Source organism: Apium graveolens, chromosome 11, assembly GCF_009905375.1.
Source record: "Apium graveolens cultivar Ventura chromosome 11, ASM990537v1, whole genome shotgun sequence".
NCBI lineage: Eukaryota > Viridiplantae > Streptophyta > Magnoliopsida > Apiales > Apiaceae > Apium > Apium graveolens.
The window spans coordinates 1,798,846-1,859,793 of NC_133657.1; the positions used below are offsets into that span (position 1 = coordinate 1,798,846).

The 60,948-nt window shown below is 36.5% G+C and overlaps 1 protein-coding gene, 1 long non-coding RNA gene and 1 other non-coding gene across 3 annotated transcripts; 1 reads left to right on the forward strand and 2 right to left on the reverse strand.

Moving 5' to 3' along the window:
* The first annotated feature begins 24,597 nt into the window (after positions 1 to 24,597).
* LOC141696645 (deoxyuridine 5'-triphosphate nucleotidohydrolase) lies at positions 24,598 to 26,491 on the forward strand. The gene is made up of 3 exons (XM_074500762.1): positions 24,598 to 24,941; positions 25,109 to 25,200; positions 26,114 to 26,491. Exons 1-3 carry the CDS (start codon positions 24,601 to 24,603, stop codon positions 26,356 to 26,358), a joined length of 678 nt encoding a protein of 225 aa, XP_074356863.1. The 5' UTR covers positions 24,598 to 24,600; the 3' UTR covers positions 26,359 to 26,491.
* Positions 26,492 to 29,890: 3,399 nt separating this feature from the next.
* LOC141697930 (uncharacterized) lies at positions 29,891 to 32,421 on the reverse strand. Its single transcript, XR_012564884.1, has 2 exons — positions 31,894 to 32,421; positions 29,891 to 31,803 (listed from the first exon to the last, which is right to left on the reverse strand). It is a non-coding gene; the product is annotated as an uncharacterized LOC141697930 (long non-coding RNA).
* A 24,986-nt stretch (positions 32,422 to 57,407) lies between these two features.
* On the reverse strand, positions 57,408 to 57,481 carry TRNAP-UGG (transfer RNA proline (anticodon UGG)). Its single transcript has one exon. It is a non-coding gene; the product is annotated as a tRNA-Pro (tRNA).
* Between the last annotated feature and the right edge of the window lie 3,467 nt (positions 57,482 to 60,948).

Genomic DNA, 60,948 nt, shown 5'->3' on the forward strand with positions numbered 1-60,948 from the left:
CCTATTGACATTATTAATAGCCTCACAAGCTGAAAGGAAAAGCAGAAGGAATATTAAAATCCAGAAAAAAGAAAAAGTGCGATTAAAGAGAAGGAAAAATAATTACGCAGGTATAAATTTACCCTTATCACTGGCCTGGGAGAGACCAACTTTCTTCAAGGAAAATTCCTCTAAAAGGGTCCAGGTGTCTGTTTTCCCATCATCTGAAATTAAGGCTTGGTAGGCCACCTCCTCCTCATCAGTTAATCTGATGCTACCAGGACTACCATCTGATACTTTGCAAAATGGCCTACGGAAGAGTGTGGCCCAATCACCCCCAGCCCAGGTCAGCCTGACAAACTCATCCCTCCATTTAGGGTTGTTCTCAACTATAGAGTTACTGTCAAAGATATGGGGAATTTTGGGCCGTTGGCGAATTAAAACCCAGCCCGGCTGACTCATGGAACTATTATAGAATTGGAAAACTTTCCTAAAGACTGCTACGGAAAGAGGAAAGCTATTCCTGAGACAAAGGACCATAAAACAGATAATGTTCCTCCAGGCGTTAGGAGGGAGTTGACAAGGGTTGATTCGTACATCGGCTAGTAAACGAGGAATAAATTCGTGAAATGGGAACCTAAGACCTGCGGTCAGGGCTCCTCGATAAATGAACAGGGTGTCCCCCTCCCAATTACAAGTCCTATCCCCAGGGGCGGCTGGAGTGATCCTAAGGTGGGGTGGAAGTCTGTACAGGGTATTCATAGACTCTATCCTACCATCTAACTCATGAAAAGTGTTACCATGATTATACGAATCTAACTCAGACAGAGAAGGATATTCATCACCTCTCGAGTTAATCATATCAATGAGGGAAGTATATGGAGATTGAATTTGGATGTTTGTACCTCTCTTAGAGACATTCATCTTCTGCAAACGAGCTAGGTCACGGTCCGCCATTAATATGCTTCGGTTGAAGGCTTGAAACCCAGAAATACTTGAGAATGGAGGAGCTGCGGTGGCTTTGGTCGCCGGAAATCGCCTTCAAAAGGGAGAACTTTAGAGAAAAATGTGAGATGAAATGAGAAGTGGGAAGTGAAGTGAGGATTCTCACTCCACACTACACTTATATAGGCGAAAAGCTCGGAATACGAGGCGTTTTTAGGCCCATTTAGCCAGGCCCAACCTAAAGGCCCATCTACAAGAAGTATCAGGAACAATCTAGAAGCTCCTGTGGAATTTAAAAAGTCAAAAATCGACCAGAACCTTAATATGGTTCGATCAGAGTCCTGATCGATGCAAAAGAGAGTCCTGATCGATATCTTATTCGAACAGAAGGGAAGAAATCTCCTAAGATCGATCAGAGTCCTGATCGACAGAGAAGAGAGTCCTGATCGATATGCTATTCGAACAGGAGGGAAGAAATCCCCTAAGATCGATCAGAGTCCTGATCGACACAGAAGAGAGTCTTGATCGATATCTTATTCGAACAGGAGGGAAGAAATCCCCTAAGATCGACCAGAGTCCTGATCGACGGAGAACAGCATCCTGATCGATATTCCATTCGATCAGAATGGTCGAGAGCCATTTAATTCGTTCAGAGTCCTGATCGAAACCGATCAGGAATCCTGGTCGATTAAGCCCGTGTAGCAATCGACTAGGGTGTCACTTTGAAGGCCAATTCGGTCAGAATCCTGATCGAAATCGATCAGGAATCCTGTCGACCAGAGTGTAAGATCCTGAGCTAATTCGATCAGGATCCTGATCGATTTTGGCTGCATCCTGATCGATTTTGGCTGCATCCTGATCGATTTCGAATGCATTCTGATCGATTTTAAGCCAGAAAATTAAGGGATAAATCCCAGAAATTAAGGGAAAATTCCAGAAATTAAGGATAAATCCCAGAAATTAAGGGAAAAATCCAGAAATTAAGGAATAAATCCAGAAATTAAGGATAAATCCCAGAAATTAAGGGAAAATTCCAGAAATTAAGGATAAATCCCAGAAATTAAGGGAAAAATCCAGAAATTAAGGAATAAACCCAGAAATTAAGGGAAAAATCCAGAAATTAAGGGAAAAATCCAGAAATTAAGGATAAATCCCAGAAATTAAGGGAAAAATCCAGAAATTAAGGGAAAAATCCAGAAATTAAGGATAAATCCCAGAAATTAAGGGAAAATTCCAGAAATTAAGGATAAATCCCAGAAATTAAGGGAAAAATCCAGAAATTAAGGGAAAAATCCAGAAATTAAGGATAAATCCCAGAAAAATAAGGAAAAATCCCAGAAAAATTAGGGAAAATCCCAGAAAAATTGGGGAAAAATCCAGAAATTAGGGAAAAATCCCGGAAATAAGGGAAAAATTCCTGGAAATCAAAATAATTCCTAAATAAAAGGAAAAAATCGTTGTAAACGTGTAGGTCGCTCCACACTTTACGGAAAAACGAAACCCTGTAAGGGAACAAATAGACTTAACTTCTGCGAAACCTATTCAATGTTTCCCAAAAGTTGGGGGGCAAATGATAGGGATAAATAAATTATGATTGTATAATTAAATACTGCATTAATTGTACAAGTTGTGGGCTGCTAGGCCCAATAAAAAGATATATGAAACTCAGACCAGAAAGGTTAAGCCTGATGGACCAGATCAGGCCTGATGGAATAAAAAAGGCCCAAAAGCCCTAATTATTAATTAATTTCGTAATTAATTAATAAGGGAAAAATCAGCTATTGAGAAGAGTCCCGATAAGGATATAAATCCTTATAGATTAGCCTCAAGGGGACCTAAAAGGATAAGGAATCAGCTTCCTACTTCCTAGGACTCCTAAGTCTATCCTAATTCAGAGGCTTGTCCACCAAGTCTCCTATACCAAGTCCAATTCAAGGACTCCCACATCTATATAAGGGGTCTCACCCCCACCAATCAGAACTACGTTTTTTGGCTTGATTCTCTAATTCACAGAGATACGTAGGCATCTCGTAAAGGCAGATTGAGTCACGAAACACGAGAGCAGCCATTAAAGGCCTTGAGCTCCCGAATCTTAGTATTAAATACAGCAAGTAATACCTTGGTTTTTTATCCATAACAAAAGTAAACTTCAGAATAATGACAGATTTTTAGTAAAGTTCTTAGTTATGCCTTATTTCTAAGATGTACTAAAGTGAATCAGACTTTACTCTTTGTCTGATATTTTCCTTAATGCACACACTTACACTCCATATGAATGATGAAAATTACTGTGGCGTTCAATGTTGTTTTAGACGAATAGTTTATGTGTCATATTGCATAAATTTTGAGGACAAGTTCTGATGGAAGTTCTGATAAATAAGTCATGAATACCCGAAATCAGAATTTGTGTGCAGAATCACAAAGATAGGCATTCATTTTTCGAGTTAAGAAATCATGTTATGATGACTGTTAAGTTCTGATATAAGTCTAAATTCTGATATTAAATTCTGATCCTTTACTTGGCTTATTTGTGGTTAAAATCTGAAACAGTCTCATTTTCAATCAGAATATGTTTGGGTGGAATATTAACAGTCAATCTAATTAGGGTTAGTAGAACACGTACATGCACAGTAATTTTTTTTCTTGTTTGTTGTGCACATTAAACCCTGTTTTACTTTTCCAATGACTATTTTTCTTCTTCCCAGTCTAGGGAGACGAGGTAGAATTATTTCTACCTGTCAGCATTAAATTTCCTTGCGTCTCCTGGCATTCTCTTGCCTATATAAACCAACACCTCAAATCAGCCTACACATCATTTCTTTTCTCACATACTCACTTTTCTTTCCCTCATACCAACACAAAATGGTCAACTACAATATGTTTTTGAACTATGAGACCTTCAACATGGAGCTGAGCTGTGAGGACTGGCAGCAGGAATGGCACGTAACTGTCATTCTTGATGAGATTTGGGATTCGGTTCCCCAGGAGGTTCTCACACACCTCCTGTTCTTTTACATGGACTACCATCGCCATCTGGAGCGATTGGAAGAAGAAAGGCTGGAAGCTCTCCGCCAACAAGAGCGAATCATACGACTCTCTATTCTTTTTATAGAGAGTCGGAAGAAGAAATAATTTATTTTCTTCTTCCTATTTTTCTTCATCGTCAGCTTTGTCCGGTTTCTTAGCCAAGGACAAAAACTGTTGATGTTAGGTTTAGAAGCTTAGGACAATCTTGTAATGCTCTGATATAATTTCAATTTCATGGATGTATTCTCTTAATATATTAATGGAATTTCTTATTTTTGCAAGATTTTATTTCTGAGATGTTTGCAATTTTACTGCACTGTTAAATCCTGATATATTCATATTCTGATGACCATTTTTAATTTTTGATTTAAATTAAGTTCTGATTTTAAAATATCAGTACTTGTTTACTTGATTTATTTTTTTGATCATTCTCACACTTGTTTTTTTTTCAGAATATTGATTTTGCAGTACCAATAATTAAATAAGTGGGAACAATTTAAATTTTGAATTAAAACTGACTTATCTCAATTAATGAGATTACTGGGGAAGTGGAACGATTTTTCCTTGAAAAATTGCATGTGATAAGTAATGATTACTATTTTCCCGTGCCCATTAACTATTCGTTATTGCTACATGTCTGACAGGTGTCCAACGGTTATTTTTTTTAACCAAGTATAAGTAAGAGAGAGAGAAGATTATACAATCTTTTATTTACTTTTACAGTTTATCTCTCTTTCTTTGCTTTTACTCTCTCTCATCTCCTGACGTTGGTTTTTCATACAGACATTTTATCAAACACCTTACAGGCAATCTTAATTTTCAATTTTTCTCATGGCACCTAAGGATTTGTTCATCGATGGAGCCAAGTTTGTTCCCAACAACTATGCTACAATTCTAAATCATGATGAAGCTCCGTCTGAGTTACATTTTGTGCAAGATCTTCTTGCACACAGTGAAATTGGGTATGCATTGACCCAGCCTTCCGTCTTTTCAAGCCAACAAGTTCTGACGTTTTGGCAGACTGGGCATTTTGATAATGGTGGTACTAATGGTTCTCCCAGCATTATTTTTGAAGGCGATGATTCTGAACATGTGGTAACTCCTGGTACAGTTCGCAAGACTTTACATTTACCAGAAGGCTGCATTTTCTCAACACCGGATGAATCAGCTCTACAGCAGCTCATGGCCAGTTTGGGATACGAGAGGAGTTTGGCTAAGCTTGGACAGTTGAAACGCGCACATATCAGAAAGGAATGGAGCTTTTTCTTCGACTGCATCACTAAAGCCTTCGGGAATAAGTGTTCCAACTTTGATGCCATTCCTATAATGAGTCAGCACATCGGGTATGCTATTCTTAACCAAACTCATTTTGATTTTGCAAGTGTTGTGATAGGTTTTATTGGGGATAGGATGACAGAGGATAGGACTGTTGTCTACTTTGCTAGATTTTGTCAGCTTATATATAATTTATGTTGTGCTGATGAACCCCAACCTACCACTGACTTATATCCACCTTTTAAAATTGCTAAACGAGCCTTTAATGACTTGGTAAATGCTGGCCTTAAGAAAACGGTGGTTAGACCTTTACAGATTCCTCAGTCTGTAAAACAGATCCTGGTAAATGCTGATCCTCAAACCTATAGATCTGTTTATCCTGATGTTCAATCTACCACCACATCTCAAACACCACACCAACCATCAGAACAAACCATAGATACATCTATACCTCAACCCTCCCTCAGAACATATCTTAAAACATATCTCACACCTTCACAGACAGCTCAACCTTCATCCTCAGCACCTATTGTGAAGCCTTCATCTTCCAAGCCCAAGAGGACAAAGACTGTTCCTCAGACACCACAGAAGAGAAGGAGAATTGTTCTGAGAGATGAGTCTGATAGCGAGGAACATGTTTCTACATCAGAACCTGTTGTTACAGAAGCTGAGAAGGTTCCTTCTCAGAAGGATTCTGGAATTGGGGGATCTAAGCTTCTCAAAAGGCTTAGAAGAATGACTTCTGCTGAACCTCCCAAGGAATCCCCACCTTCAAAGAGATACAAGAAACAGAGAGTTAAAAGGCCAGCTTCAGATGATGAGGAAGCAGCAGCTAAGGAAGGAGATCAGGAATCTCTGATCTCAAAAGAACCAGAATTTGCTGAAGCTACTGCATCTCCTTCTCCATTGTCCCAAACTCCGGAAGCTGCTACAGACAAGGCAAACACACCATCTGTGTCTCCTGTACATGAAACTGTATCTCCTGTAGACCCAGGCACAAGTACTGAAATTAATATTCAAAACCTGGTTGTGCCTGAGGTTCTCTACTTAGAAGCTCCAACAACAATTAATCCATCAACAACACATGTTACTGATGCTACTCAAACTCCAGAATTGTCTACAACACCTTCTCTGCAACTAGATGTTGATGATCAGAATATAGGTGAGCATCATGATATGGCTGTTTATCAGAACTTGGAAACAGATCAGCACTTAGAGGATGATGATGAAGCCTCGATTGCTTCTCATACTGTTATTTTATCAGCAGATACTGATTCTGTAAGTTCTGATGCTGCAAATGCTGATGATACTGGTGATGCTACTTCAAATGCAGATGATGATGAAGCTGGTCCTTCAGGATAAGCACCTCCACAAACTGTTTCTAAATCTGAACTAGTTAAGAAGTTTGTACGAGGAGAAGCACCAGTACCTTGGAGTGAAACTCCTAGAGGACAGGAGTGGACTAAAGAATGGAACTCAGTTACCTTTGTTCCATCTAAAAAGATTCATGCTGAGCACTTGGACAAAGCTCATTGTTACAGTTGCAGGTGGAATTGTTTGTCTCTCTTCTCTTACCTGCTGATGCCAAAAAGGAGGAGAAAGTAATTAAGTCCAAATGCAAAACTGATCAGACACTGAAGGGGAAGGATGATGAAAAAGATAACCATGGAAACTCTGGAATGGGTGGAGGTCATGGTCAAGGTAGAAGTTTCTCATCAAGAAGAGCTGAAATTACAAGTCACAGGACAAGTTCTGATGCTGGAAAAAGAATTACTTCTACTACTGGTAAAAGGATAAGTTCTGATGAACTTTTGGATCTTGATGAAGAATTATCAAGACAGTTATTTCTAAAGGAGAATCCAGGAATGGACTTGGAAAGTCTGATGGAAGAAGAAGCTAGACTTAAGTCAGAAAAAGTCAAATCCAAATCTGAAGGATCTGTTGGTAAAAAGAAACTTCCAAAAGCCAAAGGCATTGTGATAAAAGAAAGAACAAATCCTGAAGCAACCAAGGCTAAATCACAATTACAGATAAGACCAAGGTCTAAGGGCAAAGAGAAAATTGGTGAACCTATCAAGGTTTATGTGCCTCCTGTGGATGAAGAAATTACTGTTGAAGATGCTGATCTTGCTCTGACTTCAAGAAGAATTTCTAAGACAACCTCTGGCATGGCTCAAGTTGTTCAGAGTAAAGATAGAGTTAGTTCTGATATCTCAAAGAAGCAAGTAACATCTGACATAGCTCAAGTTAACTTGATATCAGAAGATGAATCAAAGGAAACCTCTGACATTGCTCATGTTAAACCTTCAAAGATACTCCTACCAGGATTCACCAAAGTTAAACAGACTCAACCTTTGAAGACTGCTGCAAGTGGTTTTGAAGAAAGAGTGGTTATTGGAAAGGAAGCTAGAGATAAAACTGGATTGGGAAGTGCTGATGAAAGAAGAATACATAACACAACCAATGATCCAACTTCCTTAAGTGAACCAGGTATTGGAGCAACTCCTGAAAGATTGAATCAACTAGAATATGTACAGATGGTTTACCATACCTACTTGAAAGAACACATTTTGTTGTACTTCATGACAGATGGTAGGGTTTATCATATAAGGGAAAATGCCATTCCACTGAAGTATTTTGAAGAATTGGAACATGTATTATTCTTACTTCAGGTGAATGACAAATTAACAGAAAGTACTGCAAACTATTTGAAGAGTCAAATTCAGAGACAGAAAAGGCTTTATTCTGTTAAATCTGACAGCACATATCTTCCAAAGTACAAAGATCACAAGGGTGATATTGTTGAGATGAAGCCTAACTCTGCCAAGATTATAACTACCTTTCTGGGTTACAAGGCTGTGGAATTCAATCTTGAGTCTGACAAGGCGTATTTGATCAGACTGGATCAGGACATAAAGAAAGCTAAAATTAATGATCTCAGTGCTGCAATCTTTCAAACTGGTGAAGATTCTGCAGAGCTTAAAGATGCTAAAAGGAGGATGATTGATGAACTTAGATATGATGAGAGATGTTTGTTAAAGAACTATCTCAGAACAACTCCTGACATCAGAGAGATCAGAAGATGAAGCCAAGTCAAGATCTACAACTGCTCAAATTCTGATATGAATACAGAATTAAGTTGTTATCAGAAGTTAAAGTTGGTAAAGCTTTAAGGACTGTAAGTTATAGTTATCTATTCAAATTCTCATGCATTTGTACTTAATGTTTTTGACATCATCAGTTAACTTGTATATTATGCTAATTTACAAGTTGGGGGAGATTGTTGGATATATTTGATAATGTCATGACTAATGTGATTTATGTTTAGTTTTCAGATCTTACTTAAAAAGGACAAATCAATACTTAACTGAAATCATCACTTATACTGAAGTCAGAACTTAAGTCATCAGTACTTAAGATTCAGGAGATATCTATCAGAAGATAATATCAGGATTAAAGGAAACGTTCAGATAAGAAAAGCAGTTGATTTACAGGAAGAGAAGATCGAGACAAACATAAGAAGAGATATGCATGGAGAATGAACTCTATGAAGAATAGAATACGTGGAAGAAAATATATTTGATTGATATATTTTAGGAAGCAGAATTATATTCCATATCAATTAGCGATTATCTTGTAACTGTGTAGTATATAAACACAGACATAGGGTTTACACTATAAGTGTTATCGTTATCGAGAAGATTATTAATTGTAACCCTAACAGCTCTCGTGATATTTGTTCATCACTGAGAGAGGACAGTTCCATACTATAACAAAGTTTATTATTTTGAATTAAGTTTGTTTTCTGTTACTTGAGTTATTAAAGTTCGATTTGATTGTACTATACACTGTATTCACCCCCCTCTACAGTGTGTGTGTGACCTAACAATGATTCATTTGGATTCAAGATCGGCGATCTCTTTTCTGCAATGTTGTACTAGGTCGGAGTTCATTTGGATATGTCTCGCTTTTGTTGGTATTTCTTTCTCATCAAAATCTTTTTCATAAGGTAAATCAATCATATGTTGTTTTTTATGCCAAAATGCATTTAGTAGGTCATAACAGAGTTCCACTTCTACTTGTTTTAGTAATTTTAAGATTTTTTCTTTGATAAAGCGGTCTTGTAACTGCTTCTCAATCTCGTGAGAGGAAAGGTCTTGTTTTAGATGTGATAATTGTGTCTGTTTTCCTTGAATAAGGCATTTATCTCATTATATTATATATTGAATATGCCTTTATTATATTGAGGTTCCTTGTTTTGGGTTTTTCAAGAAATGGGAAGGTAAGTCTGGTGTCATGGGTTTTGAAAGTAATACTTTCGTAGGTGACAGTATAGGGGTTATTAAATTAAAAAAAAGGTGTACCTAATATGAAAAGATGATGTATTCCTTTAACTATGAGAACAAATGTCTTAATTTGGAAAGTTTTATTATTGATAGAGGCATCAACCTTACTAACTACATTGATGTCTTGATTATGAATACCACTTAGCAGTCTTTCTGAGAATAATACTTAGTTTTCCTTTAGGGATCTCCAACGTCTAGTACAATTGATTTGGTTCACAGATGGCTAGTTCCGTTATCAGACTTTCGTATTATAAGTTTATAAATATACAATCCACTGCTAAGTCTTCTGTAATATTCATTCAGTTTCACTTAGAATCCTTTGGATCTTCACATCAACCCTAATAAATGTTTCGAATAATTTCAACCTTATTCCTCCGATACCTGCATGTATTAATGAAATTCATACGGACTTCTATTGATGTCTTCTTTACTGTATCTACAAAGATCATTATATATACACCAAATCAACATTATGAACTGATTCTGGTGGAAATATAATTATTTGCAAGTCCTCGTTTTATATTGAGTTATCCATAATAAAATATTATGGTTCATACTTACTCAACAATTAATAATTTATCTTTTCAGATAAATAGGAACTTATTTGGAATACATTACACAAATTTCCAAGTATCTTTTCACGTAGACTACATAATTGACTACAATCATCGAGCTACTTTTGTTAATTTCCCGTAGAAAAACAGAAAGAAAAATGGGTGCTGAACATGAGCTCTTGAGTGTTGTCATGTATGAATTTTGAAATATGAGTATTCGAGGGATAGCTTAGTGAAAAGGTCTATTTCTAATTACTTCCGCGCGGAAAGGCTATACTGTAGTTTCAAAATTTCGTGAGACATAATCCCCTCGTAAATCTTATTGGCCGTTAAAAGAAATAGAATTAGAAATATATCAATTTTAAAGAAATATGATTATCTGGTTGATTTTGTGTAATATATAATAGATGATGTCAAAGATTACTGGAGCTAACAATGTCATTAGCATCTCTGATCATAGTATGGAGCAAATCAGATGGACATATTTTGACATCATCAATCAGAACTTGTGCATAATTTCTTAATGAACAAGTTGGGGGAGATTGTAATATATAATAGATGATGTCAAAGATTACTGGAGCTAACAATGTCATTAGCATCTCTGATCATAGTATGGAGCAAATCAGATGGACATATGATCTGAGTAGAAGATTAATGAACAATTATCTTCAGTAATCAGTTTAACTTGGGGTTAGTCTTGTTAACATGCATGAATTTGTGATAAGCAATCTTCTCACAAATTGGGGGAGATTGTTGTGCAAGACATGCATGTATCATAACAAGACTAAGTCATGTTGACAACCCTAAGATTAGTTGTATTATAACCTTGATCTGTAATTTATACTTGCAACACTTAATGTCTGTAAAATGTAAATGGAGCATACTGGAGTATTTTTCCCTAAACAGTGTCAAGCCTAAGAATTCTATCTGGAAGAAAATCAAGAATGTCATGCCTCAGAAGAATTATGAAGAAGCTTGGAGTTGAATAATTCTATTTGGTGAAAAATATTCTAAGTCAAGATCTCTACAAATCACAGAATTAGTGTTATAGAGAAGTCATTCGAGAACTCAGAAAGACCTATCGAGAACTCAGGAACTGTCTATCGAGAACTCAGGAATTGTCTATCGAGAACTCAGGAAATGCTATTGGAGATATCGATAAGTCAGATATCCATTCGAGAACTCAGAGATATCGACAAGTATACATTCATTAGAGAACTCTGAGTTATTGATAAGCCAAAGTCCATTAGAGAACTCTGAGTTATCGATAAACCAAAATTCACTAGAAAACTCAGAGTTGTCGATAAGTCAAGTCAACAATGAAGTTTCAGAGATATCGACAAGCCAACATGCCTATTGAGATGTCGAGTTCTCTACAGCTTAATTGGTGATCTCGAAGTGAAGAAATTTCTCTAAGTACAGAATTGCAAAACAGTTAAATATCCAAGGTTGCAAATCAACAAACAATTCACAGAGCTGAATTGACAAGTCTACAAAAAGCAGCTTGAGAGATGTGCAAGATTAATGGTAAAGATTAACTGACATAGGAAGATTAAAGTAAACACAGGATGCTAAAGATATGCTAAGCTAGAAATGGAAGATTTGTTGTTCTATAAATAGAAATGACAAGTGAAAGTTTAGAAAAGCTAATAGCATGTTTATTATCCACTGTGTAAAATAGCAGTTAACTGAGTTATAAAGTTAACACTGGTTCTCTAGTTAGTAGTAACAATTGAGATCAAATTTCTTGTATTCTCTCTCAAGAAATAAGCTAAGTTCTAAACCAAGAACTTAGAGATTTTGTAGCAAAACACTGCTTGATTTTTAATAATAGTTGTGCAAGACAAGCCTGTATCATAACAAGACTAAGTCATGTTGACAACCTTAAGATTAGTTGTATTGTAACCTTAATATGTAATTTATACTTGTAACACTTAATGTCTGTAAAATGTAAATGGAGCAGACTGGTGCATTTTTCCCTAAACAGTGACAAGCCTAAGAATTCTATCTGGAAGAAGATCAAGAAGGTCATGCCTCAGAAGAATTATGAAGAAGCTTGGAGTTGAATAATTCTGTTTGGTGAAAAACATTCTAAGTCAAGATCTCTACAAGTCACAAAATTAGTGTTATAGAGAAGTCATTCGAGAGCTCAGAAAGACCTATCGAGAACTCAGAAACTGTCTATCGAGAACTCAGGAATTGTCTATCGAGAACTCAGGAAATGCTATTGGAGATATCGATAAGTCCGATACCCATTCGAGAACTCGGAGATATCGACAAGTATACATTCATTAGAGAACTCTGAGTTATCGATAAGCCAAAGTCCATTAGAGAACTCTGATTTATCGATAAACCAAAATTCACTAGAGAACTCAGAGTTGTCGATAAGTCAAGTCAACAATGAAGTTTCAGAGATATCGACAAGCCAACATGCCAATCGAGATGTCGAGTTCTCTACAACTTAATTGGAGATCTCGAAGTGAAGAAATTTCTCTAAGTACAGAATTGCAGAACAGTTAAATATCCAAGGTTGTAAATCAACAAACAATTCACACGGCTGAATTGACAAGTCTACAAAAAGCAGCTTGAGAGATGTGCAAGATTAATGGTAAAGATTAACTGACAGAGGAATATTAAAGTAAACACGGGATGCTAAAGATATGCTAAGCCAGAAATGGAAGATTTGTTTTTCAATAAATAGAAATGACAAGTGACAGTTTAGAAAAGCTAATAGCATGTTTATTATCCACTGTGTAAACCAACAGTTAACTGAGTTATCAAGTTAACACTGGTTCTCTAGTTAGTAGTAACAATTGAGATCAAATTTCTTGTATTCTCTTTCAAGAAAGAAGCTAAGTTCTAAACCAAGAACTTAGAGATTTTGTAGCAAAACACTGCTTGATTTTTAATATAAAATTAAGTGAGTTTTGAAGATCTTTGTTTTACATATTTGCATTGTTATTTATGTTTAACATCTATTCTACAAAATCATTGATAACAACCAACTGCTAAACCCAAAGTCGACAAAAAAAAGTAAACATTTAAGCCAAAACACATTCACCCCCTGTGTTGTATTCATATCTAACAAGTGGTATCAGAGCAAAATCTGAAAGTAAACAGATTAGACCTTGGAAAAATGAATACACAGAAAATCGGTAGTATCAAGATTCCTCCCTTTGATAAGGCCAACTACACCTTATGGAAAAAGAAAATGTTGTTGTTTATAAGAATGGCCAATCACCTATACATTTAGATCCTCGAGAATGGGCCCTTCACTCCTATGGTTAGAGTTGAGGAAACCACAGATGGAGACATGGTTATTCCAGCTCATTTTGCTCCCAAAGATGCCTCTGAGTATACTGATATAGAAAGAGAGAAAGTTTCCCTAGGCAGTGCTTTGCAACTGATACTAATTGAGTCACTTGACAATGTAATGTATAATAACATTGTCAACTGTGACACTGCTAAACAGATCTGGGAAAAGATTGAAATACTCTGTGAAGGAACTGAGGAGGTTAGGTCAAATCAAAGAAGGATATTGATTTCTCAGTATGAGGGTTTTATGGCTAAACCAAAGGAAGGTATTACTGATATGTTTGAAAGATTTAATAAGTTAATAAATGACTTGCAGCTTCATGATAAATTTTATGATGTTGAAGAAGTGAATTTGAAGTTCTTGCTTACTTTCCCTGATCATTTGGAACAAAAGATCTCTGCAATCAGAGAAGGAAAGGATTTGAGTAGAATCATACTGGAAGTGCTCTACGGGGTTCTGAAAACTTATGAACTTGAAATGATTCAAAAGAAATCATTAAGGGCTGGTCAAGGATATGTAATGGATGGCTCAAGTGCACTGATTGTGAATGATGGCCAGACCTCTAATGATGAGCAAAGATCCCAAACTCCAGAAATTTCTACAAGTGAGAAAAGAGTCAATGACACTAAAGAGCAAGTCATACTGGAATTGGATGAAGAAGATGAGTTCTACACTCTTGATGAGCTTGATGAGCTAGACAAATCAATGGCTTACTTGGCTAGAAAATTCTCTAACATTAGAGTGAAGAAACCACGATTTTTTAAGAGCAAAGGACAGTCCTTCAACAAAGACAGCAGCTGGAAAGAAAAAGGGAAGTACACTCCTGATAGCAAAACTGGCTACAAAACTGGATCTGTTGACATATCAAACATAAGGTGCTTTAACTGTGATGAGTTGGGCCATTTTGCTACAGAATGTAGGAAACCCAAGAAGGCAAAGAAAGACAAAGCCTATCTTGAATTGGAAGCAAAGTATGATGCTCTTCTAAAGAAGCAACAAGGGAAAACCTATATTGCTGAGGGCAAAAGCTGGGATGATTTAGATAATGATGAAGATTAAGAAGTTGGAAACTGTGCACTCATGGCCTTGGAGCAAGGAGATTCTTCATCATCTAAATCACAAGTACCAACTCTTACCACAATTGATTTAAATGTGAGTCAATATAAGGAAACTATTGAAAAGATGAGCACATAAATGTTCCACATTCATACAAGCATGGTTGCTGCAAATGAGGAAGTTAGCAGATTGAAAAAGATCAATGAAAAACTTGAGAGTGAAAAACAAGAGACTGAATTGTTGCTGGTTGAGCTTGATGCTGCTAAGCAAGAAAATGCATACTTAAAGAACAAATTAAAGTTTGCAAGTGAAATTGAAGCAGTATTGAGAGAAAGGCTGGAGAAGAATGAAGTGAAGCTGAAATCCTTCAAAAATGCTTCTAAGTTGATTGACCAATATCATGAAAAGAACAAGCCATGTGCAAACATTGCCATTGGTCTTGATTATGAGGGTTTGAACAGCAAAAAGAAGTCTTTCAGTGACAAAGGAAAATCAACTGAAACTGAGAATGTTCCAATTATTTTGAAGAAAGTTGAATCATCTTTGTTCAAGGCATGTGAGGTGAACTTCAGTGAAGAAGAGTTGATCATCAAACAAGAGATGGCTGATGAGGACACGGAAAAGAAAAATGATGAGACAACTCAATCTTCCATCTCTGTTGAAACACTAAAAGCCAATCAAGAAACTAAGGAGCCTGTGAAGGAGATTAAAGCTGAAAAGGTCAAAAAGAAAAAGAAGAATAGAAATGGAAAGATTGGGATAAACAAAAGCAATAATTTTGCTTATGTTGCAGATGCTCCTCGAAAGAGGTGTGAGAATTGTGGATCAATGAATCACCTAACTCACCTTTGTAAAAAGATTGTTAGCAATCCACCTAAAGGAGTCTGCAAGTACAATGAAGCTAAGGCTAATGATCCCTATTCATTCTGTGACAAGTTTGATTGCATTCCCTGCAACATGAAAGTGATGAAGAGTTGCCATAAATTGAGAATTGATCTCATAGAATCAAAAGTTGGTTCTATATCTGAAAGGAAAAATGCTCAACAGTCTATGAATTCCATTTTATCTGAAATTTCTCATTCTACTTCTGCAAAATCAGTTAACAAGAAGGAAGTGCCCAACACGGCTTGGGTAGCTAAACATACTTAATCCTCATTGTGTGCAGGTCCAAGGAAAGAAGGTCATATGGATCATTGATAGTGGATGTTCCAGGCATATGACAGGTGATAAGGCCCTGCTATCACAATTTGAGGAGATGGTTGGCCCTTTGGTGACCTTTGGAGACAACAGCAAAAGATTCACAATGGGATATGGCAAGATTGTTTCTAAAAATGTTGTCATTGAAAATGTAGCACTAGTTGCTGGATTAGAAGTAAATATTCTAATTGTTAGTCAATTTACAGACAGAGGTTTTCAAATTGTTTTCAACAAAGAAGTTTTGCTTTTATTAGCAAAAAGACTGGTGAAATTGCTCTTAAAGGAGTAAGAAAGGGAAACATGTTTGTTGCAGACTTAGACTCAACAAATAAGGATGGAGTATGTTGTTTCTACACCAAGGCATCAGAAGAGCAAAGCAAATTGTGGCATAAGAAGCTATCTCACTTGAATTTCAAAGCAATCAACACCTTAGTCAAGAAGGAGCTTGTGAGAGACATGCCTAGTCTAGAATTTGTTCAACTGGAAGTTGTTGAGGCTTGTCAGAAAGGAAAAATGAAAAGATCAAGTCACAAGTCAAAATCTGTGAATTCTATAAGTGCACCTCTGCAACTTATTTACATGGACTTGTTTGGGTCAGTAAATGTCTTGTCCATTTCAAGGAACAAATATGCCCTTGTCATGGTTGATGATTTTTCAAGATACACTCGGGTTGAGTTCATGTACTCTAAAGATGAAAATCCAAACATTATAATTGAGCACATCAAGAAAATTGAGAAGCAAGCTGAAGGAAAAGTTAGTGTGAAAAGATTGAGGAGTGATAATGGAACAGAATTCAGAAACTTAACATTAAGTGAATTCTGCAAAGGCAAAGGCATTGTTCAAAAATTTTCAGCAGCTAGAACACCTAACAGAATGGAGTAGTTGAGAGGAAAAATAGAACATTGGTTGAAGCTGCTAGAACCTTGCTACAAGATGCTCAGTTGCCAACTAGTTTTTGGGAAGAGGCTGTTAATACTGCATGCTACACTCAAAACAGATATCTCATCAACAAAGCTCATGGCAAATCACCTTACTCAATCATGTCTAACAGGAAGCCTACAGTGAAGCATCTACATGTGTTTGGAAGCAAGTGTTATATTCTAAAAGACAACTCTGAATATGTGGAAAAATTTGACTCTGAAGTTTTTGAAGCAATTTTTCTGGGATATTCATTGGAAAGAACAGCCTACAAAGTTTATGTGATTGATCAAAAGAAAATTATGGAAAGCACAGATGTGACTTTTGATGATGACAAGTGTCCAGGCTTGGAATGCCTTGATGTAAATGATGTCGAAGCCCTTGCATTTGAGAATCTAACCATTGATAGTGATTCTGATGAGGAAGGTCAAGTTATGGCACAACAAATGACAAATGAAGAGACCTCTGAACAAAATCATGGGAATGAAAGCTCTATTCAGACACCTGAATTTGATGGCACAAACTCAGGGGGAGAAGGAGAGAATGGAAATGACAGTCATGGTAATACTGAAGAAAATGATGAAGGCACTAGTCAACAGACACACACTAGAAAGTGGGATAGGAGTCATACAGTAGAAGCTATTATTGGTGATCCTTCGGCTAGTGTGAGAACTAGAATTGCAACTGCTAATGAATGCTTACATGTATGTTTTCTATCTCAATTAGAGCCCAAGAAAACTGAAGAAGCCCTATTGGATCCTGATTGGATATGTACTATGTAGGAGGAGCTGAATCAGTTTGAGAGGAACAAAGTTTGAAATTAGTCTCTGCACCAAAGAACAGAAGCATAATTGGAACTAAGTGGGTGTACAGGAACAAGATGGATAAAAATGGAATTGTTACTAGAAACAAAGCAAGGCTGATTGCTAAAGGCTACTCACAAGAAGAGGGAATTGACTATGATGAGACTTTTGCTCCTGTTGCAAGACTAGAAGCAATAAGAATTTTTCTGGCATTTGCTGCACACTCAAATTTCAAGGTGTATCAAATGGATGTCAAGAGTGTTTTTCTTAATGGTGAACTCGAAGAAGAAGTTTATGTGCAACAGCCACCTGGCTTTGAAGATCCAGAATTCCCTAACTTTATTTACAAATTACTCAAGGCTCTATATGGATTGAAACAGGCACCCAGAGCCTGGTATGACACACTGTCAGAATTTCTACTCAAACATGGTTTTACCAGAGGTACTATTGATAAGACTCTCTTCTACAAGAAACATAATGAAGATATGATCCTAGTTCAAATCTATGTGGATGATATCATCTTTGGAGCTATAAATGAAAAGCTTTGTCAAAGATTCTCTAGCTTAATGCAGAGTGAGTATGAAATGAGCATGATGGGAGAATTGAGTTACTTCCCTGGCCTTCAAGTTAGTCAAAGAAGTGATGGTATTTTCATCAGCCAAACCAAATATGTGAATGACTTATTAAAGAAATTTGGTATGGTGGATAGCTCACCTGCATCTACACCAATGTCTACTGCAACCAAGTTGGATGAAAACAAGAAAGGCAAGAGTGTGGATATTTTAAGCTACAGAGGGATGATTGGATCATTGCTTTATTTGACTGTTAGTAGACTAGACATCATGTTTGCTACTTGTCTATGTGCTAGATTTCAAGTCAATCCAAAGGAATCAGATTTGATGGCTGTGAAAAGGATACACATTTTCAGATACTTAAAGGGAACTCCAAACTTGGGATTATGGTATCCTAAGGGAACTGGTTTTGAAGTTGTTGGATACACAGATGCAGATTTTGCTGGATGCAGGGTTGATAGGAAAAGTACTAGTGGAAGCTGTCAATTTCTTGGTCAAAGACTTGTATCCTGGTATAGTAAGAAATAATAATTTGTCAACTTTCACAGCTGAAGCTGAATATATAGCTGTTGGAAGTTGTTGTGCTCAAGTGCTTTGGATTAGAAATCAGCTAATGGACTATGGTCTAGTGTTACACAAAATTCCTATTATGTGTGACAATACTAGTGCCATATCTATGGTAGCTAATCCAGTTAATCATTCTAGAACAAAGCACATTGATGTTAGGTACCATTTTATCAGGGAACATGCTGCAAATGGTACCATTGAGCTCATTTTTGTTCCAACAGATAAACAATTAGCTGACATTTTTACTAAACCTTTGGATGAAGCAACCTTCGCTAGACTTGTGAGTGAAATTGGAATGCTCAATTCTTCATCCTAAGGCAAGAACTCAGCTAATGTGTTGCAGCAGATTAATTTCTAATAAATCAACCTAGTTTGATTTAATTGGAAATTAACTGAAATATGAATTATAAATATTTCAAAATCTCTGTATATATTCTTTTTTTAAAAAAACTCAAAAATTAACTTAGAATATTTCAAAATTTAAGTAAACTGCTTAGTTGTTAATTTACATCTTAAATGTGTAAAATTAACACAAGGCAGAATAACAGTACTCAGAGGTATAGAGAACTGAGTTCTCGATAAGTCAAAATGACTTATCGACAAGTCATTTTAGAGTTCTCGAGTGAGTCCTCGATAAGTCTATTTACAGACTTCTCGAATGACTTCTCGATAAGATCTAATATGACTTATCGATAAGGCCATGTAGAGTTCTCTAATAGTGTTAATTCAAAGAGTTCTCGACAAGGATATTTTGAGACTTATCAATAACTGAGAACTAAAATAATTTAATTCAATGAATTATTTTAGACAAATACTTTTGGAAAATTTATTCTGATTTCAATTTGATTCAATTCAAATAAATTAGAATCATTTTTAGTCTATTTTCGGACAAACTGGGCATTTATCAGAGTTCTCGATAAATCATTTCTTAGTTCTCGAAAGGAATTAATAAAATGACTTATCAAATGTACCTTCCTCAAATTCCAAATTACTTCTCGATAAGTTTAATATCAACCATTTATTTGACTTCTCGATAAGTATTCTACTTTCTCTATAAATACCCAGACTTCTCGATTAAATTGAACTTGGAATTTTTCAAAATTCTAAGTAAACTGAATATTTATTACTTCATATCTTCGGTATATGAACTTAATAAATAACAGATCAAAAGAAGCAAAAAAAGTATGAAAAACTGAACAAATTTAATTCATAAATTTTGTTCATAAAAGTACTTTTGACATACTTTGTCTCTAATTTCTCTGATTTATTGACACATTTACATGCTTATATGATTTCTTGTTTACGTGAAAATAGGTTAGTCCAATGTTGTAGACTAGTACATTATTTGTGTTGTTTTGATTATGCTGATAGTGGTTAATTTATTTGACAAAATGCTGATAGGATGAGTTACTTTTTGTGTAGGGAGTACGTGCTTATTTGCATGGGGAATAGTCACTCTTTAAAGCAAACTAATATTCTTGAGTACTTGCATGGGGAATAGTAACTAGTCATTTCTAACTATCAAGTATGCTTATGTGATTATTACTCTTATTATCCGGGCAACTCAAGAGTCTCTTGGTTTCTATCTTTACTCCCTCTATAAATTAAAACACTTCACTCTTTATCATTTATCGCTACTCTTATTCTCAACAAATATCCACTTTCAAACTCACCTCTTGTTCATCTCTCTCTTTCTCAAATGGATGCCCCGGTCTTTTACAGACTTTTAAATGGAGTTTACCAACCGGTCTATCATTTGGATGATGACCTAGTTTATTTTGATCCTATCAGACTTCGTGTCCGTCTCAAGGGGGTTGTTTGCAGCCCCTTTGATATTCCACTTGAGGTCTTTGACGAACTCTCATGGAATGATCAAATCAGCATTCTTTTCTTTGAAGGGGAAGTCTCTCTGGAGATGGAGAGAAGTGCAAGGGTGGCTGAGCAGCAACGCCTTGCTGCTTTGGAGTTGCAGGAGAGAATCATCTCTCTTGCACACTCCATGTCCAGAGCTTACCAGCGCAGGGCAAGGAGGTTAGAGGCCGAGAAGAAGAAGTCTAAATTAGAGTAGTTAGTATTAGGATTTACTTGATTTAATCTGCATCTTAATGTACTATATGTTTAATATTAATGAAATTATCTTCTTCTTTATCAATTTGTTTTTGTTGCTTGATTGTTTATGTCATGATTGCCTTGTGTTTACAAATTAATTGATTATTAGTTTTCCTGTCATAATGCTTGCAACTATATGTCTCAATGGTTATGCCTAATCAATACAGATAAATATGTGCAATGCATTACAGGTTCAACACAATCCACTCAGATAATAACAGGAGATTCAACTTTCAATCAACAGGTATTTGTGTTAAACTGCAGCTAAAATATTTCAAAACCAAACTGCGGTTTACCCAGGCACAGCAACACAAACACAAACTCAAACACAATCCCACTCAGGTAACTCTCAAAAGGAACCTGTTTTATAAAAGGACAAAATCCCCAAAATGTTCTTCAGTTCTTCTGATTGTTTGAGAAAAAGGAACTGGTATCACAAATATGGAAATTTATCAGCTTTTCATGAATATCACTAATGCACCTTCATGTGCAGAACAGTCTTAACAGACTGATAGGTTTAAGGGTAGTACTCCTGAGGGGGAGTTATCTAAATCCTCTCCAATTCAATTGGAGGTTCCTCAAGAAGGAACAACTCCCCTCATAACTCTAGCAGAAGCTGTCTTAGTAGTCAAAGCTAGAAGAACAATTGCCTATGACAATGTCATAAGAAGGGCAATCTTAGCACATTCAAGTGCTAGTGTGTTGCAAGACACGCAAGGGTTTGAGGCTGGTGCACATGGCAGTAACTCAGTCAAATCCCCTCCAATTCAATTGGAGGTTCCCACTACAAGAAGAAGACAACACACTGTCACAACCACAGAGCAATCTGTGAGTCAAACTGTGACCCCAGTCATAGATGCTTATGCACTCATTTTTCTGGTGAAATGAGTATGATTAGCCCTATATGGTCTTCCTCTAATCATATGATCACAAATTAACTCTTCTCAACCACCTCTTATTTCTGTAATTCAAACAATATTTGGGCCTTTCATGTGAGAATAAAAGAAAAGATTGAGATAAAAACAGAGAATAAGAGAGGCAGGATCCTTTCTGGCAAAATGAGAGGTAGATGAGTGTATGAATTTAGTAATCCTTGTGAGGGAACTCTGACTCTCAAAAGTCATGAGACTAGTGCAGTGAGAAGTAGTGAGACTACTTATTCAAAAGAACAGAGAACTTGGGACTTTTATCACTGACAAACTTTTTCTGCAGATCTAAGTGAAATTTCTATTCTATTTGATAAACTCATCACCATAAATCTCACTAAAGCTTGAAGCTGCAGACAGTGTTCCAAATGGACACTGACAGCAGCTTGAACAATGTGCATCTAGCTGGACCCTTCTTCCTGGAGATAAAGTCAAAAAAGGGGAGAAGATATATCTAAATGCCAAAACAGCTAATGGATGTTGAATAAATCTAAATGCAACTCAATAAAAGAAGACCAGATGGGAAGATTGGTTTCTGCATTTAGTTAAAGTTTTGACATCATCAATCAGAACTTGTGCATAATTTCTTAATGAACGAGTTGGGGGAGATTGTAATATATAATAGATGATGTCAAAGATTACTGGAGCTAAAAATATCATTAGCATCTCTGATCATAGTATGGAGCAAATGGACATATTTTGACATCATCAATCAAAACTTGCGCATAATTTCTTAATGAACAAGTTGGGGGAGATTGTAATATATAATAGATGATGTCAAAGATTACTGGAGCTAAATATGTCATTAACATCTCTGATCATAGTATGGAGCAAATCAGATGGATATATGATCTGGGTAGAAGATTTATGAACAATTATCTTCAGTAATCAGTTTAACTTGGGGTTAGTCTTGTTAACATGCATAAATTTGTGATAAGCAATCTTCTCACAAATTGGGGGAGATTGTTGTGGAAGACATGCATGTATCATAACAAGACTAAGTCATGTTGACAACCCTAAGATTAGTTGTATTGTAACCTTAATCTGTAATTTATACTTGTAACACTTAATATTTGTAAAATGTAAATGGAGCAGACTAGAGCATTTTTCCCTAAACAGTGTCAAGCCTAAGAATTCTATTTGGAAGAAGATCAAGAAGGTCATGCCTCAGAAGAATTATGAAGAAGCTTGGAGTTGAATAATTCTGTTTGGTGAAAAACATTCTAAGTCAAGATCTCTACAAGTCACATAATTAGTGTTATAGAGAAGTCATTCGAGAACTCAGAAAGTCCTATCGAGAACTCATGAACTGTCTATCGAGAACTCCAGAATTGTCTATCGAGAACTCGGGAAATGCTATTGGAGATATTGATAAGTCAGATACCCATTTGAGAACTCAGAGATATCGACAAGTATACATTCATTAGAGAACTCTGAGTTATCGATAAGCCAAAGTCCATTAGAGAACTCTGAGTTATCGATAAACCAAAATTCACTAGAGAACTCAGAGTTGTCGATAAGTCAAGTCAACAATGAAGTTTCAGAGATATCGACAAGCCAACATGCCTATCGAGATGTCGAGTTCACCACAGCTTAATTGGAGATCTCGAAGTGAATAAATTTCTCTAAGTACAGAATTGCAGAACAGTTAAATATCCAAGATTGCAAATCAACAAACAATTCACACAGCTGAATTGACAAGTCTACAAAAAGCAGCTTAAGAGATATGCAAGATTAATGGTAAAGATTAACTGACAGAGGAATATTAAAGTAAACACAGGATGCTAAAGATATGCTAAGCTAAAAATGAAAGATTTGCTTTTCTATAAATAGAAATGAAAAGTGACAGTTTAGAAAAGCTAATAGAATGTTTATTATCCACTGTGTAAACCGGCAGTTAACTGAGTTATAAAATTAACACTGGTTCTCTAGTTAGTAGTAACAATTGAGATCAATTTTTTTGTCCGGTGATCATAAGGAGTGATTTTCAATCTCACCCTTTCTTATCGATGTAATTCTTCATAATATGAAATAATTAATTTCCTTGTTATAAAAAAGTCCCATTTTCTTAGTAATATAAAAAAATAATCATATTTTTTATTTCATTCCCACTAATTTTGAATCATAGCATAACAACAATTAATAATAAATAAAGAAGGGCCTATCCATAAATTTTATTTTGTGCCAAAAAAAAATTCTGCCAGGCCATTTTTGTAAAGTTCTTTTTCGATAAAAATGACGTATAGCCGTACAAATTAATTTGTGTTTTAAAAAATTATCGAGATGAGCGAAGATGAACGTACCTGGATTAAAAAGAATTAACAAGCTTAATTTTTTTGGTAGTTTTGAAACGCATGATAAATCTTTGATGTCCACCTTAGAGCATCTCCAACCATCACCTCCTGTTAGCTAAAAATCCTCTGTGGCACTCAGATATTAGGTAAAAAAAACATCACTTCAACCACATCACCTGCTTGGAAAAATTTTTAGATATCCTTCATCTTGTATTCTATATTTGTTGAATCTGTAGGTATTAGCTATATCTTCCACGTCAGATTTATTTCATGTTTAAACCTAAATCTACACATTACTACGTACACATGCACATTAATACATGCATATATTTATATAATATTTAATACATAAATATTAAAATTATTATTTTATATATAATATTTTTGATTTATATAATATTAAGTGTGAAAATATTATTCTCTTATTAAAAAAATTTATTAATTATTTTTAACAAACAATTATATATTTTATTTATGTATTGAATTAAGTATTAATTAAATTTATTTTATTATATAAAGTTTATATATATACATACAAATCTGAAAAATAGGAATAAAACAATATTTTCAAATATAGCTAATGATTATAGCTATTACCACTGGATTGCATGTTCTTACGGATTAAATAAAATTTTACATATTTCTGATTTGACTAACCATTTTAGATATTATGGTTGGAGATGTTCTTAACACATCAAGAGATTAAAGAAGCATGAATGGTGTTGTCCAATAAAATGGCGGGACATTTGGCGCCAATATACACGCACAAATCTCTGTTTGGCGGGAAATATGAGTCCTATATAACAAACTCCTCTTCACGCACATTCCCACTTTGTTTCCCAACGAAATCAAAACCCATTTCTCCATTTGCCCTAAATTCAATCAAAATGTCTTCTCCAGAAATCAAAGAGCCCACCCCCAAAATCCCGAAGATCGATGATCAAAATGGGCTCCACTCGACTCGACCCGCACACTATTTCCGGGTCAAGAAGCTTTCCGAGAAGGCCATCTTGCCTTCCAGAGGCTCCCCTCTTTCTGCTGGTTATGATCTCTCTAGGTTCTCTCTCTCTCTCTCTCAGCTCTCTCTCTCTCTCTCTCCCAGCTCTCTCTCTCTCTCTCCCAGCTCTCTCTCTCTCCCTCCCTTTCTTATAGAGCCCCATCTGTGTATGTGTGTGTATTAGTGTGTCTAATTGTAATACTTTTTTTGTTGTTTATAAAATGTAGTGCATCGGAGATTAAAGTCCCGGCCAGAGGCAAAGCATTGGTTCCTACTGATCTTAGCATCGCAGTGCCCGAAGGAACTTATGCTCGTATTGGTATGTTTTTTTTTATATATGATTTATGTTTGTTTGGTTGTAATGTTGTTTTCCTAATGTCTGTTAACTGTTTGATTAAAGTTCCCTGCGAAATTTGTTAGGTTATAACCGCTTATCGGCTTATGGTTACTTTGTCATTATTAATTGTGAGTAACTGGTGATTTATAAAAAAAAATAAAGATGGTTAGCTAGCTGTGTAGTGATATAGTAAAATATATTAATTTCTCAACTGGTGAATGCAATCAAATTTTGCTTGCTATTAAGGGTATGAATGTACACGAAGCTCGTAAATTATAGTCTATAGAGGTTGTTTGCCCTGCCTCTATCGATGGATTGATTCGTGTTATCAGTTTGTTTGGAGGGGTAGACAAAAATTGTATATGATCTGTCATGATTTATACAAGCAAGATCTGTTTACTTAAGATGTTTATTTGAAAAAATATTAGAATATACTTGAAAAAATTAACACAATGATGCTATTATGTACCTATCTTACTAATTATCCAAAACTTTTTCTGCATAACAATATTAAGCTACCATATAATGTATAGGTTTTAATCGTCTAAAGGTCTTTCTGCAATATGTTACCAAGTGACCCTCTAGTACTTGATTTCACAAACAAGTACTCCCTTTGTCCCATTAGATTTTATACATTATTTTTTGCACGCTTTTCAATACTCGTTTAAAGTATAGTTCCATAATATTTTTTAAATTTTTTTGTGAATTAAAGTTTTATGTTTAAATTTTTATTCAAAAAAAATTGAAAAAAACATTATGAAGCTATATTTTATAGAAGCCTCGAAATACGTGCAAATAGTGCACGTATATATCCTAATGGGACTGATGTAGTATCTTTTAAGCTCTATTAATAATGTGCTCTTAATTGTTGTGTGTAAATAATTTTGATATGTAGCGCCGCGATCTGGTTTGGCATGGAAACATTCAATTGATGTTGGTGCCGGTGTGATTGATGCTGACTACAGAGGTCCTGTTGGAGTCATCTTGTTTAACTATTCTGATGTTGATTTTGAAGTTAAAGCCGGTGACAGGATTGCTCAGCTGATTATTGAGCAGATTGTGACACCTGAAGTTACTGAAGTTGATGATCTTGATTTGACTGTGAGAGGTGCTGGTGGCTTTGGTTCTACTGGTGTTTAGCGACTGGTTAGAATGTTTCGTATGCTTATTATGGTGTGTTTAGGCCTTTTTTGAACCCTTTTCTGTGTTGCAAATACTTATGGAAGGGTTGTTTTCATATCTAATATATGCAGCTGCGCGGTTAATGTGTTCATTACAATGTTTTGTGGTATTTCCTAAAAATTGCTTCAAGGCTAAAAAAAATGTTAGTGATTGTTAAGTATAGTCCCAGTTTAGACACCGAGCTTCTAAGTTTTATGCATTATCCTTAGGTAACTTGCATGGTATTACAAAATTCAACTGGCTATGTTCTTAATCTGAACAATTGCATACATGTAATGCTATAATTTATGGAGGACTAGAAGTAGATGGGGAAATATAGCTGGGATCATGTTGTGTCCTGAACCACCAAACTGGGCAGAGAGATTCTCGAAATCCCAGCATTTGGGGCATTTATCGATTCAAGACATATTTTAACAACAATATAGATGCATACATCAGAGACTTCATTCTCAGAATATACATATGTTTAGCCTGTTTTACGAGGAGGAATATAACATAATTACAATTTATACTTTTACAGTATTATGCACTTGAGTACATAGTCATGTTCATATTTGCTCTGTGTACGCATACTAGAGTATAAACTTTATCTAACGCAAAATCTTTAGATAATCATTATTTAAAGGACCTATATCCAATTTGAAAAAATTATAATCCGCAAAATGCAAAAAAAAAAATGAATCTTGACCCTTTAAATATAGATCAAACGCTCTAAAACAGTGTATTATTTAAACGATTCATAATACACGATCGTGAGAGATCATGACTTTCCGTTAAATTACTGTATAAATTAGTAGATAGGCCACTTAGTATATAGAATTAAATGCATAATTAGAGTTTAAATATAACACTAAAACATGGATAATGAATGCTGTTTGAGTTCATTTTTTATAATATTTTTAAGGAACGGGACTTTATTGGATTTGCTCTTAACACTTGTAAAAAAGGAATATGTTAGATTTCTAAACGACGGAGGAAGAATCTTATAAAAATAAGGACGATAATTTTGTTGTAGCACATCTTTTAATCTCTTTCCTTAAATTACACTTTGGATAACAAGGATGGAATCTCTTGGAGTTTTAATATTAGTAATAAACTGGAGTCGTACTATATATTTGAATAATAAATTTTTTAGTCTCATTTCTAATAGTTTTGATCAAAAAATCTAAATTTAAATTATCAACCAATCTAAACTCTGATCCAAATTTCTGACGAATTGCAACGGCGTGATCCAAATTTTGATGCAAATCACTTTTGACAATACAAAAATATCATATTATACTTTTTCATTTTAAAATTAATGTTTAAACATCATTAACTATTTATATTATATCTAATAAATTAATTATATTGAAGATAATTTTTTTAATCCACGCAAAAAATATAACAGTTATATACTTAATCAACTAAAAATATATTTATTTTATTAATTAACATATAAAATACGATTAATTTTCATTAATTAGTCACAAATCAATTTAAAATCTAATAAACTAGTATTATACAAATAATAAATTTATTATTTTATACTATAGTAAATTTCGAATCATTACTGTTTAGTGATCCATGTTTAAATCACTGTTAAAGATGAAATTGGGGTAATCTATTCCAAATTTAAAATTTTAAATTATCATCGGATATGTACTAACAGATAAGTGGTGTATATTAAAATTTTGCCTAAATATATTTTAGTTTAATTAAATTAAATGACACTAAAGTAGATGACTCATTTCGAATCGAACAAAGTTCTTTAAGTACATGAATTTAAAACGGACCGATATAATGCGATTGTCATGTATACTTATTCCCTCAACTTTGATGATGTACAACGGAGTAATCTTGTAAAATACGTACTGTTAAAGCCTGCCAACCTGAAAACAAGGAATGTGGACTTTTCGTCTTACTAATCTGCAAAAAGTTGAAAAGTTGAAATTAGCTGGAGCCAGCAATCGGGGTCGTTTACTTTCGTGTAGTGTAATTTCGTATTTAATATATCTAAACATAAAACTTATATCTGACCCGAAATAATTTTGTGTAACTAAATATCAAACCCATATCCAATTCAAATCGTTTCGTGTACTTTCCGTTACTTTTCATGTATATTAAATAAAAAATTAATATAATATATATATACATATAATATATATATATAAATCAATTTTAATGTATAATTTAATAAAATATGAAGAGTGTATATATAAATAAATATATTTTTACATAGTATTCTATAAAAACTGGTAATATTTATTATATATTTATATTATATACATAAATATGTACATTTGTTATATATATATATTAATTTATAAATATATTTATCTCGTATAATTTCGTATACCTAAATGGAAACACATATCGGACACTAAATCTATCTTGTAATTTCGTGTTCGTATAAATTCGTGTACCAAAAATTAAAACCCATATCCTTATTTTACGTGTCGTGTACCAAATTATCCGCTCTAAAATTAGCCCACAATAAGAAATAGAACATTAAAATAGAACTTGTACAGAAGAACCTATGTTCATAAAAAATTATTTGTTAAAAAAGAAACCGTTTAAAATGACCAAGTCACAGCAAATTTATGGTCCCGCTCAATAATGAAGACGACACATTGGTTTTACAAACATTGAAACATCTACATTTCACAATTTACAATCACTTTAGGAACCCAGGTGGACTCGAACCACCAACCTCTCAAATACTTAAATTTGAGCGCTCTTTCCGATTTGAGCTTATGCGTTCATCATAATCTTTAACCTACATTCTGGATTTGTAAAATGTCTATTTCCCCACCAATTGAATTAATTTTAGTAACCAACAAATTTTAACCATTAATTAAAAAAAAAAATAAGATTTTTTTTGCCTAATTAAATAAGATTCTCTCAACAAATTTAAATACAATAATTCAGTTCAATTATTCACTACTTTTGCTTAAACTATACCCAATATGCTAATTAAATTAATAGTTTCAGCGTAGCAGTGATTTGTGGACCAACCCTAAGAATCCTGTCCAAAATTCAACCTAGATTTCCAGAATCCCGTCAACTACTGAATACCTGATTACTCATCTCCAGCTAAATAAAAGATCATTTCCCACTTATCAAATTAATTTTCTAATCCTGCTAAATATCATACATGTATTCTAAGACTTTTTACCTGTACAATTCGATGACCTTGAAATTTATTTTTCTTTTTCAATTTGAATGCAATTTTTGTCCAATTAGAAGAATAGGTTAAATTAGAAAAATAGGTCTATTAACACTATTTATTAAAAGCATTTTTTGTTCAATTAGAAAAATAGGTTTTGTACCAACAGAAAATAACAGAATTTGTAGATTTTGTCGAAACAATATTCAAAAAGTTAGTTAAAACTTAACCAAAAATCCATTTCCTTGAACAAAACATTACCAAAGTCATTTTTCATGAATTGAAGGTGTAAGAAACCAAGCAGTCATTAAGGTTGCAGAAAAAATAAAATTCAAAAAACACTAAAGAAACACTACGCAAAAAGATTCAAATATAGACACAAGGTCAGATGACATAAGTTACCAATCAGGAGAAGATACAGATATAGATTGACAAGGTTGTAGAATAAGTTACCAATCAGGAGATGACAATGAACCAATCAACTTCCAAAATTCAGCATCAGTTACTCTGTAGTGATCTTGAGTCGAGTCCAGAAGATCAAGTTTTCAGCATCCACTACATTTTCTCATCCTTCATAATTACACAACATGAATTCTACATATAATCTAAAAAAGTAAATACTTGTTTTCACAGTTAACTAAAGTAGAACGTAGACATTTAAAATTCAAATCAATGAAGTTAATAACAAATCAAACAGTCCAGGCACCAACACTTTGCAATAGCATAATTCATGATCAATGCATAGCTCCATAGTGATAATTCTGTCGGATGTAAGAAATAAGAAACTCTGTCATCCTAAAAACAAAAATGGAGAACCTCTTGGGCAAACATATATGAATAGAACTCGGCCTTGTCCACAAAAGAATTGATCTTTGCTTCAATGAGTTCCAATTTTTTCTATCCTGGCGAATGATGCAGATTCAGCATAAATATAAATTCCATCTTGAGAACAAAGAATCTGATCTGGCTGATGACAAGCAAGGCCCATTCATAGAAACTTCTATGCTCGAAACTGTGATAAAAAAACTGAGCAGCCTCTGAACTACAAATGGTTTCTTCGAAACAAGACCAGTCTGAAATTACAATACTACACACACATATGGCTATTACATGATACCAGAATTATATATAATCTTCACAACAATAATACAATTGGATTTCTACTAGAGTTTTGTAATTGCCTCCATTGTACAAGAAATGTAACACGTTTCAATAATCTAAAGTAATAATTGAGAAATAAAAAAGAAATGTAACAAATGATAACATGGGTGTGTAGTGGACTTGCAAGATGTGGTTTCAAAATTGTATTTGGATGGAAATTTTCAATGTTGCTTGGGGTTGTTATACTATAAACATACTTCAAAACTGAGTTGAGACATTAACAGGTTGAAACAGATTTTAATAAAAATTAAACAAACATGATAAGAGGTTACTCATTACATGACTATTATGTTTGATATATTGCAAGTAAAATGATTTTGTCACTTCAATGCGAAAACAAAGATTACATTGCTCACACTGCCAACGGAGATACGTGCATAATTATATACTTGTAAGCTAATAAAGTGGTGAAAATTGAAGTTGGCTTAACTAAAATTGAATGAAATTGAATGAATAGTAAATTGCTTGTACCTTAGCCATACTGCAGAGTTGAGTTTGGTGCAAGATTCAGTTGATCAATCCTTGAAATTGGTAGCTCAGTCATGTTAGTGCAACACCGGTTCGATCTCATTACCTAGCTAACATCGTGTTTTACTGGTGCGCTAATATAAATATTGAGAATTCGACGCAGCTGTGCAGGAAGCAAAATGAAAAAACAAGAAAAAAGACGAGACGGCAACACAAGGGGGTGGAAGGGAGAGCCGAGCCAAAACCTCGTGCCATCTCCCTTCCGAGACACAAAAGACACTCATTTTTATTAGAGATTAGCTTTGACCTGCCAAGCAAGCGCACCTGACATGGCAAAGGCCAGACTCAACACACACAGCAATATCTAAAATCACTCTCGCCTCTCTCTATTCCTCTCTCGTGTCTCTCTCTATTTATCTCTCTAACAGTACATATACATAAGCTTATGTTGTAAAACAGTCATGACAATTAACAATACCAATTTCAATCATCTTCCTCTCCCGATGAATTTTCATCAGACGCTGAATGATTGACTACAAGCAAACTACGCCTCAATATCAAGGACGAACTAGTATAGCTTGAAAATCACCGAGTCAACGGTCTCGTGTATCCTTCAATCATCAAATCTGAAACAAAAATAATAATAAATTAAAATTAGAACAATTAATAAAGCAATTAATAACAATCAACAAACAGAAATCTTTTCGTGTATGCACCTCAACAGATCCGTACATCCTCCATCTATCTCCAGCGAAAAGGCTTTCCAGCGAGAGATTTGACCGGAAAAACATATTTTCCGGCGTGAAACAACATGAATCTATAGGCAAAACGTAGATCGGACGGCGATCTACGAGGATGTGTGTGTAATTTGTGTGTGTAATTTGTGTGTATCAACAACGGCGTCGAGTAGATCTAAAAAATAAAGAGAGAAAGAAATGAAGGTGAAAATATGAAAAGTTGGATGCAGGAATAAAATTAGACGGTTAGGGTATTTTATGGAGGGTGGAAAGTGATCTAACGGCTGGGAATGAAGATGGGGCTGGCGAGATAAACGGTGAGGATGAGAAATGAGCGTTGGGGTTTTAAACGAAGGTGAGTGGGTAACATCGCTTCATTTTGACGCAGAGGCTTTATTATTTTCTTTTCTAGCTTCTCTCTTTATATAAAGGGGCGGATTCTTTTTTTCTTATTCTTACGTGTGTCATTGATGTCCCCGCGACCGCATTTGATAGCGTGCAATTCAATTTTTAGCGTGACCCCAATATAAATGGAGACGAGCCGAGTTTTATCAGAAACAAGTCGAGTTTAATTTTTTTTAAGTAAGATGATCGAGTTCTACAGGAATAGAAATTGATGATCAAGATTGGCTCATAAATAAATGAGCTAGATACGAGTTTGCTCACGAACAATCGAGCCGAACTCCAGCCAGTTTAAACAAAGTCAAATATATAAACTAAACTATAATGACCGAAATGGAGTATGATTTGTAATTTGGTTAGTCCCTCATTTTTTGTTAGCGTTTTCAATGTCGATCGTCAGATCCTATTAATCATGTGATCAGAATCGTTAGATCAAAATACTAAAAAAATAGACTACTCAAGTTCCAAGTTCAAATTAAGGGGGTAAACGGTTTGGGCCGGGCGGGTTAATGGGATTTACCAATACAATTCAATTAAATCGGATTTTTAAAATTTCAACTCAACCCGAACCGCATAAATTTGAAACCAAGACCAATTTGTAGTACTTTAGTTTGGATCCGTTTGGATCTATAACAGCCCGACCTTCCGGACTATTAAATCTAAAATCAAAATCAAAATATAATTCACTAATTCACGATTCAATTACACAGGTGACTATACAAAAGTGCAGCTAACGGAAGTTCAAAAGTCAATATACTCCAAAACTAAGGTCGTCGAAACTCTAATGTTATCCAACTCGAATTCTTGAACAAAACCTGAAATATTAAAATAATGTGTTGTGAAGCCCAACAAGCAACTACCGTTTGACGGCTCAAAATGATATTTATATCTTTTTCAAAAACAAGTTTTTGTTATATAATATATACAAGAGAGATTGGGAGAAAGAGCTAAATAATGAGGAAAATATCATCTTATTATTCTATATCATAAACAAAGTACAAGCAAGCCTTATATAGGCTAATAGAATGGATGTTATATGGAAAATGGAGAACCAAAGGTTGCTAGTAATTAGGTTAACCATATGAAAGGCTAAAAGTCATCAATTAATACATAACACTCCCCCTCGGATGACTTATAAGAACACCATGTCTCATTAAAACCTTACTAGCAAAAACCCTGTGAGAAAAAACCCTAGTGAAGGAAAACGATTACATGTGTTGCACGTGTAATAATGAGTATATTATATCTCCCCCTCATTTTGATATGACTATGAATATTAACATATATCTCAAAGTTTGCGCATTCCAATTTTGTGCACCAATTTCTCGAACTAGGTAGGAAGTGATTTTGTAAACAAATCTGCTGGATTTTCACATGAACGAATCTGACAAATCTGCTGAATGATACAAGCTTCATTGTCTTCATACAAAGTGGTAGAAATTCTTTTGTTGACTGAAAGACCACTCAAATCTCGAATATGGTGAACAAGAGACCTCAGTCATACACATTCTCGACTTGCTTCATGAAGGGCAAATAATTCAACATGATTTGAAGAATTTGCTGCAAAAGTCCTTTTTGTAGAGCGCCAAGATATTGCAGTATCACCATACGTGAATATATAACCTGTTTGTGACCTTCCTTTATGAGGATCAGACCGGCATCCTGCATCTGCAACCAACTAATTCCACTTGTGAGTCTTTAGCATAAAACAAACCCATATCCATTGTTCCTCGAAGATATCTGTTGTGGAATAAAAATTGGAGTATGTTAGTATTGAATGCTAGGGTTTGTGAGCTTCGAGCTTTAATGGCTGCTCTTGCGTTCAGGACTATCTTCGCGGCGTCCTCCACTCAGGCTATCAAGATGAGAGGCGACTATGCTGCGCTACAGACTTCCATGAACAAAATGGCTATCTCCTCGGGGGATTGGGAGTCCAAAGCTCATGAAGCAGATGGTAAGTTTGCTGCCATGGAGAGGAAATATGCCAGTTCGGAGGAGAAGAGGAGGAGGGAATGAAAAGACCTCGTGGAAGCGTACCACAGATCCCCATTGTTCACCAAAATAACGGACGAGCATGATGATGAGACGCACCCTGTTAACCTGGCCATAGGTTGGAAGAGGGGAATCAATGATGCTCAAGGCGTATGGACGGATGTGGTCGACCCGAGTCTTCTATCTTGCCCCTGGCAGCTACCCGTCATGGACCCATCCGGGAAAGCTTCCGGATCTGTGCCCGAGACTCCTTGCATGAGGTCTCAATCACGCTCTGGCCACGGGTAAGGCCCCCTCGGGTAGCCCTATCTCCAGAGCAGCCCTTCGTGGAAAAATCAGGGAGCCGATTCCAGGGAGTAGCAGTTCTTCTTCTGAGGAGGGCTCAGATGGTGAATGGGAGGATTCTTTTGACGAGTGATCTGTGTGGCCTTGCATGGCTTTAGGTGGCTCTTGTGGTCATATTTTCAGAACTTATTTATTCGAACTTTAATGATTGTAAACTATTGGTCCTTCGGGACTTTAACTTATGATCCTTCGGGGTCCCTATTTATGCAACTCATTTAGTTTCATTTCATACTTGTCTTTTATTTTCGGAATTTGGTCCTCCGAGACTTGCATTCTTTAGATGCTCGTACTTAAATAAATTGGTAGACAAGATGATAGAAATAAACTTGCATAATTAGATAATATCTCTAAGAAATGAGTTCAACCCTTACATAAGATGGTTTCGTCGACCTTGTTTATAAACTCAATACTAAGTAATAGGAACATATCTCAAATTTCCTAAACATAATAAACCTTCAAGTTAGAAGCGTGCCAAGTGCGGGGAACTTTGTCACCGTTCAGGGTCTCCAACTTATAAGATCATCGTCACAATATCTTTCTGACCTTATAAGGTCCTTCTTAGTAAGTGGCTAGCTTTCCTCTCTCCCTTACTCCTGCAGCCTCAATCTTCCTCAGAACCAAATCTCCCTGCTGAAAGAACATTTCTTTAACCCTTCTACTATAATAGAGAGAGGCTCTTCGTTGATGCTCTGCATTGCGGGCTTTGGCCTCTGTTAGGAATATGTGTATTAGTTTGATGATAAGTTCAGCAAAACACTTAAGTAGAAATCTAGTGTTTGTAGCCTCAACGGATAAGACCATCTTGGCTATCCGTTGAAGGAGTAGCCTTACTTAGCAATAAGTTTGGTATTGTAGCACATCTCACTCTCTGGTTTCAAGCTGTAATTCTTAGATGTTGTTAGGAGATAATCAGTCATGTTGACTACTAATGGATGTACAAGTAGGAGGACTAATTGTAAATATTTCATGCCTTGTAATTTTGTATAAGTGAAGAAGTGTCAACTGATATTGAAGACCTTCAACGGATAAGCGCTTCAACGGATAAAGCTTCAACTGCTAGAGCATCAACGGATAAAGCCATCAACGGATGAAAGCTTCAACGGATGCACTGCTAGAGCATCAACGGATAAAGCCATCAACGGATGAAAGCTTCAATGGATGCTCAGTCTCATAGCAGTTGATAGTGACAGTTAACAAAGCTGACAGAGGCACATGGATTGACAGAGATGTGGTAGCCTATTTCAGGAACAGCAGAAAAAGCAGTCATTTTTAGTCTGGTTTAAAATGGAAAGTCAACAGATAATTCCATATTACACTGGATAAAAGTGGAACAGAAATAAGTGGAGAACTATTGTCTTATTGTACTTTATCTTTGTCTTCACTTGTAAACTTGGTGTTATATAAACCAAGTAGTAGCTAGTAATTAGACATGAATTTTCCCTGAGCTGTTTAGAAATATCAAGAGAGAAAATCATCTAGTTTGTACTAGGAAGCAGCTGTGATTTAATTTTGAATCACAGATTTTCTGAAATAACACATCTCTGGTGGAACAACAAATCCACCAGAAAAGTTTTTAAGTTCTTTGTGTTCATTTCATTTGTGTTTAAATATATATATGTCTGCATCAGCTCCAAGCAATTCACACACATTTGATCACTCAAACACTTAGTCTTACAAATTGCTCAAAACTTGAAAAAGTTTTGAGATTTACATTCAACCCCCCCTTCTGTAAATCTCATTGTTAGTCCACTGGGAATAACAATTGGTATCAGAGCAAGCTCTTAACATACAAAGAGTTTAAAGATCTATTCTGCTAACATCATGAGTAAGAAGGATATTGGTATAAAGATTTCAATCATGGAAAGAGATAACTATCATCACTAGAAGGTGAAGATGCATTTACATCTTCTCTCTCAAGATGAAAGCTACATCAACTGCATTGAGAATGGTCCTCACATCCCACACAAGGTGGCCACAGCTGCTACTGCTACAGTTGCTGTTGGACAGTCTATTCCCAAGCCAAAGGCAGAATGGACTGTTGAAGATATTGAAGAGGTCCACAAGGACAAGAAAGCCATGAACATTTTGTTTAATGGCCTGGATCAAGATATGTTTGACAATGTCATCAATAGCCAAACTGCTAAGGAAATTTGGGATACTGTGCAGCTTATCTGTGAAGGCACGGAGCAAGTTAGAGAAAACAAAATGCAGCTTCTCATTCAACAATATGAATATTTCCACTTTGAAGAAGGAGAATCATTGAATGATACATTCAACAGATTCCAGAAACTATTGAATGGATTAAAGCTGTATGGGAGAGTGTACCAAGTCAAGGACTCCAATCTAAAATTTCTAAGGTCTCTACCAAAGGAATGGAAGCCTATGACTGTTTCTCTAAGAAATTCTCAAGATTATAAGGACTTCACACTTGAAAGATTATATGGAATTTTGAAGACTTATGAACTTGAGATGGAGCAAGATGAGCTGTTGGAAAAGGGAAAGAGAAAAGGAGGATCAGTTGCACTTGTAGCTGACAGTGAAAAAGTTGAAGCCAGAAATGAGGAAAAGACAATGCCAAGTCTCAAAATTGGCACAAGCAAATCAGAATCAAGCAAGGGTAAAGAGCAAGTTACTGAGGATGAAGACAATTCCAGTCAGGATGAATCTGATGATATTGATGAACATCTGGCCTTTCTGTCCAGGAGGTTTGCAAAGATGAAGTTCAGGAAAAACACAAAGTTCACTAAGCCAAACAAAAACATGGTGGACAAATCAAAGTTCAAATGTTACAACTGTGGCATTAGTGGACACTTTGCAAGTGAGTGTAGGAAGCCAAATTCTGAGAAAAAGAAATTTGAGCAAGTTGATTACAAAAGGAAGTATTTTGATTTGCTCAAACAAAAGGAAAGAGCTTTTCTCACTCAAGATGATTGGGCAGCATATGGGGTAAATGAAGATGATGATGTGGAATATGTCAACCTAGCCCTGATGGCTAATTCTGATGAAAATGAAACTAGTTCATCAAGCAACCAGGTAATTACTATTGATCTCTCTCAGCTTTCTAAACATGAATGTAATGAAGCCATAAATGATATGTCCAATGAATTATATCATTTGTGTGTTTCTCTTAAATCACTAGCTAAAGAAAACACTAGGATCAAAGAAAATAATGTGTTTTTAAGTGATAGGAATGCTGTGTTAGAGAGTCAGGTAATTGAGCTTGAAAAGATTAAACTTAAACGCTTGACTGTCGAGAGTGAACTAGAAGAAGCTGTTAAGAAAGTAGAAATTCTTTCTAAACAGTTAGAAAGTGAGCAAGAGGTAATCAAGGCCTGGAAAATCTAGGGATGTTGGTGTTCAAATTGCCAAGGTTCAGGGAATTGAATCATTCTGTGAGGATGCCTGGAAGAAAAACAAAAAGAAGTTAGAATTAATTGATGGATTGTCAACGGATGTGGAATCAACAGATGATGAAAGTTATCCGTTGAAGGAAGAAAAAGAGCATCCGTTGAAGGCTCATCAATTAAAACAGGCAAGTTCTTTTAAAAATAAAAAGAATGATTCAACTCTCAAGAACTTTGTCAGAGAAGGAGCTAGCACATCCAGAGATGTCAATAAGGTGAATATAGGACACATGACTTTAGATCAGTTGAAAGATAGACTTAAGTTGGTTGAGGATAAGAAGGAAACTAAAAGAAAATCTAAAAGAAATTGGAAGGTAGGGATTAATAAACATAACAATTACACACCTGATAGGTATGCTCCTAGAAAAAGCTGTGTACATTGTAAAAGTGTTAATCACCTATCTGATAATTGCAAATCTGTTAAAAATGCTCCCATGCCTTCAAATCCCTCCATGCCTAACATGTCTATGTCACCTCTGCATGCTATGCCTGTTATGTCTCACCAGAATCCCCATGCACATTTTGCAAACATGCCATACATTAACAATCCTTACTTTACTGCATTTAGTATGCCTCAAATGCCATATAATATGCCTATGTGGAATAACATGTTTGCACAACCTATGCCTTATCAAATTCAATCAAATGTGTTAAATGATTCCGTGACTAACCCTACACTTCAACCAACCACATCTGAGACCAAGGTTGACCCAAAGCTACCTAAGTCAAAAGATGCAGGAGGAATGAAGTCTAGGAAAAAGACTAACAAGGCTGGACCCAAGGAAACTTGGGTACCAAAATCAACTTGATTGATTTTGTTGTGTGCAGGGACAAAGAAGGAATCTATAGTACTTGGACAGTGGTTGTTCAAGACACATGACAGGAGATTTCACCCTGCTCACAGAATTTAAGGAGAGAGCTGGCCCTAGCATAACCTTTGGAGATGACAACAAAGGATTCACTATGGGATATGGCTTGATTTCAAAAGAAAATGTCATCATTGATGAAGTTGCATTGGTTGATGGTCTCAAACACAATTTATTGAGCATCAGTCAACTATGTGACAGAGGGAATACTGTTTCCTTCAATTCTGAAGCCTGTATTGTCACAAGTAAAAAGGACAATAAAGTGGTTCTAACTGGAGTTAGAAAAGGAAATGTGTACTTAGCTGATTTCAACTCTACAGATGCAGAATCCATTACTTGTCTTCTCAGCAAAGCAAGTCCAGTTGAAAGTTGGCTATGGCATAAAAAGCTGTCCCATTTGAATTTTAAGACAATGAATGATCTGGTCAAAAAGGACTTAGTTAGAGGAATGCCTCTAGTGGAATTCACAAGGGATGGACTGTGTGATGCTTGTCAGAAAGGAAAGCAAAAGAAAGTATCATTCAGTAAGAAGCTTGAATCTGCAATTGATGAACCACTGCAACTTCTACACATGGATCTTTTTGGACCAGTCAATGTATTGTCAATTTCAAGGAAAAGATACTGCCTAGTGATTGTAGATGATTTCTCAAAGTTTTCATGGGTTTATTTTCTTGGATCAAAGGATGAAGCTAGTGAAATCATCATCAATCATATCAAGCAAGTCAACAATCATCCTGATTTCAAAGTAAAGAATATTAGGAGTGACAATGGAACTGAGTTCAAGAATTCAACCATGAAGATGTTCTGTGGAGTAAATGGGATCATGCATGAGTTCTCAGCTCCAAGAACTCCACAACAAAATGGTGTGGTGAAAAGGAAGAACAGATCACTAATTGAAGCTGCAAGGACAATGCTTGAGGAGTCAAAACTCCCAACTTATTTTTGGGCTGAGGCTGTTAACTGTGCATGTTACACTCAGAATATTTCTCTAATCAATCAAGCAAAATGCATGACTCCCTATCAATTATTCAAGAGAAGAAAACCAACTTTAAACTTTCTACATGTCTTTGGTTGCAAATGTTACATCTTAAGGAATCAATCTGATCACAAAGGAAAGTTTGATGCAAAGGTTGATGAAGGAATATTTGTTGGTTATTCTGCTGGAAAATCATATAGGGTCTACAATCTAAGAACCAACATTGTCATGGAATCTGTACATGTTGTGTTTGATGATAAAAAGATTGATGGACTAACGGATGAGGGACATCATGAAGGACTCAAATTTGACAATATTGAGATATATTGTGATGATAGTAAAGATGAGAATGATGAAGAAGACATCTCAAGAAGAAACCAGAGTCTACCCTTGGATAATGCACAAAATGCTGCATCCGTTGAAAGTCAAAATTCAGCTTCCGTTGAAAGAAGCAATGCAGCATCCGTTGAAAGACAAAGTGCATCATCCGTTGAAGTTCATAACGAAGCATCCGTTGATCACAGTCTGTCAACGGATAATCACTTCACCTCATTAGTTGATAGAACTCCCATTTCCTTTCAAAGGATCAGCAACTCAGGGGGAGTTTCAACAAATCAACATTCTATCTCACATCATGACAATATTGAGGCAACCTCATTAAGGGCTAATCTACCACCTCAAAGGAAATGGACCAAGAATCACCCTTTTGAACTGATCATTGGTGATGCTACATCTAAAGTACAAACTAGAAGGGCTACTCAAGATGAATGTTTGTATAGTAGCTTTCTATCACAGGAGGAAACTAAGCGAGTGGAAGAAGCTCTTTTGGATCCAGATTGGATTTTAGCTATGCACGATTAGCTAAACCAATTTGAGAGGAACAAAGTGTGGAAGCTGGTACCCAAGCCAAAGAACAAGAGTTCTATTGACACAAAATGGGTATTCAGAAACAAGATAGATGAAAATGGCATTGTCATAAGGAATAAAGCCAGATTGGTTGCCAAAGGCTATTCTCAACAAGAGAGAATAGATTTTGATGAAACATTTGCTCCAGTTGCAAGACTTGAAGCCATCAGAATCTTTCTAGCCTATGCAGCTAATGCCAATTTCAAAGTCTATCAGATGGATGTCAAGAGTGCATTTCTAAATGGGGAATTGGAGGAAGAAGTTTATGTAACCCAACCTCCTGGTTTTGAAGATCCAAATTTTCCAGATAATGTGTATTATTTGTTGAAAGCACTCTATGGACTAAAGCAAGCACCTAGAGCCTGGTATGAGACTTTATCAAAGTTCCTTCTAGATAATCACTTCACAAGAGGTACTGTTGACAAAACTCTCTTCTTTAGAAATGTTAATGGCTCTAAGATACTTGTACAAATTTATGTAGATGATATTATATTTGGATCTACAGATGATAAACTTTGTAAAAAGTTTGCTAAATTAATGCAAAGTAAATATGAAATGAGCATGATGGGAGAGCTAACTTACTTTCTTGGTTTACAAGTTAAACAAGTTAGTGGTGGAATTTTCATTATTCAAACTAAATATATTTATGATCTTTTAAAGAAGTTTGACTTAATGGATTGTTCACCTGCAAAAACTCCCATGGCCACTGCCACCAAGCTTGAATTAAACAAGGCTGAAAAGTCTGTGGATATTACAAGTTATAGAGGCATGGTTGGCTCACTTTTATATTTAACTGCCAGTAGACCTGATATTATGTTTTCTACATGTCTCTGTGCTAGATTTCAAGCTGACCCTAAAGAATCTCACTTAGTGGCTATTAAAAGAATTTTCAGATATCTCAAAGGGACTCTAAATCTAGGAATTTGGTACCCTAGAGAGTCTGGTTTTGATCTAATTGGCTACTCACATGCAGATTATGCAGGTTGCAAATTAGACAGGAAAAGCACAACAGGCACTTGTCAATTTCTAGGAAACAAGCTTGTATCATGGTTCAGCAAGAAGCAGAATTCTGTTTCCACATCAACAGCTGAAGCTGAATACATTGCAGCTGGTAGTTGCTGTGCACAAATACTGTTGATGAGGAATCAGTTATTTGACTATGGTATAACTGTTGACAAAATTCCAATATTTTGTGACAACACAAGTGCCATTGCCATTACTGAAAATCCAGTGCAGCACTCAAGAACCAAGCACATTGATATCAAGTACCACTTCATTAGGGAACATGTGATGAAAGGTATAGTGGAACTTCATTTTGTTCCAAGTGAAAAGCAGATTGCAGACATATTTACCAAGCCACTTGATGAATCAATATTCACAAGATTAGTAAGTGAGTTAGGTATGCTTAACTATTCATAATCTATGTCATCTATGTAATTTGTCTTGTAGCCAGAAATGAATTTGCTGCAAGAACAAAGTTGGATTTAATCAAAACTTATCCTATCAACGGATATTCCCTATCCATTGAAAGCCAAAAATGTTCTATCAGCAGATATTCATTATCCATTGAAAGACAAATACATTTCTGGTAATTTTATCCTTCAACGGATAAAATAGTGTTGTTCATCAACGGATAACTATTTACCTTATCCGTTGATGTGTCACGTTAGTGAGTCACATCCGTTGATTCTTTTACTCAACCGTTGATACAGATATACAGTGTTGTATGTATTTGTATTTACGGTAGTTTTCAAAATTTCTACAGTTTCATTTATTCCTGAACGGCTTTCACTTACTTAAAAGTATCATTTAATTATTTTAATTTGTGTTTTAATTCAAGAAAGTATAAAAGCCTAATTGAATTCTTATTTTCACTTTACGCTTTCTTGCAATTATCATTCTCTTTCTCTCTCAATTCTCAAGTTCTTCTCTGCAACCTCTACTCACAACAATGGCTTCAGTAGTCAAAATTATGTCTCGAACAGGATTTGTTTATGAAAAGAATAATTTCATAGTCTTGGTTGAAAAGAAGGAAGCCCATTCTGATTATCACAAGATGATGGACTTCATCAAGAACTGCAAACTGAGCTATGCAATGCTGGAAGCCCCAACCATCCACTGTGAAGTGATTGAGGAGATTTGGACAACTGCAGAGTTCAACTCTACTGATATGACTATTGCCTTCTCTCTCAAAGGTAAGGACTATTGCATTAATTGTGATGATTTACAATCTTTCTTTAAGTTGCCTGAGAATAATGCCATGACACCACACACTGATAAAGATGTCTCTGCTATGCTAGATTCCATAGGCTATGTTTTTGATTCTACTAGTTTAGGTAGTATTAGAAGGAAAGGCCTTAGGAAAGAATGGAGTTTTCTTGGAGATGCCTTTATTAAGGTTTTCTCTGGGAAGATTAGCAATTTTGATGCTATCACTTCATCTCTTGTTAATATGCTCTATATGCTAGTTTCTGATAGGTACTTTAATTTTAGCAACTGTGTTATGCTAGAATTAGGTTCCAGATTAGGTAACAAAGCTAATAGACCACATACCATCTACTTTGCTAGATTCTTTATGTTATTGGCTAACCATGTTGCTGAAGGTTTGGTTATATCCAATGAGAATAATAAACTCAAATGCTGGGCACAAGAGAAAAGGGTCCTTGCAGACCTTTTGAGAATGAATCTCAACAGCCAGGTGCCATTGGTATACTTGCCAATCATGAATGCACCACAGGTAAGTGAGGTAAATGTTTCTATAACTCCTACTATTTCCAACCCCAATGTTTCTTTGCCTTCTAGTGTGGCTATGGAACCTGTGTCATTGTCCAAACAGGCTCCTACCAAAGCCACCAAATCTAAAATCTCCAAAGTTAAGTCAAAGAAACCTACCTCTGTTGTTTCTCAAAAGACAACAGTTGTAACAACTACCATAAACCCTGAAGGGAGTGAATAGGGTGTGAGTGGTGAGGGGAGGGGTGAACATCAAAAAGCCCCCCAGGATAAGGTGGGAAAGGTGAGTGATACCCATTCCAGCCAAGCCACAGTCTCTCAAAAGACTGTAGTGGTTCAAAAGGAGTCCAGCACATCCCTAGTTACATCCTCCCAAAAGGATATAACTATTGAAAATAGTCCCCACCCAGGGACACAGAACAAAAGAGGGAGGGACACTGAAGCTAAACATTCACCAATTCAAGCCTTTTCAAGGAAGAAGAAGGCCAAAACCCTAGTTTCCACACAAGGGACACACACAGCACAGATACACCCACCAGTATCTGTGCCTTCTCAAATTCAGCTTGATGTGATTCCAGCAAATGTGGAATCACAGCCCCATTCTCTCAATATAGACACACACCATTCCTCAAACTCTCCTACACCCTCTCTGGATGTGGATATGATATTCACATCAAATCATGATTCTCCCTCATTAAAACTCAGGGAGGAGCCCCACTCAAAACCTGGTGATCATCATCTTTTAGATGATTTGTTGGATCATCAGCCAATTCTTTCAGATGTAGTTGTAGAATCTGTGTCACCTCACTTAAAATCAATCCATACAGATTCAACAATTATATCACTTTCTATCTCTACGTTATTTCCTTCTTCAACGGATATCTCTCATCCGTTGACAAGTGGTTGTTCTTCAACGGATAAGCTTAACAGCAGTTATCCGTTGATACCATCAGTTTCCACTTCAACGGATACTCCCTATCCGTTGATGGCCTCTACACACTTAACAGAAACAACTCCAACTGTAGAGGACATGGAAACTGTACAATCACTTTTAGGCTTGAGGGAAGGGAGTGATTTTTTGAGTGAGAGGCTGGGTTGCTCCCAGGCAAAAGGAGAGGATGAGAGTCACCAAATGCATGCTATTTCTTCCAGCATGGCAAAAGTAAGTGAGAGGAGTGCCACCTTAGAAGGTGAAGGTGAGGGTGTGAGGGTGTGTGTGAGCCAGGGGGAGCCCCTGATGCAAGAAAAGAGAGAAATTAAGAGAAAGGCAGGTACAGAAGCTATAAGGGTGGATCCAGCCATTGCTAGTGAGTTCATGAAAGTGGATGATGCAGATAAGGGAAGACAATTTCAGCAACACTACAAAGCTGTCATTGATAACATTTCCTTGGATGCTGACACTTTTACTCACCCTGTTTCAGCCTATCAATTATTGGCTGCACAGGGCAATGTGGAGGCAGAACAGACACTACACATTGTACACACTTCAGAATCTCTTCTCAGAGACAAAGCTGCTGTCAACAGGCTGCCTTCTCAAGCTGGTGAGCCATCTGAAGAATTTGGAGTAAATTCTAATGATGATGACTCTAATTCTTTGAATGAGAGCATGAACTTAGGGGGAGTAGCATGCCCAAGTTCTGTTCTTCATCTTCCTGCATGGGCATGGGCAAAACCATCAACACCAGGAGAGTTTGGTGTCACTTTGGTCAAACAAGTCATGACAATTCAGCAGGCCATTCAGGAGACTCAGGATGCTGGCACCAAGGCAATTCTTCAAGCTCATCTGGAATCTCTGCATCTCTTGCAGTTGCAGCATTACCAGCACAATCTAAGTGTGGATGAGCTCAAGCTGGACATTGCTGATCTGAAATCCTACAATGCTGAGAAATTGGATTCAGTTATACCCTATGGTACTATGCAAGATTTGTTGGGGAGACTAAGGAAGACTTCTGATGCTGACAAGAGGTTGGCCAGATTGGAAGATAGGGTTCAAATAATTGAAGACTCTATTGTCACCATTCTTCAGAATCAACAAACTCAAACAAATCTCCTCATGCAGCTGGCACAAGCACAAGGCTTGACCCCTACCCTTGATGATAACAAAAAGGGGGAGAATAAAGGGGAAGGGGAAGGAGAGCCATCTACAACAGTTCAGATTTCTCAAGTGCTAGTTCCCGTCATCACAACTTCTCCACCAATTCAAGTCAAAGGAAAGCTAGATGGAATTGATCTAATCCAGATAGCAGCAGCTGAATTGCAAGTCAAAGAGCAAAGGAAGAAGATTGATGAAAAGATGCAACTAATATTTGGTTCTACAACTTCTCAATCACAATCTGTGAAGCATAGCACAAAAGTGGAATCAATTATTATGGAACTCAAGCCAGTAGGGAGGCATAAGGATGGAGAAACTTCTTCCAAAGATCTGCAACCTATGGTTCTCAAGCCCAACAACAGATCCAATAAGGACTCTACAAAGAATCCTCTAAAAGAGGTGGATTTTCCTCTTCCAAAAGCAGATGAGGACAAGCTTTTAGGAAGAAGTATTGCATATCTCAAAGAGACCATGGATGAGGCTGTAAGGAGAAACATGGCTATTATTTTCAGAGAGAGAAAGAGCATATGTGTGATGCAAGGACATCCCAAATTCTCAATAGCCAAGAAGGAAGAAACCAAAAGGTTGAAGAAAGAAGCCAAACAGCTAAAGGCTGATAAAAGAGCACAAACAAAGCTTGAAAAACAGCTAGAGTCAAGTCAGGCTGAAGATCAGAAAGTAATTAAAGACAAAGGTGAAGATGAAGCTATGGGGGACATGGTTGGTACTGAGATGGAGGAAAGAAGTAAGGAAGAATGGCAGAAAGGGAAAAGAAAGAAGGTCAATGCAAAGAGAAAGAAGGTAGATAAGACTGAAGAAACCCAATCAATATCCAAACCACTACCCTCTATTCCTGAACCCATTGTACCTGACCCCTTCATGAACATTCATGGTGAAACAATCATTCCCAAGGAGGAACCAATTGATTGGGACACCATCAAATTGCCCACCTTCCTAACCTCTTCTCCATCATCAAAGAAGCAGAAAAGAAGAATCAAATCAACACCCTCTAAAGCCTCAATCAAATTCACACAGAAGCCTAAGTCCAAACCTCAAAACTCTAAAGATGATTATGTTCACATCTGTGACATAAAAGAATTTTCAGACATTGAACTCTATCTGGATGAGCTGGAGGATGTAAGGGGAATAGCTGCCTACAGACAGCTACTAGAAAGACTAGTGTTCAAATACAAAGGAGCTGGGGAAAGAACATGGCCTCTTCACAGAATTCTGAATGAAGGCTACACTACCTTGATTAGAGTCTACTCAGCCATACATAAGGATTCTGGCTTTACCAGAACTGCCAGGACTGAGATTCTCAACAAGATTGCCAACATAAGGAAAACTAGGAGGGAGCCCAATGCTTTGCCTAGAACTTTACTCATTCCAGAGAGAGGTATTACAATTCACAAATCACCTCATTGGTTGATGGAGTTCAGAGACAACAAAGGAGTCAGAAGATTTTTTAGAATTGAAGTTCAGCTAAAGATTGTCAGTAATGAAACTCTCAAGGATATGCAATCTAAGTTAGATATCAATGAAGAAGATAAAGCTGAATTCTACAGACAACTTCAACTTCAAATGGAGGAGAATGACAGGAGGCTAGGAAAGAAAACCAGGGATCAAAGGAAAAGAAAGTAATTTGCTCAAGCTAAAGGAGCACCCTTGGAAACAATGTATTTCTTCAATTTCATCTCAGCATATACACTTTTGCAGCACTTTTGAATTTCTGCTTAGTTACAGTTTATATATTTGTTAAGTGTTTTGTTATCATCAAGCTAAACCCAAATTTATGCCTACAGTTCTAGTAGACATAAATAGGGGGAGATTGTTAGGAATATGTGTATTAGTTTGATGATAAGTTCAGCAAAACACTTAAGTAGAAATCTAGTGTTTGTAGCCTCAACGGATAAGACCATCTTGGCTATCCGTTGAAGGAGTAGCCTTACTTAGCAATAAGTTTGGTATTGTAGCACATCTCACTCTCTGGTTTCAAGCTGTAATTCTTAGATGTTGTTAGGAGATAATCAGTCATGTTGACTACTAATGGATATACAAGTAGGGGGCTAATTGTAAATATTTCATGGCTTGTAATTTTGTATAAGTGAAGAAGTGTCAACTGATATTGAAGACCTTCAACGGATAAGCGCTTCAACGGATAAAACTTCAACTGCTAGAGCATCAACGGATAAAGCCATCAACGGATGAAAGCTTCAACGGATGCACTGCTAGAGCATCAACGGATAAAGCCATCAACGGATGAAAGCTTCAACGGATGCTCAGTCTCATAGCAGTTGATAGTGACAGTTAACAAAGCTGACAGAGACACATGGATTGACAGAGATGTGGTAGCCTATTTCAGGAACAGCAGAAAAAGCAGCCGTTTTTAGTCTGGTTCAAAATGGAAAGTCAACAGATAATTCCATATTACACTGGATAAAAATGGATCAGAAATAAGTGGAGAACTATTGTCTTATTGTACTTTATCTTTGTCTTCACTTGTAAACTTGGTGTTATATAAACCAAGTAGTAGCTAGTAATTAGACATGAATTTTCCCTGAGCTGTTTAGAAATATCAAGAGAGAAAATCATCTAGTTTGTACTAGGAAGCAGCTGTGATTTAATTTTGAATCACAGATTTTCTGAAATAACACATCTCTGGTGGAACAACAAATCCACCAGAAAAGTTTTTAAGTTCTTTGTGTTCATTTCATTTGTGTTTAAATATATATATGTCTGCATCAGCTCCAAGCAATTCACACACATTTGATCACTCAAACACTTAGTCTTACAAATTGCTCAAAACTTGAAAAAGTTTTGAGATTTACATTCAACCCCCCCTTCTGTAAATCTCATTGTTAGTCCACTGGGAATAACAACCTCATCTCTGTCCTCGTCAATGAGATCGAGATCGAGCCTCATGCCTTCTTCGTTGGTCTCTGGCTCGTAATCTTCGATCCTAGGGGATCCGTGAGTGATCTCGAGGGGCACCACGGTCTCGGCTCCGTAAACCATCATAAACGGGGTAACTTTGGTAGTCACTTTGCAGGTGGTGCGGTACGCCCATAGTATATGCATCAACTCATTTACCTAAGTGTTTCTTGAGCATTCAACCCTTTTCTTTAGGCCATCCAGGATGATTCTGTTAGCAACTTCCGCCTGCCTGTTTTCTTGTGGGTGAGCAACGGAGGTGAAGCGAAGCTCTATATTGTTATCATTGTAGTACTCTCTGAATTATGCGTTATCGAATTGTTTCCCATTATCCGTGACAAGGATGGGTGGGATTCCAAATCTTCATATCACATTCTCCCAGAAGACTTGGGCAAGTTGTTTAGTGGTTATCTTGGCTAGTGCTTTAGCCTCAATCCACCTCGTAAAGTAGTCTATGGCTACCACAATGAACTTCATATGTCCCGACGCTACAGGAAATGGTCTAAGTATGTCCATTCACCACATTGTAAAAGGGATGGGTGTGATGATAGATGTAAGCCTCTCTAGGGGTTGTCATACTATTGGAGCGTGCCTCTGGCACCTGTCACATTTCTTCACATAAGCCTTAGCATCGGCTAGCATAGTTGGCCAGTTAAATCCCAACCGAGTTATCTTGTGAGCGAGGGCCCTACCCCCAAGTGTTGTCCACAAATCCCTTCACGGGCTTCTTTCAGTGCCTCATCTGCTTCAAGAGATCTTAAGCACTTCAGGTACAGAATAACAAAGGACCTTTTGTAGAGAAGACCTTCAATCAATGAGTATCTCAATGCTCTAATCGACAGCTTGCGTGCCTCCTGGGCATCGTCAGGGAGCCACCCAGTCTCTAAGTGGGTCTTGATTAGGTCTATCCAACAGCTTTTCACACCAACCGGTGCTATCAGATTTATGACATGAATGGTAGGGGTCTTCAAGACCCGGAAGTAGATACTTCTCAGATAGTTCTCGATTTCAGACGAGGCGAACTGAGACAAGGCATCCGCTGTAGTGTTTTCCTCTCTCGGAACATGTTATGCGTACCATTCATCAAACTGAGTCAGTATTCCCTTTACGACTCTCAGGTACTTGGCCATAGTATCATCCTTGGCCTCAAACTCTCCATTAACTTGAGTAACTACAAGTCTTGAGTCTCCACAGACTTTCATATTTTTGGCCCTCGCGGCTCTAGCCAAGCCTAAGCCGGTTATCAATGTTTTGTATTCTGCTTTGTTGTTCGTAGTTGGAAAGTCCAACTTCAAAGCATACTCAATCATAAACCCATCAGGGCTTTGCAAGACTAGGCCTGTTTCACTAGATTTTGTTTTGGATGCTCCGTCAAAATGGAGAACCCAATACTCTTTTAGGGTTGTTCCTTTATCCTTCTATTTATCTCCTCCTTCTGGGGTTACTATCTTTTGCCCCCCGACTTCTTGGTCGTTAATGGTGCATTTGACCACGAAGTTTGTTAAGGCCTGAGCCTTGATGGTCGTTCGAGACTTGTACTTGATACCAAATTCTCCTAACTCGGTTGCCTATTTGATGAGCCTTCCACTGGCCTTCGGGCTATGAAGAATGTTCCTCAAAGGTTGGTCCGTCAGGACTTCGATCTTATGAGCCTGGAAGTATGGTCTCAGCTTTCTCGAGGTTGTGATGAGAGCAAGTGCGAACTTCTCCGTGGTGGAGTAATTCAACTCTGCTCCATGGAGCACCTTGCTTACATAGTATACAGGCTTCTAGAGCTTCTGTTCTTCCTTCACGAGGACCGCACTCACTGCTTGTTTAGACATCGCGAGGTACAAATAAAGGGTGTCCTCCGGACTTGGTTTAGCCAACAATGGGGCTTTAGTCATGTACTTCTTTAGCTGTTCAAAGGCCTCTTGGCTCTCAGCTGTCCATTCAAAATTCTTCAATTTCTTAAGGGTTTGAAAAAGGGCAGACATTTGTCTCCGGACTTGGAGATGAACCTCCCTAGAGCTGCGATTCTTCCTGTCAGCTTCTGAATGTCCTTGATGGAGCGCGGTGGCTCCATGTCTAAGATGCCTTTGATCTTGTCGGGGTTAGCCTTTATTCCCCTTTTAGAGACCATGTGACCCAAAAATTTTCCAGACCCAACGCCAAAAGCACAATTGGTTGGGTTTAACATCATCTTGTGGTGCCTCAGCACTTCAAATGCCTCTCTGGGGTGACTAATATGATAGACCTTGCTTAGGCTTTTGACTAACATGTCATCAACATAGACCTCCATGGTCTTCCCAATTAGATTGGCAAATATCTTGTTTACCAATCTTTGGTAAGTAGCTCCTGCATTCTTAAGTCCAAAAGCCATAACAAGATAACAAAATACACCAAAGTCAGTTATGAAAGATACCTTGGGGGTGTCATCCTTATGTATTCTAATCTGATTGTAACCACTGAAACCATCCATGAAGCTTAATATCTCATGTTCAGCAGTGGCATCGATCAGGGTATCAATCCTTGGTATGGGGTAGCAATCCTTGGGACAAGCATCATTCAAGTCACTAAAGTTGATGCACATCTTCCACTTCCCATTGGCCTTCTTAACCATTACGGGGTTGGCCAACCATTCAGGAAATTGCACTTCCTCAATGAATCCAGCTTCTAAAAACTTCTCGACCTCCTGCTTAATGGCTTCCAGCCTATCAGGGGCATAAGTTCTCTTCTTCTGCTTCACAATCTTTCGAGTCGGGTCAACGATCAACCTATGAGTTATAAGGTTCGGGTCAATCCCGGGCATATCAGTTGTTGTCCAAGAGAACACATCACTATTCTCTTGTAGGAAAGTTATCATTTGGCCCTTCAAGGGCTTGTACAGAGATGCCCCAATATACGTGACCTTCTCCGGGTCTAAGGGGTCTAAGGGAATTGGGACCAGGTCCTCAGTTGGCTTCCCTCACAGTTCATCATTCAATCGAACATCCATGTCTTATATGGAGAGGACCTTCCCCTCGGTTCCATCGGGCCTAAGTGCTGCAACATAGCAACTGCGGGTCATTTTCTGATCTCCTTTCGCTTCTTCAACACCATTCCTAGTTGGGAACTTCAATACCATGTGGTTAAATCCGTAGATGGGTACATCAGATAGAGTTATTTGAGAATCATTATAGCCCATCCTTATGAATGTGTCATGGACCAGAATTTCCATGGAAGCTCCATTGTCCAATAGGACCCTCATAACAGGACATTTTCAATTATCGGAGTGATAACCAGAGGATCATCCTGAGGAAATTTCAAACTTTCAAGGTCTGGGTCACCAAACTCAAGCGTCATCTCTGACTTAGAACGCTTAGATGGCTCTCCAACTATGCTCATCACTTCTCTTATATAAGCTTTTCAGGAGTTCCTTATAGTACCAGCTGTTGTAGGACCTCCCGATATCATATTAATTACCGGCCATCAGGGCTGTGGGTTGCGATCTCTGTCGTCATCTCTTCGATCATCGTCTCTTCGATCATTATCTCTCTTTTGGCCTCCAACCTTTTCACCCTTGGTGAAACGTCCGAACTTTTCCCTTCGGATCATATACTCAATCTCATCCTTGAGTTGCCTACAATCGTCAGTATCGTGACCAACATCTTTGTGAAACCTGCAATATCGACTCTTGTCTCTTTTCTCGGGATCTCCCCTTAGTGGCTTCGGCCATTTGAAATCTTTGTCTCTCTCAATTTCCATAAGAATTTGGCTCCTTGGAGCGTTCAACCTCACATATTCAGTGAACCTTGGTTGTTGATTCTTCTTAAAAGAGGAGGAGTCAGAGCTTTTGCCAATCAGTGGATACGTGTCCTTGGCATCGTACTCCTGATCCTTCTTCCGCTTCTTGTTTCCAGTAGGTTCATTATTCACAGTCGTTTTCTTCATACTCTCCTCCACCTTGATATACTTTTCGGTTCTATCCTGGAGCTGCAACATGCTTTCGGGAGGGCGCTTAGCCAGAGACATCTTAAAGAACTCGTCTCTGGTCCCTTGCCGTAGGGCTATCACAACTACCTTATCATCAAGATCAGGGACCTTCAAAGCCTCCTTCATAAATTGATTCAGATACTCTCTTAGGGACTCCTTTTCTCCTTGGACTATGCCCATGAGAGAGGCTGAACTCTTCTCATATACTCTGCCACTTATGAACTGCTTGATAAAAGCTTGGCTCAAGTCCTTAAAGGATCCAATAGAGTTTGGGGGCAGCCAGCTGTACCACCTTTGAGCCATACCCGATAGGGTTTGAGGAAAGGCCCGACACTTAATAGCGTCGTTCACGGGCTGTAGCAACAGGGCGTTTGGAGAACGTTCTGACATGATTAGCAGGGTCGCCAGTACCATCGTATGCTTTGATGATGGGCATCTTAAACTTCCTTGAGATGCGGGCATTCATTATCTCATCAATGAATGGTGGGTTTGGATCATCATGATCTCTTAGGGGCATAAGATCACTTGATCAACCCTTGAGGCAACAACCCTTCTTGGTATTAAACCATCCAGGTATATGATTGGAGGATGATATCTCCTCCTTAGAGCAAGTGGGGGTCTTGGGGTCAAGTGTGTCTCCAGGTCGCGCTTTAGCCTTTGGATCTCCGCTTCATGAGCCCTGATCCTCTCTTGAACATCTTGGGGATTCGTCCCTTGAGTGCTCCTGGGGCGCTGGTCAGTACTAGTCATTGGCTCCTTGCCAGCACGCCTCCTTCTTGGAGCAGCATCATCGTCCGATGATTCAGAGTCTCTATCAGTATATGGTCCAGAGAATTCTTGATCCTCCGAAATAGGAGCCGAGCCACGTATGTATTGGGGCGTCCTCCCTTGTACTTCACTCCTATTAGAGTGTCCACTTCCTCCAGCTTCGGGGTATAGAGACATCCCATAAGGGGGGTTAGTAGTCACAATTGTCGAGTACTCATACCCAACGGGTTGAGAGTTCACAGGTGCATGTAACTGCTGAAATTGGGGATTTGTCCCTTGAGGAACCGGGGGATTCATCCCTTGTGGCTAAGCCTCAGTCGCCCTTACCAGGGTTCCTCCTTGGGTGGAGGCATAGGTTGAGTGCGGTGGTACTTCCACCACTGATGCGATTATTCGCGATGGGACAAAAGTGTTTGTTCCACTATTATTTCTGCTCCGTGTGTTCACCATGGTTGTTGTAGTCTTCCCACAAAAGGCGCCAAATGTTGTGGAATAAAAACTGGAGTACGTTAGTATTTAATGCTAGGGTTTGTGAACTTCGAGCTTTAATGGTTGCTCTTACGTTCGGGACTATCGGTCCTTGCAATATGCTTACGTATCTCTGTGTGGTAGAGAATCAAGCCAGTACGTAGTTCTAGGTTGAGGGGTAAATCCCTTTATATAGAGGTGAGTCTAGGGTTAGACTTGTGTTAGGATGCTTGGTGGACAAGTCTCCAACTTATATGGTAATTAGGAGTTCTATAAGGGAAGGAACTCCAGAACCTTTTGTGTAGGGCTTTAAGTCCATTTAGGACACATGTGTCTGCTCTTCCAGCCGTATTGGGCCTAGACCACGAATAACTTATGTTCGTGGACCTTGACGACCTCTATTGGTGGGTCTTGCCTACACAGACCGTCTTGAGTCTAGTATGAGCTCGAACCAAACAGGTTTGTACTGGACTTCTGACAAGAAGCCCAAGTGTAATGAATGCGACATTTAATGTGTCTTTAGGATGTATTTTCTATCCATATCATTTCCCCCCCCCGACTTCCGGGAATACTGCTCGAGTTTTCGTGGAAGTTATAATGGTCTTTTCGCGACTAGGGGTACTTTTGGCCCTTCTCGGGTATCGGCCCTTCATGGGTATCGCCATTTTATCGTAAAGTGTGGAGTGACCAACATATTTACAACGACTTATTAGTGTGAGTATACACACTTAAGGCCTGTGTACAGGTTATTTGGATAGTGTTTAACACTAAACGGTCCTAATCGGGACTAAAAAGCGAGCAATTATCACCCCTTAACCTTCGTCAAGGTTAATTATAGGGTGAAAGCTACTAATTATCCCTAATTGGGGTTAATTTCCATGTACAAGTTGCTAATTAGGCTCAAAAGAGCCTATTTTTAAGCTCGAATGCACTAATTGGCCTTAATCGAGGCTAATCTGCCCTAAACGGGGATAATTGGGACTAATCAACATGCATAAGACATAATTATCCCTAATTCACACTAATTATAAGAGTGAATAGGTTAAACGACCCTAACTTGGGCTAAGTTAATCATACGAATCACTAACCCCCCTAATTCGGGTTAATTACGCTTAATATACACTAATCGACCCTAATACGGGCTTAATTTCACTAATCGGACCAGACAAGTCTGTACTGGACTTCTGACAAGAAGCCCAAGTGTAATTAATACGACATTTAATGTGTCTTTAGGATGTATTTTCTATCCATATCAATATCTAAATATTTGTTTCACACCAGTCCAATATATTCGAGTTGGAGCAGAACTATGTCTTGCTAATAGATTAACAGAAAATGCAATGTCAGGGCGTATGCAATTGGCAAGATACATTAGTGCACCGGTGGCACTGAGATATGGTACTTCTGAACCAAGAAGTTCTTCTCCCTTTTTTCTTGGACGGAATAGATCCTTGTTCTTTTCCAAGTGAACGTACAACCATAAGTGTACTCACAGGATATGCTTTATCCACTATAAATCGCTAAGGATTTTTTCAATATAAGCTGACTGGTGGACAAAGATTCCTTTAGATAAATGTTCAACCTGAAAATCAAGACAAAGTTTCGTTTTACCCAAGTTTTTCATTTCAAATTCTCTTTTCAAATATTCAATCGTCTCATGAAGTTCATATGGGGTCCCAATGATGTTTAGATCATCAACATAGACATCAATGATAGTAAATGTGACGCCCTCCAAACCTGGGTCAGAAGTTTGGGGTTCACAACACACAGACACACAATATAAACATGTTTATGGAATAATATATGCAATGACCCTACTGTACACAACCACGGATTTTAACAGGTTAAAGTATGAACACAAGCCACAACCTTATTTACATCACAACATAACAGATTCCAACTAGTTTAACTTACATCTGATTAACAAACATTATTACAAACTTTCAAACTCAAAACTAAAATAAAAGTCTCCAGCTAGCTTATTCCATCTCGACCTGGAATCCTAGCTCGCACACTGGTCTGGGGATCCTCGCTGCCAACAACTTCCTTATTGACTAAAAAAGAACATAAACAGATTCGCAAGAGTGAACTAACTAGCTCAGCAAGTCACAATCACAATACTGAGATTAAACAATTATCAAATGAAATGATTTAAAGAAATCAAGTTTCTTGATAAGTAATGATTAGAATTGGATATTCACTTTTAATTTTAAAAATCAAGGTTAGGCTGCTGATCAATCACGCACTAACCCAGAGCAAGGCACACAGCTCTGGTCTATATACTGGATCCAAGGCACACATTGGCCTAATATGACCACGAATCTGGTCCACATTTAGAAAACCATCAAATTCTATAATAACAACATAGTAAACAATGTAGTTTAATAAATAGAATCATAAACGATATTCGTCTCAAAGCATATGGTGATTCTTAAACACCATAAAGGTATAAGAAGGTATGTATAAATATTGGCTTCCAGCCAGTAAGAGAATCAAATAATAGAAGAACAATGGTTTAACGGTTACACAAGGATTAGTTCTCTAATGTAGAAGGTATGAATGTTTGTATGTTAAGCAAATCCATTTCAGTAATCAGTGTATGGTATGTATGTATTTGTGGAGTAGTATCGTATATATGTAATTCGTATTTGGGAATTCAACAATCAATGGTTTACAAAGAATAAGGCTTACGGCTCAAAGATCAATTGAGGTGATCAAGGTTCAAGGTTAAGTAATTCAAAACACTTGCAACATAAAACATAATTATCCCGAATACATATCACAAGAAAGTTCAGAGATACCTGACTTATCTCGATTGACTTCCACTTCACTTGCACACATCTATCAATTCTTATTCGGTGACCACTTGTTTCCCCTTTCTACGCCTCTCTTCCTATGCTAGACATTACAAATATCTATCAACACTCATTCTCAACTCAATATGGTCGTCACGTAGACGTTACAAGCTTCTATCTTCCCTTTGTTTCACCCAAATCCGACGTACGGATTGAAAGTTATGTCGAAAACCGACAAACAATGAACACATAGGCATATCACACAATAATCACATAGCACATAACACATAACACATAGCACATAAGGTATTCAATGAAAATAATGTTTCAAAGAAGGTTCAGGGTTAAAATGATTTTTCGGGTATTTAATACAAATTTTCGAACATTTTTTAGGATTAAAACGGGTGACAGAATCATAGTGTTTCTCCTTCCTCTTTCTCCTTGAACGGCTAGCTAGGGTTTTATCAACCATATATCCTTATATATAAATCAACCCTAAAAGAGTTTATATAGAGAGAAGAATGAGTTTTCTAATTATAATCTAATTATAATTAATACTAATATGAAATCCCAATTTATTATTTTAATTAAGTCACACTTAATTAATTAATAACTTATTTCAGAATTAGTTTAAGTAATTTCTCTATTTTATTTATTTAATTAATTAAGTCATACTTAATTAATATCATAAATAAAATAAATTACTTATTTAATTTAAAGTATTTCTCCTTCAAGTGTTTTTTGTGTGTGACCTTGTAGGTTATTTTTTTAACCCCAGTTTAATAAACGATTATAGAATATATTATTATTGGATATTAAAATCGATCTTAATTAATCCCTCGTTACTGCTCAACGAATAGGTAGGGATGACAGGATTTGAACCTGTGACATTTTGTACCCAAAACAAACGCGCTACCAAGCTGCGCTACATCCCTCCAATTGGTCTACAGTGTCATTGTATAGAATTCCTGTTTTGTTTTCCACATCGTTATTTCCTCCATTGATATATACAATTTATATGGGCATTTCGTCTTTTTGGTCCCATTTAACATATAATAATAGTAAAAGAAAAGTCTTATATACGTATGAAATACGGAACGGAACCTGTCGTAAAAATAAATGAGTAGTTTTCGGGAATGCTTGGGAAGAGAGGAACGTTTTTTTATGTTTTAAGAAAAAATTTTATTTACTGGATAGTTGTACATTTCAATTTAAATTAGGGATTCCGTGTACAAGGTTCTTAACTGCATATGCATCTGATCATATATGTATTACCATATTTTAGATTACAATAAAAAAAGGAAGGAGATTTTTCAATGCGAGATCTAAAAACATATCTTTCCGTGGCACCGGTATTAAGTACTCTATGGCACCGGTATTAAATCAGTGATTCGATTAAACCTTTCGTGATAATGTACAATGTAATATAATCCCTTTAACCAAATATTATAGATTAAACTAGAGGCATGTAATGTGTCATCCTCGTCATAGTTTAATCCAAGTTTCCTTGATTAAGGAGTAGACTATCATATTGAATCAATATTTGAGCGTGACCACACATTTCATAGTCTAGCTCACACAAGAGGCCAATAATATCACTCATAAAATAGGAGGGTTAAATCCCTTCTAGATCATTCATATTTCTCATACCATTCATAATATACCGAAATACACTTTTATCATTACCCAGTCAAGGATAACTTTTAATGGAATCAAAGTATTTTAATTCTCGTATAGAAATATAATGACTTCAGGTCTAAGGATCATTACATCATTATCACTGTGAGAATAACCTATGACACTATAAACATGTAGTATCTCACAACGGGTCAATCCAGCACCATGTATCTAATACATGTGCCTGTGTTTTGACTTTAGTATCACCATACCTATGATCAATGAGATGTGATGACCAGTCAACAAACACAGTGGTCTTAATGCATTGTTATTTTCCCCTATAATAATACTCAACTAGGGACTTTTAGGAATATTGATACTATTCTCATAATCTCATTTCTAAGTCACGTACTTAGATATGTATAATTGCATATCATATTCCAAAGTCATTTATTAGTCTAACATTTATATCACAGTAAATTAAGAATTAATAAATTATAAAATGAATAATCAATAGAACATAAATATTAATAATCCAAATATCTTAAACTAAAACATCATAGTGTTGTCTCTAGGGTACAAACATTAACAGGTTCTTCCTACTGAGCATACACCAAGGTTTCTTCCTATTATTTTAGCTTCGAGTTTGACAATAATTAGGCATTGTCTTAAAATGAAGCATCTACAACCAAGGCAATAATTACGATTATAATTTTTATTTTTTGTTAATATTTTTCAGATTTGAGACAATCAATCATCAATATACTTATATAAAAGAGAAGACATGGGTGTTTAGGTGGCGCCTTTCAAATCGCCTCATTCTATTTTTCTATTTTTCTCAAAATTTTAAGTTAATAAATATAAAAAACTACAATTATATTATATTATCCTAAATATATTATCATCGTTCATAATATTATCCTAAAGTTTCTATAACATTTTTCATTGAGATTTTTGAAATCAACTTAACATCAAAATATTCATCTAAAACTTATACTTTCTCTTTAAATAAACTTAACGTCTTGATATTCTCCAAAATTTATTTTAATAACATTTCTTCTCCTTCAACTAAAATTAACTTATTATATTATATTTTCCTAAAACTTTTCTTTTAATTTTTAGCCTATGAAATATTATAAATAATACATTCATTATTGACTAATAAACAATACTATAATTTCATGGTATTAGATTTGTGAATAATGAGAGAGCGACTCATTGGAGTAAACATGTTTGACGAGAGAACGTCTTTCTAAACTTCTTGATTTATTATATTTATTTATTATTCATAATTTCAGAATGACCAAGATCAGATAAAAATATAAAATTTGCTACAGAGGTGTGAAATAGTGCTGGTCTTAAAAATTTAGTTATAGTTTGGCCAGATGATACAATATTAATAGTGATGAAACGAGTATTCCAGACATGGCGAGATGAATAGATTTTGATGGTAAGCTTGTTGTGTTGGAACCTTTGGTAAGGAGAAATAATTGGGCCTGAAACCATGTTAACATGTCGACGTTTGGGGTGCGATCCGAATTTTATAATATGTTGACAAACCGACAGCGAGTTAAGGATGAACCGAATGCAAGAATAGTACAACAACATACTGGGACTCGTAAGTGGTGTAAATCATCTGCAGGGTGGGCCAAATTAAATATTGATGCAACTTGTATGCCGGGGACTGACCATGTGGGAATGGGTTTTGTGATTCGAGACGAATGGGGTAACTTTCTATGAGCAAGGAACGCTGTAGGGTAAGGGATACTTAGGCTTTGTTTGGGGTTGCTCTTAAAAATTATTGTGTTGTTAGAAAAAGTGATGATTAGAAAAGCGTTGTTGGAAAAATTGGATGACTATTTGATAATATTTTTAATATGTATATGTTTTGATGTAAAAAAGTTATAAAAATAATGATTTTGATTAGTTTTGATGGTGAAATCAACATCTGCTTATTGTAAAAGATGAAAAAAACTTTTTTCGAAAAGCATGGGGGGGGACTTACTTTCTCTAACAGCAGCTTTTACGCCAAAATCACTTTTCAGATTAGTAGCTTTTGAATTTTACCAAACAATTTTTAACTGTTTTTCAGCAAAAACCTGTTGTTGTTGTCTGCAATAACAATGCCAAACACACCCTTAGCCGCGAGAAACATAAGTTATGGGCCTTGGCGAAACTTTAACTTGGACCAAATAATGGAGGAGAGGCAAATGTATATTTGGATGTGATGCAAAAAATTTTGTTGATGCAGTTAGTGGAGGATGTGGAAGTACTTATTTCATGTAATTGTCGAAGATTGTATTGATATATTTAAACACTTTGATGAAGTGTTAGTCTTGTTTGCTCATAGGTCTGTGAATATCGTGGCTCATAACTTGCTCGAGTTACATATTCTATGTCAGTTATGATGGAGTGTTAATATACCACTTCAGATTATATATATATATATGTATATATATCCCGTGCGATGCACGATTTTTTCAACACTATATATTGTAATGCATTATATATATAGAGAGTCTTACTCTACTACAAAACAATTTAAAGTACAAAGTAAAAACCTTAGCCCAACCCAAACAAATAAACAGTCCGGCCCAACTTAAAAACAACGGCCTTTGTTTTAATTTGAAATTCAGTTTCACATATACATACAATATATACAGAACCGTTAGAAACATTTATTGTTCAGTTATTATCCAAAATACAAGCATCATATACAGTCTAAAAATCACAAAAACAGTCTCAAATTCATTCTTTTATGAAGAACACTAGAAAGATTGGAGAT

What these genes read in the sequence shown, in the direction of transcription:
- LOC141696645 (XM_074500762.1), top strand. Translation starts at nt 24,601, where the DNA reads ATGGTGTTGTCCAATAAAATGGCGGGACATTTGGCGCCAATATACACG. An exon ending in GCTGGTTATGATCTCTCTAG is followed by an intron (nt 24,942 to 25,108) that starts GTTCTCTCTCTC and finishes TATAAAATGTAG; the next exon opens with TGCATCGGAGATTAAAGTCC. An exon ending in AGGAACTTATGCTCGTATTG is followed by an intron (nt 25,201 to 26,113) that starts GTATGTTTTTTT and finishes TTTGATATGTAG; the next exon opens with CGCCGCGATCTGGTTTGGCA.